The following is a 72,089-nucleotide window of genomic DNA, read 5'->3' as shown; positions in this document are numbered from 1 at the left end:
AGATCGGTTTGTCCGGTGTGAGACAGCAGTGTGAGATTTTTCTGTCTTACACTGTGTATTACTACGCCGTTTTAAAACGTAAACAAACGTTGTCTGCTGTAGGGAAATGCAAAACAGTGCATTGAGATTATCCGTTAAGTAATTGTGTTGCATAATTAATTACAATTTTTCATATTTTAATTGAAAAAATTGTCGTATGCTTTCATTTAACTTGCACTATTTGAAGCACGCGGAGGGATAAACCGAAAGTAATTTTTGAACGTCACAACAGAAAGTTGTCAAACATCATTTTTTAAGCTAATATAATGCGAGAAAAATAATCATTCATTATAAACTCGTGTGGGATAGTGAAATTCCACCTCGGGGCCAAGATTCACGGTCTAGGACTCGGCAAAGCCTCGTCTTAGACAGTGAATCTTGTCCCCGAGGTGGAATTTCACTATCCCACACTCGTAATAATGAATGATTCTATTAATCTTAGAATTTCTCAAAATCAATGTATTATACACAGGTACGTACATGTAGCATTAGGCGGAGCAGGGAAATTAATATTGTAGACACATTTTAAAAGTTCAACAAAAGAAAACAAATCCATTGTTATGTACTCGTGCGCACAGACAAACTTCCGCAGAGAAATATCCTTATCTTCCGCCAAGGTCAGGCGAAGCTGCTGAAAGCACGTTATTAGAATGTATCATATACATTGTATTTATAATGAATACTACTCAAATTATTGATTGCAAGGAGGGAATAACAATTATTGCTGTCCTCAATCAGAAAATAGCTAGATAACAACTGAAATTGAACCGTATTTCATGGTACAAGATTTCGAAATCTATTTTCTTATTTCTTAACCAAAAATAAATGTGTCATCACGTGTCGCACAAACTAACTTTCCCCTCATCATTATTATAGAATGCAATTACCTGAGTATTTTGAGTTGAAATGGAAATGATTTCCCGTGATTTGTGAATATGTTACACAACAATTGTTTTCAAATATGTGTGAGAAACGACCAAAGGAAATTGTCACAAGTTTCTAATATAAGGTAGAAGATATCAAACTACAGCTTTTTATGAAATCAAAATATAAGATGGGGGGGGGGGTATCCATGTAAAGGGATTTCTATGTGATGTGATGCTTTTATCATGATGGTATCATGTAGATGTATGTAGTATTGAATAAGGTTTCTTATTAAAGGAAGTTGAACAGCAATTGACTTCTATAAAAATAAGTGTATACATGTATATGATATTGACTCCTAAGCTATAAATTTGCTCGGAAACGACGTGTGGCAGATTAATTAATCAATTAATTAATTAATTGACTTGGTGTAGGATGTCCTGGTACATAATGTAATTCGTCATCACGTGTTGAGGCGGATTAGCGCAATAATTTGACGAAAACCTTTCGAGGCGTGCGCATTTATTTGAACGTATAAAAAAAACATAACTATTTCAATGAGCTGTCATACATCAGCCAGCTTGTATTGTCGCGGTGTAGGTAAGTCCCAACCAATGACAGCAACTTGTTAAGTGTCCAAGTAGCGTAGTGGACAATGGATTCGCTTATCATCCACTGCGACCCGAGTTCGATCCCCGTGATCGACAGTTACTGTATGTGATAGGGTATGGCGGTCGCCCGCGCTTGGACACGTTGGTTTTCTCCGGGCACTCCGGCTTCCTCCCACACCAATGACCCCTCGCGCTAACATCCGTGCCAACGAGAGATATTTATTTAAGTTGTAGAACTTGTTTATCATTCGTTGTAAAATAAATAAAGTTCAGCAACACGTTACATGTATCATTTCTTACGCGGATCCGGAAAAAATTTCCAGGGATAATTTTGTTTTCCGGGGAGGGGGCATATTTACGGAGATTTTGCTATGTGAGATTGATGCATTTAATTTTCCGGGGGGGGGGGGGGGGGTCTGGACCTGAAATTGAAGTAGATCTAAGGTTACAGAAATTAACAGAACTTGCAAATTTGTCTGATAAGTACTGCAACAGGGCTAAAACAATTTTTATAGAACGATTTAATTCATTACATGCATTCTTGCAAAAAAAAAGAAGTATTCCAATGGATAAAGAAGCTAACAAGCATAGCAGGAAATATACATAAACCTTAAATCGCTCACGTATTCATGTACGTTATATGGCCGAGAAGTAAAGGAACGGTAACTCTTGTTTCTACTCCGCGCACTTGAAGGTGTTTACTTGTCCTAAAATTCTAAAGTTAAACGATAAAACAATTACTATGAAACTATGCTTAGCCTTGTGTCGCATAATTCGAACAAAGTAGGGGGGGGGGGCGAGCTTCATGATAATTTAATTTTCTATACGTAAATTTTTGAACATGTTTGCAGCGAGAAAAATGTAGTAGCCCCCGCCCAATGCTACGTGCCCGACTTGTAAAGCGGTCAAACAATCCACTGTGTATAGCATTCTTTCGACCAAATGTACTGGCGCGTAGCATCAATTTTGAAAGTAAAAACAGCTAGCTAATAACTCCAATCTTAAGTCTCGATAAACAGAAACATTTTTAAAAAACTAACCTCAACAATCTTTGAAATCAGCAGTGCTTCGCAGTCATGATACTTTAAATTGTTAACAGTCGGGGGGGGGGGGTTTGAAGATGGGGGAGGGGGGATTCATTTTTCTGTATGTTTGTTTTTAAAAAAGTGAGCAATGCATGTCCTTACAAATATAAAGACCATCATCATCACATGATTGAATAAAAGAAAGATATTCCTACAAATGTATTAAAGACGGTGTTACTAGAATTCGTTACTTTAGGATCCTCGACATCCCATGACTATAACTTTTTTTGACAGTGCGTCACAGCATGGCGATTTTAACGCAATGTGGAATAGTTTATCTAAGAAATAAGCAACGTTATTTAGTAAACATGGCGTTGTGAATAGCAATTGCTCTGCTGGCATATTCCATGATGCGCGCTAGCGCATCATGGAAAATATGCCAACAGGGCAGTTGCTATTCATAACGCCATGTTCACTAAATAATCGTTGTTTATTACTTATATTTGAATTTTACCACTTGCAAATACCCTGTATTAGCCCAGAGTTTGACATTTAGCTATTGCATCAAAAATTAACATTCAGACGGTAATGTATTTTTTTAATTCACATAGATTTGTTAACAGAATCAATGATATGTTTATTATGTTATAACAGTAATTCCTACAAAATGTTAAATATAAGAAATGTTTTAATATTGATACATCAATTTTATGGAGTTGGAGAAAAACACATGATGTATCATACAGTGGTTTCATGGAAAAGTATATGACGTCTCACCTTTATGACGTCATAATATACAGACAGAGCAATTGCGATTATATAAATATAATTGCAGTTCCTTCTTATGGACTTACAGTGGGAAATAACAATGGTTACAATGTATGCAAATATATCGCTAAAAATTGTTGTCTATTTCTGTGGCACAATCGGTTTAGCTTTGGTCTACCAATCCACAGATTCCGAGTTCGATTACCGCAGGACTTTTTTTTTCATGAAGAGAGGGGAAAAAATAAAAATATTTATGGCCATTTAATTGTCTAACACATGTTAAAAATCCACATCTTTCAGTAATTTAGAATAATGGGTTTGTATGCAGAACTTTATTCGGGGGTGTGGAGGGCCCTTGAGGTGGTATGGGAAACTATTCGATATTAACGTTGATTAACACACCTTGGAAAAAAGACTCAAATTAGCAGGATTTTTTTTGATAATGAAAGATATAATGATAAATAAACTGTACAAATGTCAAATCATTACTAGTAAGCGAAAATTTGCAGTGTGGAGATAAAAAAATAAATAAAAATAAAATAATTATTCCGGTAAGTAACAACAAAAGCCCCTGCGGGATTCGAACTCGGGATGTACGAATCACAAGTCCGACACTATGGTTTAGTCCATAAAATCTTTTTAAAAAAACAAAATGTCGTTTCGATCAGCGGTCATCCATATCGTGATGATGTGTTATTCCACCTTAAAGTTGAAAAAAGTACAATAAATTAACATTTTTAGCATTTAAATCTAAGTATAAATTTTATACTTTTATATACACTTCGGGCGTTCTTTGAAACATAACATTGGTCACTTTTTTCATACGTTTGCTGATTTCGTAGATGATGGATACGGTGTCTCGCAGGTACATCTTTCTTCTGTTCTTGGTAGATTTCTCGAAGATCGTCATCCTGTACGATTTCGTAGTAATTGCAGATATCCTCTTGATTGGATAAGTCTACGTATGATTCTGAAGGAAAATAGTGTTATATATAACAGTTTGTGCTATGCATTCTCATGAGGTTTTGAAATCTTTACATTTTAACACTTTTTGCAATTAAGCTTAATATATATGGACTTTGAAAGTATCAATTTTTTAATTATCATTTTCTTGACTCGTTTCGCAATTGTTGTGCTATACAGTTTAATAGTTTTTTTTAAGTCTTCACGATTCAACACAATCATTATTATAGAATTTACTATTTTCTCTCTCTCTCTCTCTCTCTCTCTCTCTCTCTCTCTCTCTCTCTCTCTCTCTCTCTGGCACGTAGCATCTATCTTTTGAAAGGGGGTAGGTTCATCCAAAATAAAATCGTGACAGGCCAATTAGAAAAAAAACCAGGTTCGAAGCATTTCTACTTTCACTTCCATTTACATGTACATGCTCCCATAAAAGAGTGGGGACCTATTCAACTTCTTGTATGTAAATTTAAAGAAAATGTCTGTTGCCAAAAGAATTAGGATGGGGGGGGGGGGCAGTCCCCAGTCCCCCTCCTACACCTTATGCTACATGCCTATCTATCTGGATCATTTTGTAACGTAAATATTGCATAAAGTTATAAATCAACAGTTCAATCATGCTTTTTACAGTCTACCATGTATTCAACATACACGCTTCTTTTTTTTACGCTGAGAATGTTCACTTGTGTCTCATGAGCCAATGTTGTAGGGAATATTTGGGCAAAAATTACACTGGCGACACAAATATGAATAAGGTTTGAAAACTATAGATATCAAATGGCTTGCATGATCTTACATGGCTTTTTTTTTAACTCGTCTTGGAGAGTTTTTCTTTTCTTTTATTATTGTTAATATACAGAAGATAAAACTTAATATCCATATTTTCTCTGTAGTTTAAAGACGGTGTAGATATTAAATAAGAATGTTTTTATGAATTGTTATGCTTATAACAGTAAAGTTTTAGATAATATTTATTTCTTCCTCTTATTTTGTAATACTTGGCATATTATTTCATAAAAATTTTAGAAACATGAACTGATCTTAATAAAACGCATTTACCTGTTTCACTTAATCATTTATAGGAATTATGATTAGAAACTAATGAAAAGTTCAGATTGACTGATCTCACAATTATTATAAATCGAAATCGAAAAAAAAATGAGTAAACCCTTTAGAAAGCCTAGGCAGTAATCAAATTAGCCATCAAATTTACTAGTCAAATTTTTCAACATCATGTTTTTACCATTTAGACTAATAGAACCATTTTAACAAGACCTTGGAATTTCAGTAGGATGTAATGCGTCAAAACAAGTTAAAATGACGCTGGTTTCAAGCGACATATACAAAGATTGCGTAGTCTTCGCTCAAAAGCCAGTTAAATCCTGTTGATTTCAAAGAGCCACGGCCGAGTGGCCTACAATGAAAAATACAGGCCTTCGTCACTCTGCCGTTTGACACAACTACCTAAAGTCCAAGCTCTTGTAAAAATGGTTCTAATTAGCAAAGAAAAAATCCAGATATTTCAGTTTTTAAAATTTGATTTTTTTTTTCTATATCTTTATACAGAGTTCAGAGATCGATAGTCTAAATATGGCATTGATCATACAGTCTTCTTTACAAAGTGGCTTTAAAAAAACACATCTAAAATGGTTTCATATGCTAAAACAGGGATTACATGTAATGATTTGTTGAGTCAAAGACGCGATTGGTTTTTTTTTTATTTATTGGTATTACCTTTGACATGTATATAAGGCATGTCTATTTGGAACCTTTCTCCGGCTAAACAGGCACCTGCCAAAATCAAAAGTGTCAGTTAACGTTTCCATTCAAATGGGGAAAAAACGAGCATGTCTGTGTGAACATTTGCCAACGAATTTATATCTAAGTGGGATTTTTTTTTCGTTTGCCTGACGTCATGTTCCACTTCTGTGTTGATTTCAAGATTTATATTATTACTACTAACACATATGTCACCTATACAGCTAGGTCTTTAGGTCACCGTGTATATGGCTAAAACCGCATCATTTGTAATAGTTTAACTTGCCTATATATACGAGAAAAAACACGTAACGCCAAAATGTTCATGAATATTATCGTTATAATTGTTACAATTTGTGAAGGTGTCAATATGTTTGAATTCAGTGTTTTAAATGCATTTTCAAAACTTTAAATCATAATGATTACGTCTCAATACCTTGTTAATATAAATATCAATATTTTTGTATATAGTACAATATATCTAATCCTTATTCATTACTTTTATACATGATATAAAGTATGTTAAAAATTGTTCAAAGGTTACATAAAGCAAAGTGTTGTAAACATTGATTAATTAGCATATGTATACAGGTATAAGCAGATATATATCTAGTATATTATAATAGTAGGTTATGATAAATGGCGTTCCACTTTTGAGTTTTGAGTTATTTACTTGAATAAGTGGATGAAACTGTTTAAAGTATGCTTTAAATTACGATTTGTTACAGTATAATTTTACCAAGGACATATATAAATCTATGACAAAAAAATCAAAGATGAATTTATCAAAGAAATTTCTACTGTGGGTTTGAATCAAATTACTTTTTTATGTAAACAAATACACTTCATTAAACATGTCACTGGTTGGTATGTTTTTGAAATAGAGAAAAGAGATATTAATATTAGAACTTGTAAATCAATACTTACCCATTAAGCTTCGAATCTTTATATGCAGATTTTGGGAAATTAAAATATCCTTCTTTCTTATTCCTCAGAAAAACATTTGCAACATATGACCTATAATATAAAACTATACCATTCGGATTTTTTTCATTCAAAATATTCTAAACTGAATAAAACAATGAAAAAAGGTAGCAATTCAATTTTTTTGTTAATCGATTTTTCCTCTTCAAAAGATTCTAATGTAAAAGGTAGTAATTCAATTTTTTTCATCTTTTATCTGCAAACTGTTGAATTAATCTTATAATTAATTAACTAAAAGAAATGCTACCTGTGTTGTCATTGCTCTGAAGAAAAAACTAGATTCAGATTCAAACATAATGCAGCAATGGATACCATCCACTCATCAACTAAAATCTAAATGACTCGGGCTACAGTCGCAGCCACAAAAACTGACGTGGAATTTGTCCTGACTCTCCATTGATAAATGACCAGTATCTGATATAATTTTTACCTTCTTCTTCTTTAATTTCCTGTGCAATGTGAATACATGTACCACATCGGGTTCAAAGTTCAAAATACCACATCGGGTTCAAAGTTCAAGACGCTTACTCGACCATAATTTTTTTAGTCTCTTAAATGATCACTCATGTACATGTGAAATTGATACAATCATATAAAACGTTTTTGTCGCGAGAAAATCATTACAATATTTGTATTGTTTGACAAATTTTTATTTATAAATACTCCTACCAAATAATTTTCTTTCTTCTTTTTTATTTTAATCGAAGAAATACTTGGCTTGGTTTTTACTACACTGTAGTAGTAAACGTACGGCTCTTTACGAAAAATGTCTTTTTTTTTAAATATACTTTACTTTTAATAATAAATGTTTGAAGTTTGCTTTTAAACTGATTTCTTTCTTCTCTTTTTTTATTGTTAAACACCCATATATCTGTCAAGTCTTGAAAATATTCGTAAAATTTGCTCTTGTTCAGTTCTATCTTGTTTTCATTCAATTTAGTTTTGCTTTATCAAAAAAGGAGTCAAAGTTTACTTAGCTTGCCGAATCTGGAGTAGGGTTTTTTTTCTTGTATATTTTTTGAAAAAAAAACCACCAAAATGTTTGTTTTTTTTTCTGTTATCAATCAAAACGATAATCATTTGTTTAATGTGAACTTATGAATTTTACCTAAATGCTAAAGTGAACTGCATGAAAATATAATTTCTGTATTTTGGGCGAAGGGGAGGGGGGAGTTGAGGACGTGTAAGTATAATGTAATTTTTAATTTTTCAAATTATCATTTGGTATTGGAAAGATGATTTTCTTTCTACATATTAATATATTTTTTAATGATTTATTTTAATGTTTTCTTTAAAACGGCAATAGTATTACTTTTATGATAGTCCCATGTGTTAAGAAATACAAAACCGAGACAAGATTGTGGTTTTGTTCTCATTTATATTAAACATTTGTTTTTATGCAAACCTGTTATAATTATGATAGCTCATAGCATGAAATTAATAAATGTGTTTGTTTTTTAAAGCCCAGGTTCAAGGATAAAACTGCATGTAACTGGGGTTTTTTTTGTTTCGCCATTAATTCAATTGTTGCGAGTTGTGTATGTGACACAAGAATTCATATCAGAGGCCAAAGACACTGCACTCTATAGTTTCCATAGAGTAATTCCGCGTTGAACCCTTTTAATTGTTTTTGAGTCATGAAAATTTATAACTCACTTAGTGGCATAAGCGGCAGAAGCTGTAATAACTATGCATTGTATTGAATTAATGACTCCGGTGTGTTTACCCGAGTTGTACAAGCCGTCCCTAATGACTTTACGGCAGTTTTGTCCGCTCCTATCTAAAGTTGACAAAGTCCAAGTTCTACTTAATTAAAGTGGAATAACACACCTGGAAATTAAAAAAAGTCACTCAAAGAAACAGTTAATTATTTGAAAGATGTAATGATAAATAAACTGTACATATGTCAAATCAGCGAAAAATTTTGCATATTGGGCATGAAAAATGAATATCTAAAAAATTAGATTCAGTAAGTAACGTAAAATAAAAAGAGTCGTATGACATATCATTGATGCAGTTGCATTGATCGGCCGATGAATGGCACATGACATCTCTTTCTGCCAATTATTGGCGGGGAAAGCTTTATCTCGTAAGCATCAGACTTGTTACTTTCTAAATAGCCAGATATCATGATGTTTTATCAGGAATGTGTTTTTCTTAGAAGTTCTCCTATCGCAGGAGGAAATTACCCCGGTCAAGACATTGGCTTTATGTTATCATATGCTTGTCCGTTCACCTTGTCCTTCAACTGAGCGAAAAACATTGATATCAGAAAAAAATAAAAACAAATCTTTACGGTGCCAAGATTGGTTTAAACGTTTCCGATATAGAATTCTTCACTTCCATCGTATTTACATCGAAAGCGAATATTAACTCTCTCTCTCTCTCCGCAAACAAATTTTGAACTATGAGGACGCTTTCTTCAATTATTCTCCTTGTGGCTGCATTTGAACTTTCTGTTTGCAAATTAATTGGTGCAAATGTTGATGAAGACCATGGCATTGTTTTCGATTTGTCGGCGAAAATCGACACTCTCCTCACCACTGTCAAGAAAATGGAAGACCAAATGAAAATCAAAACAAACCCTGATCTTCTTCGAGACAGTATGTACCATTTTCAAAGAGAGAAATCCCTGCTTCTAGAAATAGCTCAGACACAGAGCCTTCTTTTCCAAGAGGTCCAAGAACAAGCCCAACAGCAGCGGGAAATTTTCGACGAAATTTTACGACAATCGGAAGATGGAAAAAATGCGTTGGAAGACTTCCGGTCTCAGCTGTCAAAGCAAACAAGAGTGTTAAAAACATTAAAGAAAAAGCCAACAGCAAAATGATGTTCGGGAAAATTGTGTACAGAAAATTGTGTGTTGATTTGCTTTGATTTGTATATCATTTGTATGGATATTTGTAATCCAACGGTTGTTTTGGTAAGTTTATAATGCAAGAGATTCCGGACTCAAAATCGTTATAGAAGACTTTGTGATATTGTTATTAATAAGTAGATATTGTTAATAGGTTTGCGATTAGAAATATATAAACGGAAGCACGTGTAATATAGACTTGATTGATTATTGTTTTTATTGATTAAAGCTAGACTGCAATGCAAAGCTATATTTTAATGTACAGTAAATTCTGTTAAAAACAAGAGTATAAAGAATAAAATGGTTATTTCTCTCAGATTACAATGTTTCTACTACGAATTTTTTTTTTCATTTTATCGAAATTATTGAAATGAAAACACGATTATATTTATAAAAACTGAAATCAAATAAGGTAACTTTATGTAACTGTTATGTGGTCAGATCAGAAAATATAAAACTCTGTGTACTCATCTAAGATACATATTCTTTATCTTAGAATTTCTCCCAATCAGTGTATTATACACCGGTACGTACATGCAGCATTAGGCGGAGCACGGAAATTAATATTGTAGACACATTTTAAAAGTTCAAAAAAAGAAAACAAATTCATTGTTATGTACTCATGCGCACAGACAAACTTCCACAGAAAAATATCCTTAATCTTCCGCCAAGGTCAGGCAAAGCTGCTGAAAGCACGTTATTAGAATGTATCATATACATTGTATTTATAATGAATACTGTAATAATAATTCAAATTATTGATTGAAAGGAGGGAATAACAATCTATTGCTGTCCTCAATCACAAAATAGCTAGATAACAACTGAAATTGAACCGTATTTCATGGTACAAGATTTCGAAATATAATTTCTTATTTCTTAACTAAAAATAAATGTGTCATCACGTGACACACAAACTAACTTTCCCCTCATCATTTTTATAAAATGCAATTACCTGAGTATTTTGAGTTGAAATGGAAATTATTTCCCGTGAGGGGTGAATATGTTACACAACAATTGTTTTCAAATATTTGTGAGAAACGACCAAAGGAAATTGCCACAAGTTTCTAATATAAGGTAGAAGATATCCAACTACAGCTTTTTATGAAATCAAAAGATAAGATTTGGGGGGGGGGGGGGTATCCATGTAAAGGTATTTCTAAGTGATGTGATGCTTTTATCACAAAGGGGGGGGGGGGGGGGGTTCTGGACCCCTCACCCCTCCCCCTTTAATTTTTTTTTAGATCCACGTATGAATTGTGGGCAGTTGAAATGAAGTTCGAATTAAAAAGGGCGAAAAAAATAATACAAAAGTAATTAAGCAATGACAGGCAATGCAAGATGCACGTGTATTTGATAAAGTCACTCTTGACATGTATTAATCGCATATTAACAACATTTTTAAGACCTTATTATTACATCAGGTCAAAACGAAAAGTCCATACAAAACGATCTTTATTACAGCATTCAAAATATAGTTTAATTTCAAATTTTTAATGAGCGTATTAATTGTTGTTTTGCATTTCAAATATCATTATTTTTTTTGGTACTAAGCAGTAGGTTTGAAATACTTAGATCGCACAGACTTAGTACTTTAAAGTCGTTTTTACGAAAAAAAAAAAAATAAGTCGTAGAAACGATATCTACCGAGTTGTACGAAGGACATACTTAGTCGTACAAATGAAAGACTAGGTCTTGGATACGATATGAATCGATTTTGTAATGTACATGTATGGTGCAATAATTATTTTATTTCTTCAATTGCAAAATATTCGGGCTTTTTTGGATTTAATAACCACTGACCTTATTTGATCACTTCATGATACTAAACGACTGATTCCTTAAATACTAGTACAGTGTACATGTATTCCTTAAATAATTTATGTGCGTCAATATAAAGTCGTCTGTAAATGATATATGAAATGAAATGAATTAAAACAGCATCAATTTTCACGTGGAATAACCTCGACATGCTATGAAAAAGCAACATTTATCGTGTATTATTACAATACATATCAAGGGGATGTTGGCCCCAGATTAACATGTATAAATAATTTACAACATATACACAGAGCAGTTAACGTGGAAAAGGGTGCCATTAATTTCATTCAGGATTGTCTGCATTTCATTGCAATATGTTTGTACTTATAAATTTCAGGTAGCACCCCCTCCCCCACTTTTTCTCGAGCAGCAAACATGTTTTCTTATAGAAAATTGAATCTAGAAGTAGCGCAGAACTGTAGCTAGCGTACCGGGGGGGGGGGGGGGATGGACCATGGAGCTACAGTTCCGTCCTTACAAAAAATGTATATTTACTGCAACTTTTTGTGGGTAATAAACATACACTTATTTGTATACTGAGTATATGGATGGAACTGTTGCTCCCCGGTCCGCCAACCTGAATTTTCCGCGGATCTACAGTTCTGCACCTAATTTTGAAGAAGTCCTCATCCCCAACCCCACTTTTTAGAATAACATCAAAAACTGAAGTAAACTAGATAGAATTAACAATCGAGTAGAAATTTTAAGGTTTGGAGTGGGTTTCTTTTTTGGTTATTTTTTTTTTAGGGGGGGGGGGTGGCTTGTCAAGATTTCTGATAATTTTACCCCCTCCCCCAACACTTTGAAAAACGACGTAATGTTCCTGGGACTAATGTATTGATAGTTCCAGTTTGCCATTTACATCTCATCGAAATGAGAAAAAAATACGTTTTCCGATTACATGTCATGAATGAAAATTTTAACATAATGATTAGTCTAGCAAATCAATTTAAAGTAGATCTAAGGTTACAGAAATTAACAGAACTTGCAAATTTGTCTGATAAGTACTGCAACAGGGCTAAAACAATTTTTATAGAACGATTAAATTCATTACATGCATTCATGCAACAAAAAAAAGAAGTATTCCAATGGATAAAGAAGCTAACGAGCATAGCAGGAAATATACATACTCAATAAATCGCTCACGTGTTCATGTTCGTAATAGGCCGAGAAGTAAAGGAACGGTAACTCTTGCTTCTACTCCGCGCACAAGTTTGAAGGTGTTTACTTATTTGTCCTAAAATTCTAAAGTTTAAAAAACGATAAAATAATTACTATGAAACTATGCTTAGCCTTGTGTCGCATAATTCGAATAAAGTAGGGGACGAGATTCATGATAATTTAATTTTCTATACGTAAATTTTTAAAAGAAAATGTTTGCAGCGAGAAAAACGTAGTAGCCCCCGCCCAATGCTACGTGCCCGACTTGTAAGGCGGTCAAACAATTCACTGTGTATAGCATTCTTTCGACCAAATGTACTGGCGCGTAGCATCAATTTTGAAAGTAAAAACAGCTAGCTAATAACTCCAATCTTAAGTCTCGATAAACAGAAACATTTTTAAAAAACTAACCTCAACAATCTTTGAAATCAGCAGTGCTTCGCAGTCATGATACTATAAATTGTTAACAGTCGGGGGGGGGGAGGGGGGATTTGAAGATGGGGGAGGGGGAATTCTTTTTTCTGTATGTTTGTTTTTAAAAAAGTGAGCAATGCATGTCCTTACAAATATAAAGACCACCCTCATCACATGATTGAATAAAAGAAAGATATCCCTACAAATGTATTACAGACGGTGTTACTAGAATTCGTTACTCTAGGATTCTCGACATCCCATGACTATAACTTTTTTTGACAGTGCGTCACAGCATGGCGATTTTAACGCAATGTGGAACAGTTTATCTAAGAAATATCTAAGAAATATCTAAGAATTAAGCAACGTTATTTAGTAAACATGGCGTTGTGAATAGCAATTGCTCTGCTGGCATATTCCATGATGCGCGCTAGCGCATCATGGAAAATATGCCAACAGGGCAGTTGCTATTCATAACGCCATGTTCACTAAATAATCGTTGTTTATTACTTATATTTGAATTTTACTACTTGCAAATACCCTGTATTAGCCCAGAGTTTGACATTTAGCTATTGCATCAAAAATAAACATTCAGACGGTAATGTAAAAAACATAAAAAAGCTAGGCGTTATTCAGGCGGAATACATATCTATGCTAAAACAACAATTATAAATGGTATTAAACCAGTAAGTAATAATCATCCAGATATTTTATGGATCAAATTTGATAAAAGTTTTTTTAGATTACAAAGGGATATTTACCTTGGAGTTGTTTATATTTCTCCTAAATACTCTAACGGCAATGTAAACGACATTGAAGACATATATTCAATTCTGCTAAGTGATATTGTGAAATATAGTAAGTATGGTGATGTAATCATACAAGGTGACTTCAATGCGTACACCAATACCCAACCTGATTTTGTTATGTTTGATTTTGAACACACAAATTCTGATGATGTTCTATATCAACCAGATAGAATTATGTCAAGAAATAATCTTGACCACAAACATATTAACAATAGTGGCAAATGCCTTTTGAACCTTTGTAAGGAATCTGGTTTACGAATTTTAAACGGTAGAACAACAGGTGACCTAACTGGTCAGCCAACTTGTATAACATATAACGGCTGTAGTCTTGTTGATTATTGTCTTGTATCTAAGGATATTCTGAATTCAGTAGGCTACTTTGAAGTTTTAGATTTTACATCCTTCTCAGACCATCGGCCTATATGTTGTGCAATATTTGACAGTTTTTGCTCAGAACCTTGCTCTGATAGATTAAATAATTTACAACCTATTCCCGGAAAATTTCTGTGGAACAATGATGCAATAGAATCATACACTAATAATATTCAAAGCAGTTTATTTCAGTAAACTGTCTGCTTTATGCTGATGATATTGTTATTTTATCAGAGAGCAAAAGTGGTTTACAAACTAGTTTAGATATTCTTTACAACTATTGTTCAAATTGGAAATTACAAGTCAATGTTGATAAATCTAAAATCATGGTTTTTAACTCAAATAGTAAACATCAAAGCATCAATTTCACTTTCAATGGAAATACTATGCAAGTTGTATCAAAATACTGTTATTTGGGTATTGTATTGAAAAGTAATGGGAAGTTTAATTTAGCAACATCTGTGCTTGTTGAAAAGGCCAGAAAAGCATATTTTAAAATGAAAAAAATAATTGGTATTGATAATCCATGTAAGCTCTTAGAAAAACTTTTTGATTCTATTGTACTTCCTGTACTTCTTTATTGTTGTGAAATATGGGGAGTGGATCTCTCATTGAAAGATATTTCAGTTATCGAAAAATTTCATGTAAAATTTCTTAAAGATATACTTGGATTACATTGCAAAGCATCTAATGCTGGTTGTTTGGCAGAATTAAACAGGTTACCACTTTGGTCTAAAATCTCATTCTCAAGCATTAAATATTGGAATCAATTGATAACATCTAATTCTTTGGCATTTAAATTATATCAGGGAACGATCAATTCCAATTCCTGGACTAAGAAAATTTATGGCATCCTAGACAATTTGGGATTCTCAAACATTAGTAATTATAAAAGCACAATCCAACACTTTTTACCAAACATAAAGCAAAGAATCATTGACCAATGTATCCAAGAGCAATCATCAAAAATTTTTAGTTCAGAAAAACTTTCATTTTTTCAAAAATTATATATGAGAAAAAGAAGTCCTTATGTTGATATACTCAGGAAAAGATCTGAGAGATCCTCTATTAGTAGAATAAGATTAAGTGCACATAAACTTGCAATAGAAAGTGGTAGATATAATGCCACAATTAGGAATGAAAGATATTGTAATGCTTGTAAAACTGGTGCAATTGAAGATGAAACTCATTTTCTTTTTCAATGTAAAGCCTATTCTCATCTTAGGAACAGCTATTTTAGTAATTTTTATAAGATAAGTAAAATAAATATTGCCAATAACTTGGACAAAGAAAGATACATTTTACATGTATGTTTAAATAGTGAAATACATACTATTTTAAATATTACTGTTAAATTCATTAATGACTGCTTTGAACACAGATGTCAATTAGTCTAAGGAAATGTTAAACTGATCTATATAGATCAGTAAAAATATATATACTGTACATGCAACTATTGTAAACATACAATGATGTTCTTATATATTCATTGGGCCTTTGCCAATTATTGTAATTGTGTTTGTGCCAATAAAATATTTGTATTTGTATTTGTATTTGTATTTTTTTAATTCACATAGATTTGTTAACAGAATCGATGATATGTTTATTATGTTATAACAGTAATTCCTACAAAATGTCATTATAAGAAATGTTTTAATATTAATACATCAATTTTATGGAGTTGGAGAAAAACACATGATGTATCATACAGTGGTTTCATGGAAAAGTATATGACGTCTCACCTTTATGACGTCATAATATACAGACAGAGCAATTGCGATTATATAAATAATAATAATTATATAATAATAAGTGGGAAATAACAATGGTTACAATGAATGCAAATATATCGCTAAAAATGGTTGTCTATCTCTGTGGCACAATCGGTTTAGCTTTGGTCTACCAATCCACAGATTCCAAGTTCGATTACCGCAGGACTTTTTTTTTTCATGAAGAGAGGGGAAAAAATAAAAATATTTATGGCCATTTAATTGTCTAACACATGCTAAAAATCCACATCTTTAAGTAAGTAATAGATATATCGCAGTTGAACTCCAATAAATCGGAAAAATAATACCATTTGTAATAAAAATTTAATGATAATACACGTATAATATATTCAAGTAACAAAGAAATTGATACAGCATTTGGCAAGCATAAAAACTCTTTTTTACAACTTTTAAAATGCAAAATTCGAATATCCCATATTGCATCAACAGATTTTGTCTATCTCTGAGCGTCCTGAGCTTAAATAAAAAAACATAAACGACTGGTACAGAATTGCGTAGAGTGTGCCAAAAAACGCACATATTCACTCAATCTTCCGCTATATAGGAAGCTGACCATGGAAATATTGACGAATATTGAGTAATAAGAGGAACGGCAGTTCTTCAAGTTAGCTCATGATTACATAGGAAATTCGGAACAATTTTCATTGATTTTTGAAGCGGCAGGATTTGATGAAGTCGTCAAAGGATAGTTTGCCGTCGCCATCTCTGTCCGCCTTCTTCATAACATCGTCCATGTCGATTTCAAGAAGCCTCATTTTGCATTCTTCAAGTGTCGTCTGCAACTCTTCCCGCGTGACGTAGCCATCTTTGTTTCTGTCAAATTTTCTGAAGATGTCCAACATTTCAGCCTCCCTGTGTACATAAATATCAAGGGTGAAATTAGATAGTGAATATCAAGAAACACATAAAATGGGAGAAAAAACAGATCTTTTGAGATAAAAGTTTTTCTTCCACGCTATCTGTAGTTTTCAGCCAAGATGCTTTGGCAAAAGTAAAAGTCACCAATGATTTTATATTGCTCATTTTCTTTTTCCAATGAAAAAATTATCTGCATTTCTCATGAACTTTTTGTTTAATGAAAGGTAGAAATGAGGACAACTAAACACCATTCAAATTTTTCAATCATCGTTATGATATTTCATTCTCAAGAAAAAGAGAAAACGCGATTTTTTCAAGAGGCATTCTTTCCCATGGGGGTCGGTAATTAATTTAAAATCTACCGGAAGTGACCACCCCATCCCACCCCCGAAAAGGACGTTTGTGGTCAAAAGGAGGATATAGAAACGATTGATGTTGATCTACCTTTAAACAACGCAAGTAAACAACGACCTAAATGTCTCCCGATAACGTAGCATGGCGAGGGAAATCATGTCTCATTAAAATACGAATATAGGCGTGGCTCTAGAACCGCGTACATTGAGACCATGTAAGGGTAATAAGTATAAAACCGCAATTACAGGTTTCTTGGTCTTTTGACCTGCACCACCTTAGCAAACAAAGGTTTAATTTACAGAGAAAAATGGACCCCTTGCTTTCAATCTAAAGATAAAGACTGCTAGCCGATTTCCCAAGTTTTTCGTACATTTTTGTTGTACACATATCAGGTAACGGGTTCTGCTGTTATTAGCGCTCTCATTGTGACCTATACGAAATGAAATAATGTTGATAAGAAACTCACGTTCTTGATTTGGCGTCCTTCTTTGCCATTTCGTTCATGTATTCTTCGAGTGTCACCTCGCAGTCCATATTGGCATCGAGGTCTACAAACATAGTCTAAAATGGAAAGGAAAATCTATTGTATTGATATTTTCTTAAATTATTTTAAAAACTCAGAAACGTTTTTATTGCATATCCGTATATACTAGTAGCTATGGTAATATGTTGGTAATTTGAATTGATGGCTTCCAAGAAACAAGATTTATCGTGCTATTGCTTTGCTGATGTTGAAATGATTACTTCAACAATATACATTGTAAATTTTAGTAAAATATAACTGGCTTATGCCTTAAAAATTAGAAGATAGAAAATGCTTATGCAATTTCACTGCAATTAGACATTATACTAACATCGCCTTTTTGTTCATCATATACATGTATGTATGTTGTAAAAGAAAAGTGTTTAAAATGTAGATGAGATTTTTAATACCACAGCTTGGTATTTTACGAAAGTGTAACAGCATATATTTCATGATTTAGCACATTTTTTATCTACCAAAAAAAACCCTTCCAACTTTGACTCGTGTGGGCGGAGTGTTATGATTTCAATGTGACACACAATCTTTACATGGATTTAATAACACGCTCCCTGCTGCCCCCCCCCCCCCCCCCCCCCTCTTGAAAGCGACCCCTCGCGGGGACACATAAAATATTACGTGTAGGGTACGATAGGCTGATTTATTGCATGTCAAACAAAAATTGACGGGACTTTATCCCCGCTAATGCCATTCGAAGTGTATCGACCATAGGGGAAAATTTTTACATTCTACCCAAGATATTGGAGAATGCTATGTCCCCATAGCCTATCCGATAGCAAATCTGTATAAGGCAAAACTTGGGAATTTTGCATTAACTTCCATGGAATCATGTACGATCGATTTATAGTTCATGATATTAGGATGGCTTTTTCAGCAACAATTGAGATTTGCAATTCTGAGAATTGGCCAGTTCATGAGTTGGAAAAGATGGAATGCGATAAAATGAAACGAATATACGTGTATATTTAATATGTAGTTGCATGTTGGATTCCCCTCTATTTGACCTTGTACAGAGTTTTCTCGGTCCGTTCAACTTTCATCTGTGCATATCAATTTTAACTGCATGCTCTTGGTTACTTTTAATTTTATCATATCATATAAATTTTCTTTTAAGAGATGTGAGGAATTCTATTGTTTCGCCTTAAAAGCATTTTCTCGGAAAAAAGGAATATCAATTAACGGTGTCGAGCTTTCTTTTAAATTCATTCAGTCCATATCTGTCAATGGCATACATACTTGTCCTTGTAAATATGAGAGAGAGAGAGAGAGAGAGAGAGAGAGAGAGAGAGAGAGAGAGAGAGAGAGAGAGAGAAAGAGAGAGAGAGAGAGACAGACAGACAGACAGACAGACAGACAGACAGACAGACAGAGGACCGGACGGACGGAAACAGACAGACAGACAGACAGACGGAGAGAGAGGACCGGACACAAATGACAAAGTAGAATTAAGAGCTTGTTTCAAAATATACCGTATTAAGTATAAAATGAATGTATAAGGCGTGTCAAGCTTATCATCTTTCTTACAGTGAAATAACGATATTACAGCGCTACAAAGAACACATGCTGTGGAAACCTCATAAAACCTTAGTAATATACCCACAAGGCGTGGGCTTCAGACACCAATCTGGGTCAAGAGCGGACCGTTAACGGTTTTGTTTATTAGGTGATTATCAGTTGAAATACTTCAGAGCTATTGAAAAGTACACCAACGCCCCTTTTAAAGACATAATAAATTTTACTCTTAGATTGTAGAAGAGTTTTTGAACTTTAAAGGTTACATTTTCTTTACTACATTTTAATATGTGGTAAATTATCCATAGTTGCAAGCTAGGTGCATGGGATAGCTCTCTCTCTCTCTCTCTCTCTCTCTCTCTCTCTCTCTCTCTCTCTCTCTCTCTCTCTCTGTCTCGTGCAAGTGAAGGGGGTGGAAGGGGGTTGCTGCCTTTTAATTCCTTGTACACTACTCAGTAAATGAAGGGTGAACCTTGTGTATATGATATAAGCCTACAGAACCCCTCCCTCTTTCTTGTTACATGTTGTACCCATTTCATCCTACCAATAATTAACAACGATAGCTTTACTTACATTGTATTTCGGCCCTCAGCATTTATGGAACATAATCATCCATGCATAATGACTTTTTAAGAAAGCTCTAACAGTAACTGTGTATCTCCAATATCAGAAACACTTTCATGTAGATTGCTTTTAGCATGTTTGAACAAAGAGACACGGGCACAACTTTATTTCCATTTTATATTCTTGAGTCACTTGAATTTAACGCTGCATTCCAAACAAAGAACAATTTAGGAGTAAATTATTGCTTTCTCCCCCAAAGGAAAATTTTTGTATAGCGTTTATTCACTATTTTTCTTGACCTTATGCCCGAGTCATGGTTGAAATTTTTACACAAACACCCAGTTGCTATGAACCACAAAGGATCATTGGGATAGTAGAACTTTTTCACGTGGCCTCATAAAAACTTCTTTGAACAATGTGCAGATTTCAACTCGAATTTCCTCCGTTCGTACACGTTGTCTATGGAGCTCGCTATGCGAGCGGCGCTTCGCTGTTAAACTGTTGAAATATCTACATGTATTTGTTATTGTTGCATATGTGGTCAAACCTTTAAAAAATATTGGATATCATGCATACACTAAAAAAGAGTGAGGGCACATGTCTACAACGGTTATAGAGCGTACAAAAAAAACAACAAAATCGATGTCACAGAGAAAAATAATTAAAACACAGGTAACAGCAAGGAACAGAATGACAAATAGGAGGATGGGTGGTCAACAAATTACCCCTGTAGATCTACCTTAAAATTGTCTTTGAGTTGTAGAGATGATTTCTATCAACAAATTACCCCTGTAGATCCACCTTAAAATTGTCTTTGAATTGTAGAGATGATTTCTATCAACAAATTACCCCTGTAGATCTACCTTAAAATTGTCTTTGAATTGTAGAGATGATTTCTATCAACAAATTACCCCTGTAGATCTACCTTAAAATTGTCTTTGAATTGTAGAGATGATTTCTATCATCATTTACTATTACTGAATAATGAAAAAAATTCACATTATCTTTGCTTTGAAAAAAATATATTTATAAAATTATACACATGTAATGTTTAATATATATTTATTTAAAAGAACTCTTCTTCTTAAAGAGATTAATATGGTCTGTAAAATAGTCAAGACCATCAAGCCCCCTTAAACGATAGGTGCATCTTTTAACGACGCAGAATTGTATTGTATTCTATAAATCTACATAAAACGGGTGGGATTTCATTATATCACATTTATACACATAGATTACCATCTCGTATACACATTGTCATACCAGGATGTTAAACTTTATACGCAGTGCTTGGTTGTTGTTTTTTTATCCGAAAGAATTTCTGAAATTTAAGCACGTAAAACACACTTGCATTTTTGTATTACATTGTTCATGTATCATTTTCGTGGCGAATTTCATGAGTAGAATTTTTTTTATTGTTCTTTTCGCGTCTTATCGTGTTAAAAAGTTGATACCTCTAATTTACATCAATTTTATATTCTATTTCCCTTGTATCTTCAAAAGAATAAAAAAAAACCACAAAAATCTGAATTTGTCGGGCGAGAAACTTATCAGATATAAATCCTTGTGTAAGTTGTTCGGTGTCATATAGCCTATACAATGAAGGATCCCGCGTGTACAATGTACCATGTTTTTAAAGAAAACAAAACCAGAAAAGAACGCAATTCTGGTTTGTGGGGCACTTTCCTTTTTTATCTACAGTTCTACGCCATTATTTTTCTTTACAAATTGATCCTTTTTGTGGTAGAATTTTCTCCTATTGTACATGTGAACCTTTGATCCATATTTCTGTCTATTGTCATACGGCACTATATCAATGATCTCAAAATTATGGCATAATTCAATAACGCCAAATGTTGTTAGACAAAATATATCCCATAGGGAAAACGAACCTATATTCATAGATCATAAAGAGAAAAAATTCACAGGAGAGAGAGAGAGAGAGAGAGAGAGAGAGAGAGAGAGAGAGAGAGAGAGAATGTCAATCGAGACATACTGGAATGTCACTGTGTATGTATTGATTTTGTTGATAACAATGGCTTTTAAATTATTGATCATTTTTCGCTCACGTATCCTGATCTTGGCCCTGGGCATCTTGTACGTTTCGATTTTCTTTTCGAGGGGAGGATAAGAAATAGTACTTTTAGGACTCTTATTCCAAAGCGAACCGACTCTTTAATGGTAATCCGTATTAGACGCTTGAAGTTTTTTATATAGCGATTAGTATCGTTTGTTTTTTAATTGGATTTTAATACTCATGCCAAACAATTGGCTGCAAAGTTTAAATCAGGATTTAAAATCTTTCTCTTTTTTATATATGACGGAAGGAATTTATAATGAAGTCTATACTCAATTGATATACAAACTGACTTATTGAAAAGAGGGTAGATTTAAATCGGCGACCTGCTGTCAAGACAAAATCACCAAATGTAGCGATATCAACACAGAGTCAATACGGGGAGCTTTAATTCACGAACAGTTTATCGGAGGGGGAGGGGGTAGAGAAATATAGAAATATGATCAAAACATTTTCATTATTACCGCTATTTCCGAGTCCTTTCCCGAGAATCCTTGCTTCCGCACAGCCTGCGCGAACTGATAAATTGTCAAAAATCCTAAATTGTAAATGTCTGCCTTTTTGAAGAATTTATAATGCACTTCTTTTTTCTCTTTCGGGAAACTCGTGTATCTGTCAAGCAACTTCTTCTCTTCCTCCGCGGTATACAGCGGCTTCCTGTCTGCAAGGCTCTGCTTGTCCAATTCTTTGATATTCTGTTCAATTCTCTCTGCGATACTCCTAACTTTGCTGTCCCTAAATACGGCCGAATTGTCCGAAGAGGAGGAGGAGGGGGAGCTTCCATTGACCAGGGCCCGTTTCACCGGGGTATCTTTTTCACCGTTCACCTGCGGCTTGTTGTTTTCTTTTTGCTCATCCATCATATCTGAAATCCGATTACCGACTGATAGCTGGAAAGTGTACCTCTGCATTTTTATACCCAGGCAGATTCCCCCGACCCGGTCAGATATTTACGATGTTTGTTTTGGTAGAGTGTCGACTTGGGTCACGTGACGACTCTGGACATGTACAATCATATTGTCATTTTTTAAATACCCCCGTGAGACTCTCTATAGATCTGATCAGTTCGAAATCAATCGACAGCTAGAGAGGCATTTAAAACCTCTATGCAGCGAATTCCACAAAGATGGAGCGACGAATTATTTAAATAACAACGTTCAACAACAGTTTTTTTTTTATTTAAAGTGCATAACGAAATCCCCCCCCCCAAAAAAAAAATCGAAGATCTAAAAGACGCTGAGTTGGTAATTTCTGCAGCAGCATTATCAACATTGGGACAGAGATTCCACATCAATTCTCTCAAAGGGTTATAATGGTTATAACTTATTGATTGATTTACTTTGGCTCGGTTAAAGAGGGGGAAATGTCTTAACTACTTAACGACTTGTCCTGGAAAAAAGTGAATGGCAATAAGTGTAAGACATAAGATATGATCAAGGACTGAAGGACATTTTCAAGGGGGAAAATAAGGAAGTTAGATATTATTTTTAAGGTTTAAACTAAAAGGTGTAAAATGTACAAGCTTGAATGTATTGGAACATAAATACGTAATATCCATCACGAATTTATCCGAAAAAGGGGTTCTCTGACCAGAGTTGGCCTAATTGGCAATAATGTCATGTACTACTTTCCAATCTTAAGTTATAAATCATTTGTCATGTAATAATTCTTAACTTTAGATTGAAATTAGTAAAGAATAATACGATAAAGCGAATTCAGCATTGACAAGATACAGTGTGAATGGTTTTTTTCGCTCCTCATTATAATACTAGTATTTAGGTCATTTAAAATAAGCGCATGGAAAATGACCACTTAATTCGTATGTATTGCTTTTCTGCATCGATGGAAAGTGCAGATACATGTGTTACATTAAAAGTTTAAAATTTATCAATTTTAACTTATCGTTACATGTACGAGATAAAACAGTATTTCCACAACTTCAAGTGTAGTATACATCAAGCATATTTATGGTTAGAAGCATTTGATATCACATGTAATTGTAACGGAATTCGAAACCTAATTGTTAACTATGGAACGCCGTAAAGAACTGCTTTAAGTGGATACAATTGATATTCATGTGTACGATGATAATACCTCCCTAAACATTTTAAGATGATGCTTCATTGCATGCTGACACTTCTTTATTAGAACCATTTTAATAAGACCTTGGACTTTCGGTTGGGCGTAGCTATCTATTTCTTGCATCAAAACAAGTTAAAAATGACGGGATTTCAAGCGAATGATACACCGATTGCGTAGTCTTATCTCAAAAGCCAGACAAATCTTGTTGATTTCACAGAGCTTTGAGTGGCCAGCAATGAAAAAGACAGGCCTACATTTGTACGTCACATTGCTGTTTGACACAACTACCCAAAGTCCAAGCTCTTGTTAAAACGGTTCTATATATAGGATGAGACTTCCCCAGTACATGCTTACATATTTAAGGAATAAGGAATCATTCTTTGAGTATCATGAGGTTTTATTGAATTTCAACCACACCCCGACGGAAATTATCACCTCATAATATTCAAAGAATGATTCCTCGTTACTTATAATTATTATATTATCTCCAATCTGTACACTTTAATACAACATTATTTTAAAACCACTATTTCTTAAGTAGCACATGCTGTGTGTTACTTCGCGGCGCAGCCAATACCGTTTTTTTTTTTTCGGTTATGCTATATAAGACACGCCCATTTTGTGTCAACCATGTTTTATGAAGTTATTTGGTTTTATGGTTCAAAATTGATTCGCAATGTTATCGCAGACAATTAAAACAGTTGAAAATGTAAATCTTTTAACATTATGCATAAGGATGCTACGGATTTGGTAACAAAGTACTATACGTATTAAATCAGTGCATGTACACGACCTCAATGTGGAATGGTTTTTATATCGGTAAAATGTCATAAGATTAAAAATTGAGCAAGTACCTTTGATAGATTTAGTTTATAAATAGCATAATTTCCTCATAAACATGCTGAATTAGGTTAAAAAAAACTCAATGATAACTTAAGTCGACTAGTTTACGTGCAGAAAACTTGTACAATCATTTTTATCAGAGTTATCTTTCTTAACGTAATTCAAGATGACGTTAGTTTTGGAAGAATTTTATTCATAATATATACATACATCATGATACATGTGAGTATATACAGTGAATATGAATACAACAGCAGGCAAAGTAGCCTTTATTAATTCTTGCCATTATAAAGATCTAGGTTCATATACAAATGAATAACAATAGTATATTGTTCTTCGTTGCTTAGAATGAATCTAGGTTTATATACATATGTTTTTAACTACGTGTTTAAAAGAAACAATCAAAAATTTAAAAAATGTAGTTTTTCATTTCAATCAAACCCATTTATTATTTCTTTTAATTGCATTGCAATGAGGGCAACATTCTTCAAAATCGGATGAAGCGCAATGTAGTTCTAGATACACGTGCAAACTTTGAACATGTAGGTTAATATATTTTCATGATCAAGATAACAAAATTACATCACAACATTTAAACACATTTAGTGATATTTTTGGTATTCAAGCAATACAGAAAATAAAACCGAGTTTGGCACGGATAACGACTCCCAGGCATTCAGTGTATTGCATAGCCCATGCTTCGTATAATTCAATAAACAATGATCGTTTTTAAAAAATTATCCTGGGCCTGCAGACGGTATTGTTCTGTATATTTCCTGTATTACGTAAGGTGCACTTACATTGTAATACACGTAAAGTTAATGCAGTCTGCTGGGGTATACACATATTAAACCGTGCTAATTTTATGAACAAACATTTTTATGCGCGAAGCCAGAATTTTTTTTTTCGGGGGGGGGGGGGGTATTTAAGTTTGCCAGGGGGTCCGAGGCATATTTTCGGTAATTTCAAATCAAAGAAATTTTGAACCAACCCCCTCCCCCTTCCAGGTCCGCGCATACATTTCATATAACAAATATTGATACAATACTTGTATGATAAAAAGAGAGGCAGTTGTTTTAAGTTTGCTCATATTTACATCTGCAAGCCAGAACAATGTCAATGACTTTTTAAGCCGCATGATTTGATGAAGTCGTCAAATGATAGCTTCCCGTCGCCATCTTTGTCTGCCTTTTTCATAACTTCATCCATATCAATCTCAAGCTGTCTCATATTGCGCTCTTCAAGTGTCGTCTGCAACTCTTCGCGCGTGACGTAGCCATCTTTGTTCCTGTCAAACTTTCTAAAGATGTCCAACCAGTCAGCTTCCCTATCAAATATCAATGTGTAACATGTACTAGGTGTTCCAGACATTACTTAGAACTGCTGTTACATTAAAATATATGGTTTCTAATTAGAGAAATGATAACAAAACTCTCTCTCTCTCTCTCTCTCTCTCTCTCTCATATGTATTAAAAGAGGGCTTATATTAAAGATTGCTCGGTAAGGTACCAGATGTCAATTTGGGAGTCATTTGCAACTATTAATTTTTTCTAAATCCTTTTTTTTTTATATATATATAAGAAAACGTCTAAAAGATTAATGAGTGTTTATGATATGATTACAACTTACGTTAAGAATCTGAAGTCTCTCTTCCCCATCTCGTCCATATATTCCTCTAAGGTCACCTCGCAATCCCTATTGGCATCAAGGTCAAGAAACATTGTCTGCAATACAAAGACAGTTAATTCTTTTTATTCCCAAATATTTTCTAAAGCCATATAAGTGTGTCTCTCAATGTCAGTGGGTATATTCAGAAACATAGTTAAACATTACTTCGATAATTACCGGAAGTGCTCATCTCATGGTGTTTTTTTTTTCAACTAACGATATTTACACATATTTTGCCGAATTGTACATGTCATCTTGTCCCCAAGCAAAATTACCTCATCACCCCCCCCCCCCCAAAAAAAAATAAATATTTTTTAGCTACGAACAGAACAAGCATTTTAAGTACATGTATATTGCATAAGCAATAGATGTCCCCTATCTGCACCCCAATTGTTTAACATTTCTTCTTCACATGGTTATCAATCTTAAATAAAAAACCTAAACTTGATTTGTAGTTTCTCATTATGAACTTCACACAACAAGTTCCAAATCAATTCAACAACACATATTTAAGTTACCAACAGCAACAAAAGAGTTTATTATACTTTCATGTTAAATACTGAAATCTGATTGGTTTAGACGCATTTGATAATTCGTTCTATTACCCTCAGCGTTAATAACACACTTGGCAACGGGTAACACAACGAATTGTTACATGCGCGTAAATTATGCGCGAACGGTTCGCTATAGAATTTTTAAAATTAAGACATTCAGTATAATACTAGTGCCTGCATGTTTGGGAGGGTAAGAGTTGAAATTGACACCCCTCGAAAACCATTGTCAACCTCCACTTCGCGTCGTTTGACAATAGTTTTCTCGGGGAGTCAATTTCAACTCTTACCCTCCCAAACAGGCACTATTTATATAATAGCCCCCTCCGGTTTCGTAGGTTGGGAACTCAATTCCGATTAGCTGTGCATGCCATTCTGTGGATCAACGGGATTGCCGGAGATTAAAAATTCCTCCGATACACTCAATTTACGGCGCAGAATAGCTTGTGTGAGTTTGGGCAGACTAACCTAATTTTCTAATACATATATTATGAGCACAAATATTCAGTACCAAAAATTTGTGCTGCAGTTATTAAATTAGAAATGCATTTTTGAACAACTTCGTATTCTAATTACATAATCGTTTTGTTAGTCCGATGAAAGGAAAATCTTTATTAAAAACACGATGGCTAACAATTACGTAATATTGTAAACGTATATGCTGCATGAATTAGCACAGTTTTGATTCAGGAAAATTTAAAATGTGCTAATTTTACAGACGAAGAGTATTTTTAAAGACGTGTTAAACGAACATTCTGACTCGGTTTTACATCTAATAGCATTATGCCTACAGTATACGCATGTTGCTTTCATATTTTTTAAGAGGCTGGGTGGTAAACACGTTAGATATCAGATCTACCTTAAAATGTTCATTTATCAAACTCTTCCTCTCAAGGAGATAAAAAAAATTGCCACGACTATTGATCCCTCTTAAAAACTACAGCTCATTATGCGCGGATCTAGAATGGTCTAGAACAGGGTAGCCCGGGGAAAAAATGATGTAATGTTTGTTTGCTAAAGTCAATATAAAAGTGGTTAAAGTGTCTATATAATATTCTACCAAATTAAAGCCAAAAATAAGTTCATGTGTTTTTATGGATTTAAATTTTTTTCGATTGTTTGAAGAGAAAGTGATTTATAACAAAGTATGCATGGTGTGTGATATATACGTAATAAGAAATTTAGATTTTAACATGGAATCAATGTTGAAAATATTCCTTTTCCATTACCGTTATTTCTGAGTCCTTTCCCGAGAATCCTTGCTTGCGCACAGCTGCAGCAAACTGACTAATTGTCAAAAATCCCAAATTCTGCGTGTCTGCTTTTTTAAAGAATTTATAAATCACGTCCTCTTGCAATTGTTTATTTTCTTCTTTCGTGTCTTTAAAATTTGTTAAACTTGCTTTTCTGTCTGGTTTTTCCTCTTTCTTTGCGGTGTACATATCACCTTCTTTTTCATTTTCTTCGTTCGTGTCTTTCGCCGAATTTGCGATTCTACCGGATAGTCCGGAATCCTCTTCAGTACATGTAATAACATCTTCTTTTTCGTTATCTTTGTTTTCGGTTTCTTCTTCCGTGTCCTTCTCTAAATTTGCGATTCTGTCGGCCTCCTCTGCTGTGATCAAATCTCCTGTTTCGTCGAATACGAAACCGGCTTCCTTTGCGGTGATCGGATCTCCTATAATTTTGTCTTCTTGTTTTTCATTTTCTTGTTTCGTTTCTTTCGTAAAATTTGTGATTCTGCCTTCCCCCGGGATAAACGTATCATCTTCTTTTGTGTCTTCTTCTTTTTCGTCTTCTTCCTTTTCATCTACTGCATCATCATTTCCTTCTGTCGTTTCTTTCGGGAAAAGTGTGTTTCTGTTAGATAAACCTAGATCCTTCACCGGGCTCTTCTTGTCCAATCCTCTATCGTTCTCTTCAAATCTTTGGGCGATACTTTTTACGTTGACCTTTAAAGGGGCCGAATCGTCCGAGGTCCCATTGCCCTGGGTCTGTATCACCAGGGTATCATTTTCGTCGTTCACCTGTGGCTTGTCTTCATCCATTGTATAACTAAATGCAAACTGGAAGGTATTTACTTCTGCATGCCTTTATATACCAAGCAAGGAGATCCTCGATTCGGTCAAACATTTTTATCTACGTTTGTTTGAAAGGACATTTAAATCCACAAAAACGCAGTAAACAAATGAAATATGAATTAACAAATTGCTTCCTGTTACATATTTTTTTCATGACAATGTGGGTATTTATTAACTCCCACGTTAAATAAAATGATTTGTTTTACCCAGTAAGAAACATTATAGTGACATTGTTAAAAAAAAAAAAACCTCGGGATTTCCTCGAGTTGAGGATTTGACATAATCACGTGTATGTATACATTTTTTTTTACACAAACGGATCTTTTCATAGATATAGATTATACTCTTTTTTAAAAACTTTATCTGATGGTTAGAAACAGTTAAATAAAAATTTAATTCATTTCTGGGATGCAATTTCAACTTACATTTGTACATGCGCGGATCTAGAGGGGGGGTCGGGGGGGGGGGGTCCCGACCCCCCCCCCCCCCCTGGAAAATGAAAATTTATTAAATTTACATAGTAAAATTATCGCGAAAATATGCCTCGGACCCCCCCTGGCAAACACAATTATCCTTCGGACCCCCCCTGGAAAAATTTTCTGGATCCGCGCATGTTGTATATAGGCATTCTAAAATATACGTAGTTGCTATTCTTTTAATTATAAGCAGATTTAACAACTCGAGTATTAGCATATAGTAACTTAAAAAAAAAAAAATATATATATATATATATATATATATATATATATATATATATATATATATATATATATATATAGATACATAGATAGATAGATAGATAGATAGATAGATAGATAGATAGATAGATAGAGAGAGAGAGAGAGAGAGAGAGAGAGAGATCCATTTAAAGATGTACATAGTATATATAAGTAGGTGTCTGTTACCGTATATCTTACGTTCATTATGTAGACACTGATATTTGATACTGAAACTATGTAACAATTTAATCTATTTCACAATGAAGGTTATGAGGATGTGTATAGGACATGTCAATGTCGCCCCAGTCTCTCTCTCTCTCTCTCTCTCTCTCTCTCTCTCTCTCTCTCTCTCTCTCTCTCTCTCTCTCTCTCTCTCCATTATATTTTTTTCCCAAGTTACGAAGTCTCAAACAAAGGAGGATAAATTATGCAGTAATCATTAATCAAAATTGCACTATGTGTCATTTAAATTGACCGCATGAACACTGATAAAAGCTTAAAAAATCTTCGTGGATTTCTTGGAATCCTTCAGCGTTACATAGAGTCTATATTAGAATTTGATGAGTAATTCCGGATACTCCTCATATATGTTTCAAAGCAAAACAAAGCTTCTGAATCGTGGTATTGTAGCTTTAGGATTACATGTACCTGCAGTATAATACATTGACCCAATATTCTAAGAAACCTGTAAGAATAAATCGTCCTTAATTTACAAATTCTACGAAATGAAAAAAAAAGAGAACATGCCGGTTTTGTCCCGATTATTCATGGAATCATCAATATAAGGTAATCAATTGATTTTTTCTGAGAAATAAAACTGGTTCTTATGTGTCAGTGTAATAAAACAGACATTTTTTTACTGCCTAGTTAGGCATACTATGAACTCTTTTCTTTAATATGATATTATAATAATTTCATGTATTACAGTCATGTTAAAATGAAGTGATACAATAAAATTTATTGAAATCCAAGACATAGCATGTGCAAAGCCCTTCCTGAATTTTGCTAGGACTCATCGATGATTTGATTATAAGTTATAATTGATTGATTCTTTTTCTGAGAAATAAAAATTGGTTCACAGTAATAAAACGGACATTAACCTATAATTATATCAAACATGGAATAGGACACGTTAATGGTATTGGATCCCGGGTAAATTTTTAATGGTGATAATGTACTGTTGGCAATGAGAATGCACAATGAATTAATGACGATAAAGGATAATATATATGTACATTCCGGACCCCCCCCCTTCGCCCCCGACCTGCTCTCTCTAGATCCGTGCATGCAATGACACAGGTACGTCTCACCAACTTATCGAAAATCTCTGTACGTTATAAAATCTAGAGATCATGAAAAATCCGTAACTATTATATTCAAAGTAAAAACAAAAAATTATAAACGAAACCAATTTACGTACTTTTTAATAAGAGCCTAGTTTGCTAGCCTGAATGAAACATTTACTATTTGAGGTTTGTAAATTCTCAGTTTTCACTAGGGTGAGTTTTATGCGAGGAATCAAACATAGATTAAACTTGTTACATATATAAAATGCTTTTTTGGGTGTAATTTACAATAATCAGATATCAAATACATGTAGTTCTTACGATATATGCACGAGGGATATAAATGCATTGTGCTAAAGTATAAACTTCGTTGAGAACACAATTAATTAATCAGAGTTTGCGTTTATCATTTTGGTTTAAAATATTTTTCTTTTAGCGTCAAGAATTCTTAAACAAATGAACCTCCAGATTCATCAGAGGCTACAACTTCAGCACATGCGCGATTAATTAGAAATGTACACCTTATACCTGTATGCATGTCTCAGAAACCTTCCTAATTATCAACACTATATTTTGAAACGTACAATTGTCATATACATATATATCCGATAATTTTATTTAGATAATACATGTAGGCATGCAGATTTAAAGTGATTTATCATTTAAGGGGCAAATTCTCCACAATGGGTGACAAACCAATATTCTAATATGAAACTTCGTACAAATTATATATCACTACCCGAATAGTTGTATCTGTCTGCTTACATTTTCGAATCAATAGAAGAAACGAAATACACATATATCTCTATGGTCTAATTATAGTAGAGGTAAGTGATGCAACACCAGTTATATATGTTCTCTTTCAATGAATAAGTAAAAAGTGGATCGTGTGCAAAGGAAATGCATCAACACTTACTTTTTTGTAACTTGAAAATGTGGGGTTTTTTTTATTTGATAAACAAGATCGCCCTTTACGGACGCCATGTACATGTACATGTATATATAATCTTCCTTGGCCCTATGGGTCAAATCCAGGCGAGCTAAAAAGTGTCAATAGATGATCCTACGAAATAAGATGCTGGAAATGCAGAACTAATTCATGTATTAAATGTACTTATAAGTGTGTTTTTGAAAATTGTTACAGGAACCGAAACATTACAGTTGAATTCAAAAAAAATTAATATCATGACAATATTTTTTCAGTGCAAGAGATATCATTACAGTGTATGAAGTTTGGGGGCGTCTAAATGTATAAAAAGAGGCCCATGGGCCACATTGCTCCCCTGAGGAACAATACGTATGATAAAATCTGCTCAATTAATGGAGTCATAATAGACACTATCTGGACAATTTAGTATAATACATCTAGTGTAAATAAAAATCCATTTTTTTTTTCATTCTGGATATTCTCATGTTTATGATCAAGTCCCTTTTCTAACAGAATGATTTCATTGTCATATCACATGTTGAGCATTGCAGTTCTCATAAAGATCCTAAACAATTGTTTATATATCACCAGTGAAATGACATCCATTTCACTTTTGATAACTTTAGCATATATTTTCATAGTCTACTTTATTTTACTTTATTCTTATCTTATATGTTCCCATACTTAGCAATTGCTTATTGACATCTAAAGCATTCCTTATTATTTATTTCTTAAGGTTGTCCAAGCTGTTGTTTACTTCTTAATCCCCTAGAATATTTAGTGATTTCACAGTAATTGTTAATCTTTATTGTCAGTGACACTGCTCATGGCACTGGGCACTCATAGGTGTTAGTTAGGGTAAACAAAACCACTTTGACTTCTTCACATCAAAGGTATGACACTGATAACTTAATTATTTGATTAGCCATAAGTGACAACTTTACCATAGGCAATTCATAGAGAAAATTAATTCTCGTACATGAGTTCTTTTAGAGAGAGTTAGCTTTGAGACTTCGGACTGAAAGGATGTAGGACGAAGCTAGGAAATCATGTAGAGTGTTAGGAGACAAATTTCTAATTCATCTGTTTAGGCCCCCTCCTCTAAATTACAGTTAGGAACAAGACTTGCTCATTAATGTTGTTACCTGCGTGTGTAGATTGGATTATTTAACATTCAATCTTTAATAAACATTTCTCATATCCTGCCATTTGGACTTTGTGCATGCTTGATTTACTTATTCCCCTTGAGCTTAATTCCCCAAATGAACGTGCACCATCGCCTAGTTATGTACCAGACATCCGGGCGTGGTCACAGAGGGGGAGCATATCACCAGTGAAATGACATCCATTTCACTTTTGATAACTTTAGCATATATTTTCATAGTCTACTTTATTTTACTTTATTCTTATCTTATATGTTCCCATACTTAGCAATTGCTTATTGACATCTAAAGCATTCCTTATTATTTATTTCTTAAGGTTGTCCAAGCTGTTGTTTACTTCTTAATCCCTTAGAATATTTAGTGATTTCACAGTAATTGTTAATCTTTATTGTCAGTGACACTGCTCATGGCACTGGGCACTCATAGGTGTTAGTTAGGGTAAACAAAACCACTTTGACTTCTTCACATCAAAGGTATGACACTGATAACTTAATTATTTGATTGACCATAAGTGACAACTTTACCATAGGCAATTCATAGAGAAAATTAATTCTCGTACATGAGTTCTTTTAGAGAGAGTTAGCTTTGAGACTTCGGACTGAAAGGATGTAGGACGAAGCTAGGAAATCATGTAGAGTGTTAGGAGACAAATTTCTAATTCATCTGTTTAGGCCCCCTCCTCTAAATTACAGTTAGGAACAAGACTTGCTCATTAATGTTGTTACCTGCGTGTGTAGATTGGATTATTTAACATTCAATCTTTAATAAACATTTCTCATATCCTGCCATTTGGACTTTGTGCATTCTTGATTTACTTATTCCCCTTGAGCTTAATTCCCCAAATGAACGTGCACCATCGCCTAGTTATGTACCAGACATCCGGGCGTGGTCACATATATATGGAATATAAACCTACATCAAACTCTGAACCCCTTGTGGGTGTCAAGAATCGTCTAGGGACCAAAAAGTAAACAATTCTAAAGATCAGCAAAATGTCAAAATGCATAAGTAAAACTATATATGGCAAGATTTCATTTTTTGTGAATAATTAAAATATTTTCCTTTGTAAAATTGGATCTCCAATGTGGCCCCACCCTACTCCTCAAGGCTTTGATTTGAAAGAATTTGAATTTACATTATCTGAGGTTGCTTTTAGTAAATTTACAGCTCTTCTAGGCAAATGGTTTTTGTAAAAAAAAAAAATTAAGTATTTCTCTTTATATTCTTATGTAAAATGAGAAATGTCGGAACCCCATCCTACCCCAGGGGATCATAATTTGATTTGAATCAAACCTTAAATCTATCCTACCTAAGGATGCTTCCACACATGTTTCAGCTTTCCTGGCTGAGTAGTTTCTGAGAAGAGGATTTTCAAAGATTTACAAAGATATAATCCATGTAAAAGTTCGACTCCCCATTGTGGCCCCCACCTACCCCGGGGGTCTTGATTTTCACAACTTTGAATCTACACTACCAGAGGATGTCTCCACACAAGTTTCAGATTTGGTTCTTGAGAGAAAGATTTATGAAAATTTCTAAAAAAAAAAAATTCAACAATTCCGAATTATCTCCCCTTGAAAAAGGGTGTGGTCCTTAATTTTTGCAACTTTGAATCTCCTTTACCTAAAGGTGCTTTGTGCCAAGTTTGCTTGAAATTGGTCCGGTAGTTCTGGAGAATATGTTGAAAATGTGAAAAGTTTACAGACAGACGGATGACAGACAAAATGTGATCAGAAAAGCTCACATGAGCTTTCAGCCTCAGGTGAGCTAAAAATTGAATCATCCAATACTTCCCATATCAAATTTTCAAATAAATCACTGACTATGATACTTTATTTTTGTCAATCTAAAACAATGGTACTGTAAGACATAATGATCTTTTTAGTATGGATTGGCACATCGTTGAACCAAACTTATAAACTTATTGACCTTGAGCTAACTTATTACAGTTTTTTGTTCTGATTTAAACCAACTTTTATTCCCAAACAAGAAAATTTTGCATGAATATTTCTCGCTGCGAACCAGCCCTTGTCGTTTTTGGTTTTAATAACAACATGGGTCTAGATATGGCTTACTCGCGAAAATCAGTCATCGCAAACCAGTTCATCTTCAGTAAATCACCAACTTTAAATATCGTCATGAAAAAAAGTTGGTATACTGTATACTTTATGCCTTTTTACATATTTTAATCATAACAGTAGCATGTTTTTAAGAGGACTGGATGCATGGTTGTGGCCATTTTCAGACTAAATAAATATCCTAGGGTTATGAAAAAAAGCTCTGTCTGAACTTATACATATATAGGTAAACATTCAAACTCTGACTGGCCAAGAGTTTCTCATTATGACAGAAAAACATAACTAGACACAATTAACTATATTATCACTGGTTGAGAGTTTCTGACAATAAGAGAAACAATTAAATTAGACACAATTAATTTATTATCACATTTTTATTACAATCATTTCACATCTGTACACAGTTATAATTAACAGTCTTTATAATGTGCGCTCTCCTCTCTTCCCATCGACACTGAAAAAATCAACCTAATGGGTCTCTGTCACAATAACAACACAGCAATTCTATATACATGTACATGAACTTCCTATGCTTCTATATTTGTGTGCATCTCTACATAGCTGTCCATGTTTTCTAGTTTCTCCATGATGCTGTCAATCTCCTTTTGTTCCGCCTCCGAGGGTGAGACTGGTGCCAAGGGCTCGTATTGCTCGTAGAAATTCTCCACGGTCAAACTCCGTCCCTCCAGCATGGTTTTGACCTCAGAGAGTCGAGCAGGGTCACATAAAAACTGGAAAAAAAGAAGAAAATTAATAGATAATAAAGGATGGAATGATTGATATTCAAGGTGGCTTAATTTGATATGTTTAATTGACCCAACGTGGTTTAAATTTTAGAGCAAAGAGCAGGGTTGCATTGTGCAACAGGGAAATCTCAACAAAAGATGTTTTTGAAGCACTTATGCCCACCTCCCTTGGATACATCCACAAAGAAAATGAATGTAAACTGCAAATAACTGGAATTTTTCTATGTCGAAGAGCCATAACTCCGTCGAAAATTGCTCTATCATACCCCATTTTGAAAGTGATCTAGATATTATCATGATAAACCTGTATACCAAATTTCATATCAAAATGTTCATCCTCTGCGAAGAAAATGAGCGGAAATTGCAAATAACTGGAATTTTTCTAATTCCAAGGGTCATAACTCTGTCGAAAATTTCTCGATCCTACCCAATATCGATCTGACCTAGATATTATCATGATAAACCTGTATACCAAATTTCATTCCAATATGTTCATCCTCTGCAAAGAAAATGAGCGGAAACTGCAAATAACTGGAATTTTTTCTAAGTCGATGGGTCATACCTCTGTCGAAAATTTCTCGATCCTACCCATATCGAAATTGACCTAGATTTTATCATGATAAACCTGTTTACCAAATTTAATTTCAATATGTTCATCCTCTGCGAAGAAAATGAGCGGAAACTGCAAATAACTGGAATTTTTCTACGTCCAAGGGCCATCACTCTGTCAAAAATTTCTCGATCATACCCAATATCGAACTTGACCTAGACATTATCATGATAAACCTGTATACCCCATTTTATTACAATATGTTCATCCTCTGTGAAGAAAATGAATGGAAACTGTTGGTGGACCGACCGACAGACCAACAGACAGCAGGAAAGCAATATGTCCTCCCTTCTTTGAAAATGGAAAATTTAGACAAAAATACTATGAAATCATTGATATTTATGGAAGCTCAGATAATTAATTCCTATTTAATTTCTGTATAATGTAAAAAAAAAAAACCCTCTGAAAGTAGGAATGGGTTTAGGCCAAACAAACAAAAAATGTTCAAAATCAAATGAAGCAGGCAGGTATTTTTTTTTAATGAAAGAATTGCAAAGGGAAATAATATTTTACCTAAAATTGAGAATTGAGTTGTTTTTCTTTTCAATATCACAATAAAATGAAGCATTTTGATGCATTCGACCTAAAGTGGCGGTGCCTGAGAAACAAAACATTTACTGTCAAAACTGCCTAAGCGGTCACCCCTATTAAACAGTCACCTTTCATATGGGGTCATTTTATTTCCTCCCAATGAAAAATCCTATATGATTGCCCAATAAAGAGAGGTTGCCTACTTAAAGTGGTCAGCACTCTTCGAATTTTTATCCGAAACTTTACAGTCGAGATGCATTAGGCGGCCATTTTGGTCGGTCACATGATTTACACCAGGGGATTTTAAACATGGCTCCCGAATGTCAGGTAATTAATGTAAACAATAACTATAGGCCTGAGGCGAGAGAAATCAAATACATCAATGTATTCATAAAATTGGCAGTTCAGATACAAATGGGTGTCAAGCAAATTGCTTAAGCATTGTGGTAAGGTTTGTTTGATATACAAGCTCATGAAATAAATGTGAAAAATGTCTGCAATGAGGCACGAGAAAATCGTTCGATTGAAAAATTTGATTTTGAGTTCAGATACGGTCGGTTAAAAAATAAATTGTTGAATTGTATTAACAGTGTTTGTTTCCTAAATAATCGTTACTCACGAATATAGTTAGTGATATTATTCTGAAAATGTCAGAGACCAGCTTTACCACTTCATGACTTTTTTAAAAATTAAAAAAAAAAATTAACAATTGAATGCACAATGCATTGTTATGTATTTGTAATTTTTTGTAAATATAATAAATACTATAAAAAAAAATTCAAATCAATTACTTTATCTATCATTTTGATACATTATGCTAAATTGCAAGTGTATAATAAATATCGAATAATTGTTTAAATATGGTATTTGATCATGGCAAATATAAGGCTCTATTCAAAGGTCACCTCCGTTAAGAGGTCACTTTCGGTGCCTCCCACAGGTGACTGCTTAGTACAAGTTTGACTGTATTTTGTTTTTTTGGCCTTAGCGAACAAAAACCCAGGACTAACCTTGATCACTTCTTGACCTTCTTCATTTGTTTCCTTGGTAACATCCTCAGCCTCACACTCGATAGCAATCTCCTCAAGGTCAAGGTTGGGGCGTTCGGGGTCAGGGGTCACGTACAAAATTCCCTGCTGCTTGAATAAGTGCAGACTTGAAGGGGAGTTGCTGACTTTCACTCTGTATTAAAATCATAGCATGAAATTAAAGCCGAATTATAATCAAAGGGATTATACTGATCTCACAGTGGTAAATATGGACATGAGACAATTATTAAAATATACAAGACTATTAGTGTATTTTGATATCTAACTTTAGAAGTTAAGATTTATTCATATATATTTACATTTTTCAGTGTCTTTGCCTGTGATAACACTACTGATCAATTTTGTACTATATAACCCATAATTTCAAATGACGCCATTTGCTTTTTTATATTTAAAAATTCAATCGTACGATGCCTTAAAATTATATGAATATAAGTAATAAGGAATCATTCTTTGAATATTATGAGGTGATAATTTTCGATCGGGATGTGATCAAATCTATCATAAAGCCCTTCGTATATGTCATCTTTGCTAGCCAAGGGTTTTCGGTCCACTTCTCTCCCCATATACCCTTGGCAGATCTCATTACAAAAACTCTGTGATGTGGTGGTGAGCAACTTGAGTTGCGCCTTGCATATGTACTTTACATTTTAATCGAATGAAAAAACGGGTTACATACACGCTACAGCATAAACACAACTTAAAAACATGTTGACTAGAGAGTTTCGGAACATAATTAATAATGCTATTAAATACAGGGATCAACATTAACGGTTGCCCAATTGCCTGGGGCAAGTAAAAATGTCATTTTTGGAAAGTGAAATTATAAACTTACTTGTCTGATCTGGCAAGAGAAAATTTTGATAGAAATATTTAGTGAAAATAATTTAAAAACGTAAAAATAAACTTTCACTGTGCATCTTTGCATATGGAAACTCGGAAAGGCCTCTGTTTTGATTTGAGATATGTCGTCCAGTATTTCCGCATAATCAATTATCAAATTTAATTCTACGTGCCCTGCTAGATCAAATAAATTATACCCTCATCTCATGAATATGTTACATTCTTTTGATAAAACTGTACTTTACCTTATTTGCTTACTCACAGAATTTATAAGATCTTATTTTATAATGTCTTTTTTGTTAATATATTATATGGGGAGAAGTATCCATCAAATAATAAACAAGACATGTTACTAAATGTTAGCAAGGTTTAAGATGCCAAAAATTGTGGTTCAGCAACTGAGCTTACGAAATGGAACTTATTTGGTTATCATATTTGTGAGTTACTCAAATAAAATTAAGGAATGTGGTGTTGTCTTCTTACTACAGCGTAATTTCGAGCTACCAATTTTTATATTCGGGAAAGTCAGAATTTCAGTTCACTTGCCCGAAAGGCAAGTGGACTGAAAAGTTAATGTCTATCCCTGAAAAAGGAATGAAGATATAACCTAAAGAAAGCAAGGAATGTTTTATTTGTAGTATTTGTAGGGACCTGTACTGGGAGTGAAAAAGTCGCCAATATATGAAAGCATTCATGCTTTAAAACCAGGTATCATCTTCGTGAATATTGCGGACAAAAGAAATTTAATAAAATACAGCTCATAGAACATCTAAAAGCAATAGCCATAAGCAGGAACTCACACACTAACGGGATAAGCAACTTCCGGGCTACTTTCGCTATGTTTACTTCCCATACTATCACGCTAGCCTTGACAAGTTTGTAAATCTCCGTTCAATGCAGTTAATTATATCGTTTTTAGAGCAATCTGGTTAGACTATCGTTTGGGAGGCAATGTACTCAAGCACTTGTGTCTCAACTTGTTAAAAGCACCGAATATATTACAAAAGATCACACGTGTGTTTCTTTAAACGTTTATTGACAAGCGCCTGTTGTAAATGCTGCGATTGGATCAGCTACTCACGGCTGCAGCCAATCATAAAGCGGAGCTTGTCATCAAGATTTTGTAATGAGATCTGCCAAGGATTAATGGGGAGCAGAGTGGACCGAAAACCCTTCGCTGGCGAAGATTGTCTACCGTACAGTAAAATTCATCAACTAGACTAAGTAATCTGCTTTGACTTAAATTAATACAGAATTGCACAAAAATTTCTACATAGCTGCTTTAACAACTCATACAAACTTTAATATAGATAATGTTTCCATTTCTACCTGAACAACACACAAACTTACGGATGTTTCCTCATTGCAGCTTTCACCTCTGTCCTAGCACTGACTTGGTTCGTTGCGTCTACCATAACCAAGAAAATGGAGTTGGCTGGTCCACAAACTTCTATCATGATATCTTTGTATTCTTTATTTTTCTTTCAAATAAAATAAAGTTCAAAAGAAGCTAACATGTTCTATTCAAATCATTATCTTTACTTTGATAATGTTGAGAAGGGGAGTTCGTATCCGGTCTAATCAAAATTAGATCTTTGATCCACTGCAAATAGATCGGCCGTTATACAAACATGACAAAGTAGTTGTTTAGCGATCCATTAAAAGCATGGATCAAAGATCTAATTTTAATTAGATTGGTTCATCTCCTATCAATCATATACATGTACTGAACATGTATATAATTATATAATATATGTTTTACGTCATGAAGGGTGTAAAATTGTAAAATGCCTATTTATTTTGTAGGTCATAAAAATTAAACCTTTAATTAAGGTCAGACGACACGTTCCTCAATTTTAGATAATTTTTTCCAGGAATTTGTTAATGGTTTACTACTACTTTGACAAGCTTTCTTGTGAAAAAATTAGGGTAACCTACCAGGCATTTCTGCAAAATACTAGAGTATGCAATTTCCTATATAATCTTCTTGAAAATACACTTGAATTGCTGATATAAAAATAAATACATCTACAGCAAAGCGAAATTCACTAAATTAGAACTATATCTCCCCCGAGGCGGGGCTTTGAACTCACGACCTCTAGAATCCATACGCTACTTACAGTGAGTGGCCACGGTTCTAACCACTCGACCATGTACACATATAACCAAATTGAAGTAAATTTTGATCATTTTTAAAGTAATTATGATATTAATATTTTTTATTGGAACTCATTATTACGAGGAGATACAAAAAAGATTCTCGAGGAACGTGTCGTCTGACCTTAATGTAATGGTATAAATTATTTACTGGTAATAATATATATGTACATGATCTTTGAATTTGTATATCAATTTGAATGTAACAAAATCCAGCAATTCTCAATCAAAGTTCTTCCTACCATTCTTTCAAGCAGTTTTTTTATGGTTTCAACACCCAGACTGCTCTTCTTTGCACTCTCTATAACCTGGGCCAGCTTGGGGTTAAGTTTGGGATCAGTAGACCCACCCACTGAAATAGAAATAACACCAAATGTAACTATTTAAACAATAAAATGCCTTCTTGATTATTAATTCATTCAAAGATGGTGACATTGCAGAAAAAAATACATAACCCACATGAATCAAATTTTTCTTAGGTTGCTGAAGGTTGATGAAGGTTTCTAAAAATCAAAAAACGGGGCGTGTAGATTTCAATCTTGTCAGTTTCTACATAGCTTATATGAATCATACATGTACTTGGTGGATGTAAATATAATACAGTTAACCAACTTTAGCTCACATGGTAAACAAATTAAAATGTTAAGTTTTCCAACACACTTTTCATAAAAACAAATACTTCCAGCCAAAGAAGTAGTAAAATATTTTTATATTTATTTTGATTTTTTTCAAGGCCCAGGTCTCGATCTTGAAAACTAGTTTATCTATTAATAAAAATCGATGAATAAACTCATTAAAATCAAAAGGTGCATATCATATATATACAGTGTGTGAATTATTTTTTTTGGGGGGGGGGGGGGGGCTGTAAATGGGTTGATGGATTTTTTTTTAAGAGTGTCGGACACCTATCTCAGCAGAGATTTTTTTAAGAATATAAATTAAAAGTTTTTAAAATTACTAGTATGTGAAGTTTCAATATACGATACAATCCAGGAAGCTCTGTCTACTTACTTTTTACAGCTGACTGTGCTAGCTTGACATACTGTCCCATCAGTGCTGACTTTTTACTGTCCTGCGCCTCTTTTCGATGTTTGATGTTAGAGAATTTACTGTGCCCTGCCATATGTCTGTTAGTTTGCCAGTAAACAACAGGCAACATTTGGAACAGAGTCCTCTCAGCTACAATATCTGTCTTTGTGCTCCATCTAGCTGGCATTGATGACTTTTTGCTCACATAATTTTGAAAGAGGCGTGTGTGACACAGGCTGATTCTGGGGCAACTCACAGTCTGTGTTTTGTGTAAAACACGAGGTAAGGTTCTCAATGTTAATTCCATTTTCAAAATATCACAGTCACTATCTGCAAAATCAATAGACATGTTGAAAAAATTCTATAAGAAAAAAGAAATGAGGTTAATAAATTTAATTTATCAAGCTTTTGGTAAAGTTAGAATTCAGAAATAAAAATTTGATATTTAATTTAGAGATAATGGAAAATCTTGAACAACACAGACATATGTCAATAAAAACAATTTTACAATTAATAGCCCAAATGGGATAATAGGATATAAATTTAAAGTGCAAAAATTAATTTTTTTTGGATTAGGTAATTTTTTACATGCAACACCTTTGGGTAGCAAGTTTTCCAGAAAGCATATAGTTTGCAAAATTGACCCTCAAGAAGTTTTGGATATACTGAGGGAACAATCTGTGTAATAGAACGGTTACAGAAAAAGTTGTTAATCATAAGTTGTTCCATTTCATGTACATGTATTCATATGCGGATTTACCATATTTTTAGCTAATTTCAAATTTTTAGCACTTAAAATTCATATCCCATTGAAGATAATATCTCCCAAACGACAATAATATTCCATTTAGGCGACTGGTCCCAACCTGTTTACATAATTCTTCAGATATTGTACTGTTGTACCTCAACTTGATCTTGAGAGTGATGAGACAGGGTATATTCAACAAGATAGAAGCGTCTTTTTCTTTTGTCAGGGAGATGAGTTTGGAAATAAATCTTTAAAAATAGTACCTTCTAGTCAGCAAACAATTTTTTTTCCTCCAAAGTAACTTTGTACCGAATATGTTATTTAGAGGAAATTCGAACTAAACACGTTTCGTAATGTTTACGAAGAAAACAATGGTTAGAACTTTATCATTAAAAGTCTAGATTAAGCATCATCAACTGGTTTGTAAAATGCATACCTGTCAATATTCACTCCTTAGTTATCTACATTTGGGCTCTGTCTAAACGACCATAACGGCTAACTGGCCTTGGTCGGGCAAACAAATTTACTCTTTTTAAAAGAAGGTAATTTTAGTACATTATTCATAAAATTTAAACCGTAAGCGATACGGTATAATTCCGGATTAGAGAATTAAAAAAATTGTGACATAAAAGATTTCAAATATAACTGAATAGTTTTTGTATGCCTCTCTTTATATTTTTTCTAAACAGAAAACAAACATTCAGAGAGAGAGAGAGAGAGAGAGAGAGAGAGAGAGAGAGAGAGAGAGAGAGAGAGAGAGAGAGAGAGAGAGAGAGAGAGAGAGAGAGAGAGAACTTTGACTAATCACATAAACAAATTTTGCACCTCAATTAAACTGTTATACAAGAAGGTGAAATACCCGAAGAGTTTTATTGATTTAGCTCCTTACATTTCCATGACAGAATTTCTTTTTGATAATTGTTATGGTTTTATCGTTAGTTAATAAATAAGACATAACCTGCTATTGAAACTGCTTTTTTATAGTTTTAGGATTTTCAGAGTCTCGTGATATCTAACGTTACAAAACTGCATGTTTCTTTAAATCTGCTGAGGAGGAAAGTTCACTGACATAAAATAATAAGTGAATTGATCGGGGGGGGGGGGGGGGGGTGATGTGTCCAAACCTCAATGGAGAAATCAAACATGGTATTAAAAAATAGACATAAGCCTCGTCACCCCCCCCCCCACCGCTTATTCCTTTACCCCCTTTCAACTCCCAATGAAAATACAATGTACTAGTATATCACTTTCTCTTGAAGTGAAATTTGTAGAATACTGTGTCACATGATCAATGTATGAGACGCTGTAAACAATTGTTGGATCCTAATAGATCCAATATCAGTTAGACATAATTCGTCATGTTATCTATAAGACAATCACCTCCGTGTAGCCCCCCCCCCCCCCAATCCCCCCCACACATTCCCTCCATGCGGACGAAATCACAGGGACCGAGCCCGTTTTAACATTAATTTCAATGTAACCATATGATAAATGAAGAAAATTTATGGTTACATTGAAATTAATGTTAAAACAGACTTGGCCCCTGTGGATAAAATGCCTAATTTTGATGAATCATTTGCCGCCACCATGTTAATGTACAAACAAAAACAATTAATTAATCTGGTTGCTATACATGATTTGTTGTAATCTTAAATTTACATGTATTGTACTGTGTGCATTCTACTATTACAATAGTATATCATATATCATAAGTAAATATCAAATTAGTTATGTATGTGTGAACATTTCCTTTAGTCGTACAATAACTCAAAATGTGTGATGAAGTTTTTATTTGAGCTCATGACGCATGACTAGGCTAAGTGTATTCAAATGAAATTGAACATCGCAGATTTTCAATGCAATCATAATAATATACACTGAATGTAAATATTTATTAATACATAGTATAAAATACACGTGTTCTGCACCCCTGATATGAACAAAGTTTACTTTACTTACAACAAATCACCAAATTCATGGAAATAGTCTTGCTTAATCTATATCACCCAGTTTGGTGTCTATCTGAGAAATTTTATTTTCTTTACATTGCCTTTCAATTGTTCTGATACAAACAGATTGTCATTATTGTCCACACATAAACCACACGGATACTCCAGATCACAGTTATCAATGTAACGGAGAAACTGTCCATCCTGATTCAGAATGTGAATACAATGGTTGTCACGGTCTGCTGTCAGGATACGACTCTGACTGTCTGTTGTGATACCAACTGGTTTAAATGGTTTCTTTTTGGTAACTGAGGGATGACCGATGTATCTCCATCTGAGTTTCCCGTTCTGATTAACCACCACTACTGCACAGGCCCCATGGTCAGCTACACAGATGTCATGGTTTCTGTTCTCAGTTATGTATTTTACCGTCATATTCCTTGAGTACAGAGGTTTACCTTCATCATCAAACTGAATTGCTTGTTTCTCTGTAGATCCTGAGTAACGGACAACTTTGGATTGATAGTCATTACGACTGATCATGATAACCAGGAGATCACCATTAGAGGCGACACACAGATAACCAGGACTCCATCCCCGTAATCTGATCAACTCTTCTATCTGTCCATTATTTACTTTATTCACTGTACTTGATGTCCCGTCACTGAAAAGTAAATTCCCATCACTGTCTACAGCTATATCATTGGGCCATTGTTTTGATTTGTTGCTAACTGTATGAAGCAATTCACCTTTAATGTTAAAGCATTTGATATCCTTTGTCAATCCACATGTCCAAACACAATCTTCATTAAGATAGGTAACACTGAAAACATTTTGATACCCTGTCTGTATTGTGGCAACAAGTTCCGGTTCATCCAGTAGTTCTCTCACTGAAGTGTTGGGTTGGTTTAATGACAAGACATTCTGTTCTGTAGCAGTAGACAAAGGAGTTATCTGCCCAAACATATTATACAACTTTTCATGGTCTAATGGTTTTGGAATGAATGTTGGCAGTGTAACCTTCACTTTGGGTGGCAGCTTGCTGAACTCTCTGATCTTAGAGCTGTATTCAATGGTAGGAGATACTTCAGTGGATTTCTTGATTTCTTCTATGGCTACTAATGTTTGTTTTATGAGAGCCTGTGTCTGTTTGATTTCATCTAAGTGTTTCTTTAAAAGGTCTCTGTGTTTTACTTTGATCTCACTGATTTCAGCTTTCATTTTATTGATGACGATGTCGATTTCTCTGTGCCATTGCTCTCCTTGTTTGGACATTGCTGTCGTAAGTTTCTCATATCCTCCATCCAGGTTGGCAAGCTGATTTTCCAAGTCGAGTGCAATTTCTTCATATGTAGGAGAAATAAGATTTTCTAACTTATTTGCTTCATCTGCAATAGCATTTTTCGTTCTCATGTAAACTTCGGAAACTTCTATAAATATATGTCCTCTGTGTTTTTCTGATGCAGTACAAGAGGAACAAACAAATATGTCCTTGCAATTCTTGCACTGCCAGTCACAGTTTTTGTGTGGATGTGTCGCACATTTTGGGTAAATCAGTGTTGATCTTCGTTCCTGGAAAGGGACTATTTTATGTTTGTCATATCCATCTGAGATGTGATCAGCTATACAAAGCTTGCAGAGGTTGACATGACAAAAGTCACAGTAGCTGTGTACTATGGCGGTCTCACAAAGGTCACATCGGTGCACGTCCTGGGCACTAGAACGAGGATCCATCGCTTTTCTAAAAAATTAATGAAAAATTAAGCGAAAAATTAAAATGTACTGTTTGTAGAAAATGTAGTATTATTTGTTAATATATTAAGAGCCAACATGAAAACCATATGTTGCAGTCCTGCTTTTATCAAGGGTTTACAATAACCAGATAGAATATTTATAAAACTTGTATTAATTGATAAGTATTTATTCATAAAATATATTTGTTGAAGGTCAACTCATGCAGAAAATTAAAACGAAAGTACTTATCTGAAAGATATTAATTTAAAACAACTAACATTACATGTAGGTATCTCAATTTTTGTCTAATAAATAGGCAATTATTAGCGGCACAAACCTTGTTTATAGTCAATCAATTTACATATTCGTCGAATTGGACATCAAACATGCAGACGTCTACAGGTGTCACAACAGTATTAATTTCCGCTATATATTCTTACCAAAATTACTCACCTTTAGTCTCACCTCAGTCACTCAAATCAAACTTGTCAGATGTTTCCCGTTCACATCATGTAGTACTATTCTTACTAAACATTTAGGTACCATAAAATACATACCAGTCCAGCAAGGCATCAAAGTTTGTTTACATCAAAGTCACATAGGTGCTTTATTGCCATGTTATGGGCCTGTTCACTCACTCCTGAAATAAAATTTAGAAAAAATATTTACAGGGCACATTTTTCTTTCACTCCAGTTTTGAATGAAAATACATGTGTTGTTTTATATCTCAGAAAAAATCTGGGCACCTACCTCTCTAGTAAACCCCTGCAATCAAGGGAAAAACTCTGGAATTATTTGGGGTCCGCCATGTTTTGACGTGAACCTCTAGTGAAATACTGTTATGACACCTGCAATAAAAGCAACATTTTTTTTAAAACAAACCAACCACCTTAATATCAATGTGAATGATATGTGTATGTGATGGTATAGAAATTTTTTTGTTACTGAAGCTTATAAAGAAATGTAGGCCAAATAAAAAATGCCCCTGTTTACCAAATAACTGTGTCTACTATGAGCATTCTGAATGACTTCATGTGTGATTGTTAATTGAAATTTTTAATTACTTCTCATTAATCAATGAAAATGAAATTTTTATATAATCATGTTAGAACATCAAACTTGTGTATGAGTGTGTTGTGCATGACTTCAGTGATGTGGAACTGATTTTATTGTCAATTGATTGTGAAAAAGTTGCTTAAATATGATGATTTTAATAATTAAACTCATTAAAATTAAAAAATGTGTTGTTACTTACAAACAAAAATATGTGGTTTCTATGGAGAACTACCTTGTCTGTTACTACACTGCAAGCACTTCAGGGTCTGCTACATTCATCACCCATGACAGCCCGATTGGCTATGGTGCTGCCAGCTCTGGCTGACCATCAGATGCTAGAGCAATTGAAATTAGTCATGGCTACTTCCTAAGAAGTTGGCACTCAATTGCCTTAAAACATGATCAGTAGTTTATTGAGTGAAGAGAGAGAGCAAACAAAGCAACATTAAAAGAATCAGACAGAAAAATGAAAGGAAAAAGCCAGAGAAATAGAGGTCTTTTCAAAGCCCTAGATGGCCGCAAAAGGGGACCGCCCCATGGCGGATGGAAAAATAAAGATCCTAAGCCCAAGTATGTGAGGGGCCATGAAAATTTTGCAATCAGCAAGACTGGAGAAAGAATCCTAACAGACAATGCAGAGCAGCTACAGTCCAAACAGCCCATCATGCAACTGCGGCCGAGGACCACATGCAAACAGCCTCAAGCTACCGCTACTCCTAGCCCAGAGAACAATACATACAGACTGCTACATGCAGGGAAGACATGCGAAATGTTCAACAAGGCTTTCCATCTACATCAACAAGCTAGCCCGAACTGCCCTACCAACCTGCAGTTTGATTTCAATGCCGAGCAACAGAGAGGGGTATGCTGGAAAGAGACTTTGAGGTGCATGTACTGCACATTCCGAACCGAGGGCACTAAACTGTTCGAGGAGGTAGAAACTGGACTGAGAGGACCTAATGCAGCCAAACCTAACATCAGCCTGTGGGCAGCCCTGTTGGACAACCCCATTATGGGGACTACACTCCAGGAAGTCTTCATGGCCCTCAACTGCCCAGCCCCATCCTATAGTGGTTTGCAGTATAATGCAAACAAGGTAGGACCCCGAATTGTTGACATGGTCAGAGAAGACCTGAAAAGGGAAAGAACTCACCTTAAAGATGTTCTGGAGAGCCATGGGTTCCCAAGACAAACTCCAATTCCCGTGGAAGGTGACGGAAGATACAACAACCCCCTCTACTGGTCCAGAGACAGGAACCCCTTCCAGCCTGCAACACAAAGCACTTATACAATATCTGAAAATGTAACACCGGACAAGAAGATAATTGGAGTTGTAACGAGGAACAAGCTTTGCCACAACCGGCTTAAAGGAACCAGATGCCCAGATCATCCGGGAAAGTGCACAGCCTCCATACAGATGGATCAGCCCATTGGCAGAGAGGACCTGGCCACAGAGGAAATCTGCCAGGATTTCCTAAGTGATCCAGAGCCAACCTACATCGGACAGATCACAACTGATGGAGACAGTGCTGCCTACCGAGGAGTGCAGAGAGCCATGGGAGAGCATGGACAGACCGTGGAGGCCTTACGGGATACCCGCCACCTTGCACAGTCCCAGAAGAAGGCTGTTGACAATGCAAAGTTTAGCGACAGGATGTTTCCTGGACGAACAGCGAACGACAGGAACTCTACCAAAAGAAAATTCTCTGTTGACTTTATGAAGCGGTGCACAGCAGAGTACGAGCAAGCCATAAAGAAACACCAGGGTGACACAGAGAAGCTGGTCAACGTGCTCAGCCATGCCACAGATGCCATTGTAAATTGCTACTCTGGGAAATGTGGGAGTACCTGTGCCAGTCACTCACTGGTATGCAGAGGACTGCCAGAAAATTGTTGGCCGAAAGAGTATCTACCACCCCATGCTCGGAAGCTGCAACCCACTGAAGAAGACCAGGACACCCTGCGCCACCTCGTCAACTACCGATTTAGCAGAAATACCCTTACCTCTACCAGGTACGGGACCAACACCCAAAAGTCTGAGGCTGTCCACAGGGGTTATTCCAAGTCTAATCCCAAGAGTGTAACCTGCTCCGCCAGCTTTGAACCCCAGATATTCTCAGCGGTACACAGGATGAACCATGGTCCAGGAACGTCAACCGCCGTCAAGTGTGCCGCCCTAGGAGCTCCGCTGCCTCCAAATACCCGTGTGACGCGTCAACTGGAAAAGAGACAGAAAATGCACCAACACAACAAATTAAGACAAAAGTCAGTGTTACACCGCACCAAGAGACATGCGCGTGTGATAGAGAAATTTGATATGTACTTTCAAAAGGGAACCGATACTAATGTCGGATATGTGAAGAGGATGACCGATCCCCCCATACCAAAGAAAAGTGAACATTCCTACAGCAAAGCTAAAAAATGACTTACCCTCACCGTCAGTGCTCAAAAAGACAATCTGGATAGCCTGCATGCTTTAAACATACTTTTGGGACTAAATGTTTACAAAGTTGCCTCTCATTGTTAACATAAGCTTCTTCCAAACTTAAATGTAGTGGATTTATGCATAGACTGTTGTGACATGTATGTGAAACATGCTTGTCATGAGGAATGTGTATTGTGTTTGTATGCAACATGTACATGAATCTGTGTGCTAATAAAACTTTTTTACTGCCATCAGGAAATGTAATTTTTACCCTCCCATATGTAGGCCCTGTATTATTTCCCCTCTGTCTTCTATTGGTTGCTAAATTACTATCAAAAAAATTACACCCCAACCCATTAACCCTTCCCCTATCAATTTTTTCAAGTAAAATCTCTAATTTCTCCCGCCTCCAGTCAGCATCCATGATGTAGAGAAAAAAATCCCTGCAAGGACCCAGACTCCCCATATAAGGTTAAAATAAAATATTAACGTCATCGTAATATAAACACTTACCACCCGAATGTCCTCGCTGCAGGTGTCACAACAGTATTAATTTCCGCTATATATTCTTACCAAAATTACTCACCTTTAGTCTCACCTCAGTCACTCAAATCAAACTTGTCAGATGTTTCCCGTTCACATCATGTAGTACTATTCTTACTAAACATTTAGGTACCATAAAATACATACCAGTCCAGCAAGGCATCAAAGTTTGTTTACATCAAAGTCACATAGGTGCTTTATTGCCATGTTATGGGCCTGTTCACTCACTCCTGAAATAAAATTTAGAAAAAATATTTACAGGGCACATTTTTCTTTCACTCCAGTTTTGAATGAAAATACATGTGTTGTTTTATATCTCAGAAAAAATCTGGGCACCTACCTCTCTAGTAAACCCCTGCAATCAAGGGAAAAACTCTGGAATTATTTGGGGTCCGCCATGTTTTGACGTGAACCTCTAGTGAAATACTGTTATGACACCTGCAATAAAAGCAACATTTTTTTTAAAACAAACCAACCACCTTAATATCAATGTGAATGATATGTGTATGTGATGGTATAGAAATTTTTTTGTTACTGAAGCTTATAAAGAAATGTAGGCCAAATAAAAAATGCCCCTGTTTACCAAATAACTGTGTCTACTATGAGCATTCTGAATGACTTCATGTGTGATTGTTAATTGAAATTTTTAATTACTTCTCATTAATCAATGAAAATGAAATTTTTATATAATCATGTTAGAACATCAAACTTGTGTATGAGTGTGTTGTGCATGACTTCAGTGATGTGGAACTGATTTTATTGTCAATTGATTGTGAAAAAGTTGCTTAAATATGATGATTTTAATAATTAAACTCATTAAAATTAAAAAATGTGTTGTTACTTACAAACAAAAATATGTGGTTTCTATGGAGAACTACCTTGTCTGTTACTACACTGCAAGCACTTCAGGGTCTGCTACATTCATCACCCATGACAGCCCGATTGGCTATGGTGCTGCCAGCTCTGGCTGACCATCAGATGCTAGAGCAATTGAAATTAGTCATGGCTACTTCCTAAGAAGTTGGCACTCAATTGCCTTAAAACATGATCAGTAGTTTATTGAGTGAAGAGAGAGAGCAAACAAAGCAACATTAAAAGAATCAGACAGAAAAATGAAAGGAAAAAGCCAGAGAAATAGAGGTCTTTTCAAAGCCCTAGATGGCCGCAAAAGGGGACCGCCCCATGGCGGATGGAAAAATAAAGATCCTAAGCCCAAGTATGTGAGGGGCCATGAAAATTTTGCAATCAGCAAGACTGGAGAAAGAATCCTAACAGACAATGCAGAGCAGCTACAGTCCAAACAGCCCATCATGCAACTGCGGCCGAGGACCACATGCAAACAGCCTCAAGCTACCGCTACTCCTAGCCCAGAGAACAATACATACAGACTGCTACATGCAGGGAAGACATGCGAAATGTTCAACAAGGCTTTCCATCTACATCAACAAGCTAGCCCGAACTGCCCTACCAACCTGCAGTTTGATTTCAATGCCGAGCAACAGAGAGGGGTATGCTGGAAAGAGACTTTGAGGTGCATGTACTGCACATTCCGAACCGAGGGCACTAAACTGTTCGAGGAGGTAGAAACTGGACTGAGAGGACCTAATGCAGCCAAACCTAACATCAGCCTGTGGGCAGCCCTGTTGGACAACCCCATTATGGGGACTACACTCCAGGAAGTCTTCATGGCCCTCAACTGCCCAGCCCCATCCTATAGTGGTTTGCAGTATAATGCAAACAAGGTAGGACCCCGAATTGTTGACATGGTCAGAGAAGACCTGAAAAGGGAAAGAACTCACCTTAAAGATGTTCTGGAGAGCCATGGGTTCCCAAGACAAACTCCAATTCCCGTGGAAGGTGACGGAAGATACAACAACCCCCTCTACTGGTCCAGAGACAGGAACCCCTTCCAGCCTGCAACACAAAGCACTTATACAATATCTGAAAATGTAACACCGGACAAGAAGATAATTGGAGTTGTAACGAGGAACAAGCTTTGCCACAACCGGCTTAAAGGAACCAGATGCCCAGATCATCCGGGAAAGTGCACAGCCTCCATACAGATGGATCAGCCCATTGGCAGAGAGGACCTGGCCACAGAGGAAATCTGCCAGGATTTCCTAAGTGATCCAGAGCCAACCTACATCGGACAGATCACAACTGATGGAGACAGTGCTGCCTACCGAGGAGTGCAGAGAGCCATGGGAGAGCATGGACAGACCGTGGAGGCCTTACGGGATACCCGCCACCTTGCACAGTCCCAGAAGAAGGCTGTTGACAATGCAAAGTTTAGCGACAGGATGTTTCCTGGACGAACAGCGAACGACAGGAACTCTACCAAAAGAAAATTCTCTGTTGACTTTATGAAGCGGTGCACAGCAGAGTACGAGCAAGCCATAAAGAAACACCAGGGTGACACAGAGAAGCTGGTCAACGTGCTCAGCCATGCCACAGATGCCATTGTAAATTGCTACTCTGGGAAATGTGGGAGTACCTGTGCCAGTCACTCACTGGTATGCAGAGGACTGCCAGAAAATTGTTGGCCGAAAGAGTATCTACCACCCCATGCTCGGAAGCTGCAACCCACTGAAGAAGACCAGGACACCCTGCGCCACCTCGTCAACTACCGATTTAGCAGAAATACCCTTACCTCTACCAGGTACGGGACCAACACCCAAAAGTCTGAGGCTGTCCACAGGGGTTATTCCAAGTCTAATCCCAAGAGTGTAACCTGCTCCGCCAGCTTTGAACCCCAGATATTCTCAGCGGTACACAGGATGAACCATGGTCCAGGAACGTCAACCGCCGTCAAGTGTGCCGCCCTAGGAGCTCCGCTGCCTCCAAATACCCGTGTGACGCGTCAACTGGAAAAGAGACAGAAAATGCACCAACACAACAAATTAAGACAAAAGTCAGTGTTACACCGCACCAAGAGACATGCGCGTGTGATAGAGAAATTTGATATGTACTTTCAAAAGGGAACCGATACTAATGTCGGATATGTGAAGAGGATGACCGATCCCCCCATACCAAAGAAAAGTGAACATTCCTACAGCAAAGCTAAAAAATGACTTACCCTCACCGTCAGTGCTCAAAAAGACAATCTGGATAGCCTGCATGCTTTAAACATACTTTTGGGACTAAATGTTTACAAAGTTGCCTCTCATTGTTAACATAAGCTTCTTCCAAACTTAAATGTAGTGGATTTATGCATAGACTGTTGTGACATGTATGTGAAACATGCTTGTCATGAGGAATGTGTATTGTGTTTGTATGCAACATGTACATGAATCTGTGTGCTAATAAAACTTTTTTACTGCCATCAGGAAATGTAATTTTTACCCTCCCATATGTAGGCCCTGTATTATTTCCCCTCTGTCTTCTATTGGTTGCTAAATTACTATCAAAAAAATTACACCCCAACCCATTAACCCTTCCCCTATCAATTTTTTCAAGTAAAATCTCTAATTTCTCCCGCCTCCAGTCAGCATCCATGATGTAGAGAAAAAAATCCCTGCAAGGACCCAGACTCCCCATATAAGGTTAAAATAAAATATTAACGTCATCGTAATATAAACACTTACCACCCGAATGTCCTCGCTGCAGGTGTCACAACAGTATTAATTTCCGCTATATATTCTTACCAAAATTACTCACCTTTAGTCTCACCTCAGTCACTCAAATCAAACTTGTCAGATGTTTCCCGTTCACATCATGTAGTACTATTCTTACTAAACATTTAGGTACCATAAAATACATACCAGTCCAGCAAGGCATCAAAGTTTGTTTACATCAAAGTCACATAGGTGCTTTATTGCCATGTTATGGGCCTGTTCACTCACTCCTGAAATAAAATTTAGAAAAAATATTTACAGGGCACATTTTTCTTTCACTCCAGTTTTGAATGAAAATACATGTGTTGTTTTATATCTCAGAAAAAATCTGGGCACCTACCTCTCTAGTAAACCCCTGCAATCAAGGGAAAAACTCTGGAATTATTTGGGGTCCGCCATGTTTTGACGTGAACCTCTAGTGAAATACTGTTATGACACCTGCAATAAAAGCAACATTTTTTTTAAAACAAACCAACCACCTTAATATCAATGTGAATGATATGTGTATGTGATGGTATAGAAATTTTTTTGTTACTGAAGCTTATAAAGAAATGTAGGCCAAATAAAAAATGCCCCTGTTTACCAAATAACTGTGTCTACTATGAGCATTCTGAATGACTTCATGTGTGATTGTTAATTGAAATTTTTAATTACTTCTCATTAATCAATGAAAATGAAATTTTTATATAATCATGTTAGAACATCAAACTTGTGTATGAGTGTGTTGTGCATGACTTCAGTGATGTGGAACTGATTTTATTGTCAATTGATTGTGAAAAAGTTGCTTAAATATGATGATTTTAATAATTAAACTCATTAAAATTAAAAAATGTGTTGTTACTTACAAACAAAAATATGTGGTTTCTATGGAGAACTACCTTGTCTGTTACTACACTGCAAGCACTTCAGGGTCTGCTACATTCATCACCCATGACAGCCCGATTGGCTATGGTGCTGCCAGCTCTGGCTGACCATCAGATGCTAGAGCAATTGAAATTAGTCATGGCTACTTCCTAAGAAGTTGGCACTCAATTGCCTTAAAACATGATCAGTAGTTTATTGAGTGAAGAGAGAGAGCAAACAAAGCAACATTAAAAGAATCAGACAGAAAAATGAAAGGAAAAAGCCAGAGAAATAGAGGTCTTTTCAAAGCCCTAGATGGCCGCAAAAGGGGACCGCCCCATGGCGGATGGAAAAATAAAGATCCTAAGCCCAAGTATGTGAGGGGCCATGAAAATTTTGCAATCAGCAAGACTGGAGAAAGAATCCTAACAGACAATGCAGAGCAGCTACAGTCCAAACAGCCCATCATGCAACTGCGGCCGAGGACCACATGCAAACAGCCTCAAGCTACCGCTACTCCTAGCCCAGAGAACAATACATACAGACTGCTACATGCAGGGAAGACATGCGAAATGTTCAACAAGGCTTTCCATCTACATCAACAAGCTAGCCCGAACTGCCCTACCAACCTGCAGTTTGATTTCAATGCCGAGCAACAGAGAGGGGTATGCTGGAAAGAGACTTTGAGGTGCATGTACTGCACATTCCGAACCGAGGGCACTAAACTGTTCGAGGAGGTAGAAACTGGACTGAGAGGACCTAATGCAGCCAAACCTAACATCAGCCTGTGGGCAGCCCTGTTGGACAACCCCATTATGGGGACTACACTCCAGGAAGTCTTCATGGCCCTCAACTGCCCAGCCCCATCCTATAGTGGTTTGCAGTATAATGCAAACAAGGTAGGACCCCGAATTGTTGACATGGTCAGAGAAGACCTGAAAAGGGAAAGAACTCACCTTAAAGATGTTCTGGAGAGCCATGGGTTCCCAAGACAAACTCCAATTCCCGTGGAAGGTGACGGAAGATACAACAACCCCCTCTACTGGTCCAGAGACAGGAACCCCTTCCAGCCTGCAACACAAAGCACTTATACAATATCTGAAAATGTAACACCGGACAAGAAGATAATTGGAGTTGTAACGAGGAACAAGCTTTGCCACAACCGGCTTAAAGGAACCAGATGCCCAGATCATCCGGGAAAGTGCACAGCCTCCATACAGATGGATCAGCCCATTGGCAGAGAGGACCTGGCCACAGAGGAAATCTGCCAGGATTTCCTAAGTGATCCAGAGCCAACCTACATCGGACAGATCACAACTGATGGAGACAGTGCTGCCTACCGAGGAGTGCAGAGAGCCATGGGAGAGCATGGACAGACCGTGGAGGCCTTACGGGATACCCGCCACCTTGCACAGTCCCAGAAGAAGGCTGTTGACAATGCAAAGTTTAGCGACAGGATGTTTCCTGGACGAACAGCGAACGACAGGAACTCTACCAAAAGAAAATTCTCTGTTGACTTTATGAAGCGGTGCACAGCAGAGTACGAGCAAGCCATAAAGAAACACCAGGGTGACACAGAGAAGCTGGTCAACGTGCTCAGCCATGCCACAGATGCCATTGTAAATTGCTACTCTGGGAAATGTGGGAGTACCTGTGCCAGTCACTCACTGGTATGCAGAGGACTGCCAGAAAATTGTTGGCCGAAAGAGTATCTACCACCCCATGCTCGGAAGCTGCAACCCACTGAAGAAGACCAGGACACCCTGCGCCACCTCGTCAACTACCGATTTAGCAGAAATACCCTTACCTCTACCAGGTACGGGACCAACACCCAAAAGTCTGAGGCTGTCCACAGGGGTTATTCCAAGTCTAATCCCAAGAGTGTAACCTGCTCCGCCAGCTTTGAACCCCAGATATTCTCAGCGGTACACAGGATGAACCATGGTCCAGGAACGTCAACCGCCGTCAAGTGTGCCGCCCTAGGAGCTCCGCTGCCTCCAAATACCCGTGTGACGCGTCAACTGGAAAAGAGACAGAAAATGCACCAACACAACAAATTAAGACAAAAGTCAGTGTTACACCGCACCAAGAGACATGCGCGTGTGATAGAGAAATTTGATATGTACTTTCAAAAGGGAACCGATACTAATGTCGGATATGTGAAGAGGATGACCGATCCCCCCATACCAAAGAAAAGTGAACATTCCTACAGCAAAGCTAAAAAATGACTTACCCTCACCGTCAGTGCTCAAAAAGACAATCTGGATAGCCTGCATGCTTTAAACATACTTTTGGGACTAAATGTTTACAAAGTTGCCTCTCATTGTTAACATAAGCTTCTTCCAAACTTAAATGTAGTGGATTTATGCATAGACTGTTGTGACATGTATGTGAAACATGCTTGTCATGAGGAATGTGTATTGTGTTTGTATGCAACATGTACATGAATCTGTGTGCTAATAAAACTTTTTTACTGCCATCAGGAAATGTAATTTTTACCCTCCCATATGTAGGCCCTGTATTATTTCCCCTCTGTCTTCTATTGGTTGCTAAATTACTATCAAAAAAATTACACCCCAACCCATTAACCCTTCCCCTATCAATTTTTTCAAGTAAAATCTCTAATTTCTCCCGCCTCCAGTCAGCATCCATGATGTAGAGAAAAAAATCCCTGCAAGGACCCAGACTCCCCATATAAGGTTAAAATAAAATATTAACGTCATCGTAATATAAACACTTACCACCCGAATGTCCTCGCTGCAGGTGTCACAACAGTATTAATTTCCGCTATATATTCTTACCAAAATTACTCACCTTTAGTCTCACCTCAGTCACTCAAATCAAACTTGTCAGATGTTTCCCGTTCACATCATGTAGTACTATTCTTACTAAACATTTAGGTACCATAAAATACATACCAGTCCAGCAAGGCATCAAAGTTTGTTTACATCAAAGTCACATAGGTGCTTTATTGCCATGTTATGGGCCTGTTCACTCACTCCTGAAATAAAATTTAGAAAAAATATTTACAGGGCACATTTTTCTTTCACTCCAGTTTTGAATGAAAATACATGTGTTGTTTTATATCTCAGAAAAAATCTGGGCACCTACCTCTCTAGTAAACCCCTGCAATCAAGGGAAAAACTCTGGAATTATTTGGGGTCCGCCATGTTTTGACGTGAACCTCTAGTGAAATACTGTTATGACACCTGCAATAAAAGCAACATTTTTTTTAAAACAAACCAACCACCTTAATATCAATGTGAATGATATGTGTATGTGATGGTATAGAAATTTTTTTGTTACTGAAGCTTATAAAGAAATGTAGGCCAAATAAAAAATGCCCCTGTTTACCAAATAACTGTGTCTACTATGAGCATTCTGAATGACTTCATGTGTGATTGTTAATTGAAATTTTTAATTACTTCTCATTAATCAATGAAAATGAAATTTTTATATAATCATGTTAGAACATCAAACTTGTGTATGAGTGTGTTGTGCATGACTTCAGTGATGTGGAACTGATTTTATTGTCAATTGATTGTGAAAAAGTTGCTTAAATATGATGATTTTAATAATTAAACTCATTAAAATTAAAAAATGTGTTGTTACTTACAAACAAAAATATGTGGTTTCTATGGAGAACTACCTTGTCTGTTACTACACTGCAAGCACTTCAGGGTCTGCTACATTCATCACCCATGACAGCCCGATTGGCTATGGTGCTGCCAGCTCTGGCTGACCATCAGATGCTAGAGCAATTGAAATTAGTCATGGCTACTTCCTAAGAAGTTGGCACTCAATTGCCTTAAAACATGATCAGTAGTTTATTGAGTGAAGAGAGAGAGCAAACAAAGCAACATTAAAAGAATCAGACAGAAAAATGAAAGGAAAAAGCCAGAGAAATAGAGGTCTTTTCAAAGCCCTAGATGGCCGCAAAAGGGGACCGCCCCATGGCGGATGGAAAAATAAAGATCCTAAGCCCAAGTATGTGAGGGGCCATGAAAATTTTGCAATCAGCAAGACTGGAGAAAGAATCCTAACAGACAATGCAGAGCAGCTACAGTCCAAACAGCCCATCATGCAACTGCGGCCGAGGACCACATGCAAACAGCCTCAAGCTACCGCTACTCCTAGCCCAGAGAACAATACATACAGACTGCTACATGCAGGGAAGACATGCGAAATGTTCAACAAGGCTTTCCATCTACATCAACAAGCTAGCCCGAACTGCCCTACCAACCTGCAGTTTGATTTCAATGCCGAGCAACAGAGAGGGGTATGCTGGAAAGAGACTTTGAGGTGCATGTACTGCACATTCCGAACCGAGGGCACTAAACTGTTCGAGGAGGTAGAAACTGGACTGAGAGGACCTAATGCAGCCAAACCTAACATCAGCCTGTGGGCAGCCCTGTTGGACAACCCCATTATGGGGACTACACTCCAGGAAGTCTTCATGGCCCTCAACTGCCCAGCCCCATCCTATAGTGGTTTGCAGTATAATGCAAACAAGGTAGGACCCCGAATTGTTGACATGGTCAGAGAAGACCTGAAAAGGGAAAGAACTCACCTTAAAGATGTTCTGGAGAGCCATGGGTTCCCAAGACAAACTCCAATTCCCGTGGAAGGTGACGGAAGATACAACAACCCCCTCTACTGGTCCAGAGACAGGAACCCCTTCCAGCCTGCAACACAAAGCACTTATACAATATCTGAAAATGTAACACCGGACAAGAAGATAATTGGAGTTGTAACGAGGAACAAGCTTTGCCACAACCGGCTTAAAGGAACCAGATGCCCAGATCATCCGGGAAAGTGCACAGCCTCCATACAGATGGATCAGCCCATTGGCAGAGAGGACCTGGCCACAGAGGAAATCTGCCAGGATTTCCTAAGTGATCCAGAGCCAACCTACATCGGACAGATCACAACTGATGGAGACAGTGCTGCCTACCGAGGAGTGCAGAGAGCCATGGGAGAGCATGGACAGACCGTGGAGGCCTTACGGGATACCCGCCACCTTGCACAGTCCCAGAAGAAGGCTGTTGACAATGCAAAGTTTAGCGACAGGATGTTTCCTGGACGAACAGCGAACGACAGGAACTCTACCAAAAGAAAATTCTCTGTTGACTTTATGAAGCGGTGCACAGCAGAGTACGAGCAAGCCATAAAGAAACACCAGGGTGACACAGAGAAGCTGGTCAACGTGCTCAGCCATGCCACAGATGCCATTGTAAATTGCTACTCTGGGAAATGTGGGAGTACCTGTGCCAGTCACTCACTGGTATGCAGAGGACTGCCAGAAAATTGTTGGCCGAAAGAGTATCTACCACCCCATGCTCGGAAGCTGCAACCCACTGAAGAAGACCAGGACACCCTGCGCCACCTCGTCAACTACCGATTTAGCAGAAATACCCTTACCTCTACCAGGTACGGGACCAACACCCAAAAGTCTGAGGCTGTCCACAGGGGTTATTCCAAGTCTAATCCCAAGAGTGTAACCTGCTCCGCCAGCTTTGAACCCCAGATATTCTCAGCGGTACACAGGATGAACCATGGTCCAGGAACGTCAACCGCCGTCAAGTGTGCCGCCCTAGGAGCTCCGCTGCCTCCAAATACCCGTGTGACGCGTCAACTGGAAAAGAGACAGAAAATGCACCAACACAACAAATTAAGACAAAAGTCAGTGTTACACCGCACCAAGAGACATGCGCGTGTGATAGAGAAATTTGATATGTACTTTCAAAAGGGAACCGATACTAATGTCGGATATGTGAAGAGGATGACCGATCCCCCCATACCAAAGAAAAGTGAACATTCCTACAGCAAAGCTAAAAAATGACTTACCCTCACCGTCAGTGCTCAAAAAGACAATCTGGATAGCCTGCATGCTTTAAACATACTTTTGGGACTAAATGTTTACAAAGTTGCCTCTCATTGTTAACATAAGCTTCTTCCAAACTTAAATGTAGTGGATTTATGCATAGACTGTTGTGACATGTATGTGAAACATGCTTGTCATGAGGAATGTGTATTGTGTTTGTATGCAACATGTACATGAATCTGTGTGCTAATAAAACTTTTTTACTGCCATCAGGAAATGTAATTTTTACCCTCCCATATGTAGGCCCTGTATTATTTCCCCTCTGTCTTCTATTGGTTGCTAAATTACTATCAAAAAAATTACACCCCAACCCATTAACCCTTCCCCTATCAATTTTTTCAAGTAAAATCTCTAATTTCTCCCGCCTCCAGTCAGCATCCATGATGTAGAGAAAAAAATCCCTGCAAGGACCCAGACTCCCCATATAAGGTTAAAATAAAATATTAACGTCATCGTAATATAAACACTTACCACCCGAATGTCCTCGCTGCAGGTGTCACAACAGTATTAATTTCCGCTATATATTCTTACCAAAATTACTCACCTTTAGTCTCACCTCAGTCACTCAAATCAAACTTGTCAGATGTTTCCCGTTCACATCATGTAGTACTATTCTTACTAAACATTTAGGTACCATAAAATACATACCAGTCCAGCAAGGCATCAAAGTTTGTTTACATCAAAGTCACATAGGTGCTTTATTGCCATGTTATGGGCCTGTTCACTCACTCCTGAAATAAAATTTAGAAAAAATATTTACAGGGCACATTTTTCTTTCACTCCAGTTTTGAATGAAAATACATGTGTTGTTTTATATCTCAGAAAAAATCTGGGCACCTACCTCTCTAGTAAACCCCTGCAATCAAGGGAAAAACTCTGGAATTATTTGGGGTCCGCCATGTTTTGACGTGAACCTCTAGTGAAATACTGTTATGACACCTGCAATAAAAGCAACATTTTTTTTAAAACAAACCAACCACCTTAATATCAATGTGAATGATATGTGTATGTGATGGTATAGAAATTTTTTTGTTACTGAAGCTTATAAAGAAATGTAGGCCAAATAAAAAATGCCCCTGTTTACCAAATAACTGTGTCTACTATGAGCATTCTGAATGACTTCATGTGTGATTGTTAATTGAAATTTTTAATTACTTCTCATTAATCAATGAAAATGAAATTTTTATATAATCATGTTAGAACATCAAACTTGTGTATGAGTGTGTTGTGCATGACTTCAGTGATGTGGAACTGATTTTATTGTCAATTGATTGTGAAAAAGTTGCTTAAATATGATGATTTTAATAATTAAACTCATTAAAATTAAAAAATGTGTTGTTACTTACAAACAAAAATATGTGGTTTCTATGGAGAACTACCTTGTCTGTTACTACACTGCAAGCACTTCAGGGTCTGCTACATTCATCACCCATGACAGCCCGATTGGCTATGGTGCTGCCAGCTCTGGCTGACCATCAGATGCTAGAGCAATTGAAATTAGTCATGGCTACTTCCTAAGAAGTTGGCACTCAATTGCCTTAAAACATGATCAGTAGTTTATTGAGTGAAGAGAGAGAGCAAACAAAGCAACATTAAAAGAATCAGACAGAAAAATGAAAGGAAAAAGCCAGAGAAATAGAGGTCTTTTCAAAGCCCTAGATGGCCGCAAAAGGGGACCGCCCCATGGCGGATGGAAAAATAAAGATCCTAAGCCCAAGTATGTGAGGGGCCATGAAAATTTTGCAATCAGCAAGACTGGAGAAAGAATCCTAACAGACAATGCAGAGCAGCTACAGTCCAAACAGCCCATCATGCAACTGCGGCCGAGGACCACATGCAAACAGCCTCAAGCTACCGCTACTCCTAGCCCAGAGAACAATACATACAGACTGCTACATGCAGGGAAGACATGCGAAATGTTCAACAAGGCTTTCCATCTACATCAACAAGCTAGCCCGAACTGCCCTACCAACCTGCAGTTTGATTTCAATGCCGAGCAACAGAGAGGGGTATGCTGGAAAGAGACTTTGAGGTGCATGTACTGCACATTCCGAACCGAGGGCACTAAACTGTTCGAGGAGGTAGAAACTGGACTGAGAGGACCTAATGCAGCCAAACCTAACATCAGCCTGTGGGCAGCCCTGTTGGACAACCCCATTATGGGGACTACACTCCAGGAAGTCTTCATGGCCCTCAACTGCCCAGCCCCATCCTATAGTGGTTTGCAGTATAATGCAAACAAGGTAGGACCCCGAATTGTTGACATGGTCAGAGAAGACCTGAAAAGGGAAAGAACTCACCTTAAAGATGTTCTGGAGAGCCATGGGTTCCCAAGACAAACTCCAATTCCCGTGGAAGGTGACGGAAGATACAACAACCCCCTCTACTGGTCCAGAGACAGGAACCCCTTCCAGCCTGCAACACAAAGCACTTATACAATATCTGAAAATGTAACACCGGACAAGAAGATAATTGGAGTTGTAACGAGGAACAAGCTTTGCCACAACCGGCTTAAAGGAACCAGATGCCCAGATCATCCGGGAAAGTGCACAGCCTCCATACAGATGGATCAGCCCATTGGCAGAGAGGACCTGGCCACAGAGGAAATCTGCCAGGATTTCCTAAGTGATCCAGAGCCAACCTACATCGGACAGATCACAACTGATGGAGACAGTGCTGCCTACCGAGGAGTGCAGAGAGCCATGGGAGAGCATGGACAGACCGTGGAGGCCTTACGGGATACCCGCCACCTTGCACAGTCCCAGAAGAAGGCTGTTGACAATGCAAAGTTTAGCGACAGGATGTTTCCTGGACGAACAGCGAACGACAGGAACTCTACCAAAAGAAAATTCTCTGTTGACTTTATGAAGCGGTGCACAGCAGAGTACGAGCAAGCCATAAAGAAACACCAGGGTGACACAGAGAAGCTGGTCAACGTGCTCAGCCATGCCACAGATGCCATTGTAAATTGCTACTCTGGGAAATGTGGGAGTACCTGTGCCAGTCACTCACTGGTATGCAGAGGACTGCCAGAAAATTGTTGGCCGAAAGAGTATCTACCACCCCATGCTCGGAAGCTGCAACCCACTGAAGAAGACCAGGACACCCTGCGCCACCTCGTCAACTACCGATTTAGCAGAAATACCCTTACCTCTACCAGGTACGGGACCAACACCCAAAAGTCTGAGGCTGTCCACAGGGGTTATTCCAAGTCTAATCCCAAGAGTGTAACCTGCTCCGCCAGCTTTGAACCCCAGATATTCTCAGCGGTACACAGGATGAACCATGGTCCAGGAACGTCAACCGCCGTCAAGTGTGCCGCCCTAGGAGCTCCGCTGCCTCCAAATACCCGTGTGACGCGTCAACTGGAAAAGAGACAGAAAATGCACCAACACAACAAATTAAGACAAAAGTCAGTGTTACACCGCACCAAGAGACATGCGCGTGTGATAGAGAAATTTGATATGTACTTTCAAAAGGGAACCGATACTAATGTCGGATATGTGAAGAGGATGACCGATCCCCCCATACCAAAGAAAAGTGAACATTCCTACAGCAAAGCTAAAAAATGACTTACCCTCACCGTCAGTGCTCAAAAAGACAATCTGGATAGCCTGCATGCTTTAAACATACTTTTGGGACTAAATGTTTACAAAGTTGCCTCTCATTGTTAACATAAGCTTCTTCCAAACTTAAATGTAGTGGATTTATGCATAGACTGTTGTGACATGTATGTGAAACATGCTTGTCATGAGGAATGTGTATTGTGTTTGTATGCAACATGTACATGAATCTGTGTGCTAATAAAACTTTTTTACTGCCATCAGGAAATGTAATTTTTACCCTCCCATATGTAGGCCCTGTATTATTTCCCCTCTGTCTTCTATTGGTTGCTAAATTACTATCAAAAAAATTACACCCCAACCCATTAACCCTTCCCCTATCAATTTTTTCAAGTAAAATCTCTAATTTCTCCCGCCTCCAGTCAGCATCCATGATGTAGAGAAAAAAATCCCTGCAAGGACCCAGACTCCCCATATAAGGTTAAAATAAAATATTAACGTCATCGTAATATAAACACTTACCACCCGAATGTCCTCGCTGCAATAAAAGCAACATTTTTTTTAAAACAAACCAACCACCTTAATATCAATGTGAATGATATGTGTATGTGATGGTATAGAAATTTTTTTGTTACTGAAGCTTATAAAGAAATGTAGGCCAAATAAAAAATGCCCCTGTTTACCAAATAACTGTGTCTACTATGAGCATTCTGAATGACTTCATGTGTGATTGTTAATTGAAATTTTTAATTACTTCTCATTAATCAATGAAAATGAAATTTTTATATAATCATGTTAGAACATCAAACTTGTGTATGAGTGTGTTGTGCATGACTTCAGTGATGTGGAACTGATTTTATTGTCAATTGATTGTGAAAAAGTTGCTTAAATATGATGATTTTAATAATTAAACTCATTAAAATTAAAAAATGTGTTGTTACTTACAAACAAAAATATGTGGTTTCTATGGAGAACTACCTTGTCTGTTACTACACTGCAAGCACTTCAGGGTCTGCTACATTCATCACCCATGACAGCCCGATTGGCTATGGTGCTGCCAGCTCTGGCTGACCATCAGATGCTAGAGCAATTGAAATTAGTCATGGCTACTTCCTAAGAAGTTGGCACTCAATTGCCTTAAAACATGATCAGTAGTTTATTGAGTGAAGAGAGAGAGCAAACAAAGCAACATTAAAAGAATCAGACAGAAAAATGAAAGGAAAAAGCCAGAGAAATAGAGGTCTTTTCAAAGCCCTAGATGGCCGCAAAAGGGGACCGCCCCATGGCGGATGGAAAAATAAAGATCCTAAGCCCAAGTATGTGAGGGGCCATGAAAATTTTGCAATCAGCAAGACTGGAGAAAGAATCCTAACAGACAATGCAGAGCAGCTACAGTCCAAACAGCCCATCATGCAACTGCGGCCGAGGACCACATGCAAACAGCCTCAAGCTACCGCTACTCCTAGCCCAGAGAACAATACATACAGACTGCTACATGCAGGGAAGACATGCGAAATGTTCAACAAGGCTTTCCATCTACATCAACAAGCTAGCCCGAACTGCCCTACCAACCTGCAGTTTGATTTCAATGCCGAGCAACAGAGAGGGGTATGCTGGAAAGAGACTTTGAGGTGCATGTACTGCACATTCCGAACCGAGGGCACTAAACTGTTCGAGGAGGTAGAAACTGGACTGAGAGGACCTAATGCAGCCAAACCTAACATCAGCCTGTGGGCAGCCCTGTTGGACAACCCCATTATGGGGACTACACTCCAGGAAGTCTTCATGGCCCTCAACTGCCCAGCCCCATCCTATAGTGGTTTGCAGTATAATGCAAACAAGGTAGGACCCCGAATTGTTGACATGGTCAGAGAAGACCTGAAAAGGGAAAGAACTCACCTTAAAGATGTTCTGGAGAGCCATGGGTTCCCAAGACAAACTCCAATTCCCGTGGAAGGTGACGGAAGATACAACAACCCCCTCTACTGGTCCAGAGACAGGAACCCCTTCCAGCCTGCAACACAAAGCACTTATACAATATCTGAAAATGTAACACCGGACAAGAAGATAATTGGAGTTGTAACGAGGAACAAGCTTTGCCACAACCGGCTTAAAGGAACCAGATGCCCAGATCATCCGGGAAAGTGCACAGCCTCCATACAGATGGATCAGCCCATTGGCAGAGAGGACCTGGCCACAGAGGAAATCTGCCAGGATTTCCTAAGTGATCCAGAGCCAACCTACATCGGACAGATCACAACTGATGGAGACAGTGCTGCCTACCGAGGAGTGCAGAGAGCCATGGGAGAGCATGGACAGACCGTGGAGGCCTTACGGGATACCCGCCACCTTGCACAGTCCCAGAAGAAGGCTGTTGACAATGCAAAGTTTAGCGACAGGATGTTTCCTGGACGAACAGCGAACGACAGGAACTCTACCAAAAGAAAATTCTCTGTTGACTTTATGAAGCGGTGCACAGCAGAGTACGAGCAAGCCATAAAGAAACACCAGGGTGACACAGAGAAGCTGGTCAACGTGCTCAGCCATGCCACAGATGCCATTGTAAATTGCTACTCTGGGAAATGTGGGAGTACCTGTGCCAGTCACTCACTGGTATGCAGAGGACTGCCAGAAAATTGTTGGCCGAAAGAGTATCTACCACCCCATGCTCGGAAGCTGCAACCCACTGAAGAAGACCAGGACACCCTGCGCCACCTCGTCAACTACCGATTTAGCAGAAATACCCTTACCTCTACCAGGTACGGGACCAACACCCAAAAGTCTGAGGCTGTCCACAGGGGTTATTCCAAGTCTAATCCCAAGAGTGTAACCTGCTCCGCCAGCTTTGAACCCCAGATATTCTCAGCGGTACACAGGATGAACCATGGTCCAGGAACGTCAACCGCCGTCAAGTGTGCCGCCCTAGGAGCTCCGCTGCCTCCAAATACCCGTGTGACGCGTCAACTGGAAAAGAGACAGAAAATGCACCAACACAACAAATTAAGACAAAAGTCAGTGTTACACCGCACCAAGAGACATGCGCGTGTGATAGAGAAATTTGATATGTACTTTCAAAAGGGAACCGATACTAATGTCGGATATGTGAAGAGGATGACCGATCCCCCCATACCAAAGAAAAGTGAACATTCCTACAGCAAAGCTAAAAAATGACTTACCCTCACCGTCAGTGCTCAAAAAGACAATCTGGATAGCCTGCATGCTTTAAACATACTTTTGGGACTAAATGTTTACAAAGTTGCCTCTCATTGTTAACATAAGCTTCTTCCAAACTTAAATGTAGTGGATTTATGCATAGACTGTTGTGACATGTATGTGAAACATGCTTGTCATGAGGAATGTGTATTGTGTTTGTATGCAACATGTACATGAATCTGTGTGCTAATAAAACTTTTTTACTGCCATCAGGAAATGTAATTTTTACCCTCCCATATGTAGGCCCTGTATTATTTCCCCTCTGTCTTCTATTGGTTGCTAAATTACTATCAAAAAAATTACACCCCAACCCATTAACCCTTCCCCTATCAATTTTTTCAAGTAAAATCTCTAATTTCTCCCGCCTCCAGTCAGCATCCATGATGTAGAGAAAAAAATCCCTGCAAGGACCCAGACTCCCCATATAAGGTTAAAATAAAATATTAACGTCATCGTAATATAAACACTTACCACCCGAATGTCCTCGCTGCAATAAAAGCAACATTTTTTTTAAAACAAACCAACCACCTTAATATCAATGTGAATGATATGTGTATGTGATGGTATAGAAATTTTTTTGTTACTGAAGCTTATAAAGAAATGTAGGCCAAATAAAAAATGCCCCTGTTTACCAAATAACTGTGTCTACTATGAGCATTCTGAATGACTTCATGTGTGATTGTTAATTGAAATTTTTAATTACTTCTCATTAATCAATGAAAATGAAATTTTTATATAATCATGTTAGAACATCAAACTTGTGTATGAGTGTGTTGTGCATGACTTCAGTGATGTGGAACTGATTTTATTGTCAATTGATTGTGAAAAAGTTGCTTAAATATGATGATTTTAATAATTAAACTCATTAAAATTAAAAAATGTGTTGTTACTTACAAACAAAAATATGTGGTTTCTATGGAGAACTACCTTGTCTGTTACTACACTGCAAGCACTTCAGGGTCTGCTACATTCATCACCCATGACAGCCCGATTGGCTATGGTGCTGCCAGCTCTGGCTGACCATCAGATGCTAGAGCAATTGAAATTAGTCATGGCTACTTCCTAAGAAGTTGGCACTCAATTGCCTTAAAACATGATCAGTAGTTTATTGAGTGAAGAGAGAGAGCAAACAAAGCAACATTAAAAGAATCAGACAGAAAAATGAAAGGAAAAAGCCAGAGAAATAGAGGTCTTTTCAAAGCCCTAGATGGCCGCAAAAGGGGACCGCCCCATGGCGGATGGAAAAATAAAGATCCTAAGCCCAAGTATGTGAGGGGCCATGAAAATTTTGCAATCAGCAAGACTGGAGAAAGAATCCTAACAGACAATGCAGAGCAGCTACAGTCCAAACAGCCCATCATGCAACTGCGGCCGAGGACCACATGCAAACAGCCTCAAGCTACCGCTACTCCTAGCCCAGAGAACAATACATACAGACTGCTACATGCAGGGAAGACATGCGAAATGTTCAACAAGGCTTTCCATCTACATCAACAAGCTAGCCCGAACTGCCCTACCAACCTGCAGTTTGATTTCAATGCCGAGCAACAGAGAGGGGTATGCTGGAAAGAGACTTTGAGGTGCATGTACTGCACATTCCGAACCGAGGGCACTAAACTGTTCGAGGAGGTAGAAACTGGACTGAGAGGACCTAATGCAGCCAAACCTAACATCAGCCTGTGGGCAGCCCTGTTGGACAACCCCATTATGGGGACTACACTCCAGGAAGTCTTCATGGCCCTCAACTGCCCAGCCCCATCCTATAGTGGTTTGCAGTATAATGCAAACAAGGTAGGACCCCGAATTGTTGACATGGTCAGAGAAGACCTGAAAAGGGAAAGAACTCACCTTAAAGATGTTCTGGAGAGCCATGGGTTCCCAAGACAAACTCCAATTCCCGTGGAAGGTGACGGAAGATACAACAACCCCCTCTACTGGTCCAGAGACAGGAACCCCTTCCAGCCTGCAACACAAAGCACTTATACAATATCTGAAAATGTAACACCGGACAAGAAGATAATTGGAGTTGTAACGAGGAACAAGCTTTGCCACAACCGGCTTAAAGGAACCAGATGCCCAGATCATCCGGGAAAGTGCACAGCCTCCATACAGATGGATCAGCCCATTGGCAGAGAGGACCTGGCCACAGAGGAAATCTGCCAGGATTTCCTAAGTGATCCAGAGCCAACCTACATCGGACAGATCACAACTGATGGAGACAGTGCTGCCTACCGAGGAGTGCAGAGAGCCATGGGAGAGCATGGACAGACCGTGGAGGCCTTACGGGATACCCGCCACCTTGCACAGTCCCAGAAGAAGGCTGTTGACAATGCAAAGTTTAGCGACAGGATGTTTCCTGGACGAACAGCGAACGACAGGAACTCTACCAAAAGAAAATTCTCTGTTGACTTTATGAAGCGGTGCACAGCAGAGTACGAGCAAGCCATAAAGAAACACCAGGGTGACACAGAGAAGCTGGTCAACGTGCTCAGCCATGCCACAGATGCCATTGTAAATTGCTACTCTGGGAAATGTGGGAGTACCTGTGCCAGTCACTCACTGGTATGCAGAGGACTGCCAGAAAATTGTTGGCCGAAAGAGTATCTACCACCCCATGCTCGGAAGCTGCAACCCACTGAAGAAGACCAGGACACCCTGCGCCACCTCGTCAACTACCGATTTAGCAGAAATACCCTTACCTCTACCAGGTACGGGACCAACACCCAAAAGTCTGAGGCTGTCCACAGGGGTTATTCCAAGTCTAATCCCAAGAGTGTAACCTGCTCCGCCAGCTTTGAACCCCAGATATTCTCAGCGGTACACAGGATGAACGATGGTCCAGGAACGTCAACCGCCGTCAAGTGTGCCGCCCTAGGAGCTCCGCTGCCTCCAAATACCCGTGTGACGCGTCAACTGGAAAAGAGACAGAAAATGCACCAACACAACAAATTAAGACAAAAGTCAGTGTTACACCGCACCAAGAGACATGCGCGTGTGATAGAGAAATTTGATATGTACTTTCAAAAGGGAACCGATACTAATGTCGGATATGTGAAGAGGATGACCGATCCCCCAATACCAAAGAAAAGTGAACATTCCTACAGCAAAGCTAAAAAATGACTTACCCTCACCGTCAGTGCTCAAAAAGACAATCTGGATAGCCTGCATGCTTTAAACATACTTTTGGGACTAAATGTTTACAAAGTTGCCTCTCATTGTTAACATAAGCTTCTTCCAAACTTAAATGTAGTGGATTTATGCATAGACTGTTGTGACATGTATGTGAAACATGCTTGTCATGAGGAATGTGTATTGTGTTTGTATGCAACATGTACATGAATCTGTGTGCTAATAAAACTTTTTTACTGCCATCAGGAAATGTAATTTTTACCCTCCCATATGTAGGCCCTGTATTATTTCCCCTCTGTCTTCTATTGGTTGCTAAATTACTATCAAAAAAATTACACCCCAACCCATTAACCCTTCCCCTATCAATTTTTTCAAGTAAAATCTCTAATTTCTCCCGCCTCCAGTCAGCATCCATGATGTAGAGAAAAAAATCCCTGCAAGGACCCAGACTCCCCATATAAGGTTAAAATAAAATATTAACGTCATCGTAATATAAACACTTACCACCCGAATGTCCTCGCTGCAATAAAAGCAACATTTTTTTTAAAACAAACCAACCACCTTAATATCAATGTGAATGATATGTGTATGTGATGGTATAGAAATTTTTTTGTTACTGAAGCTTATAAAGAAATGTAGGCCAAATAAAAAATGCCCCTGTTTACCAAATAACTGTGTCTACTATGAGCATTCTGAATGACTTCATGTGTGATTGTTAATTGAAATTTTTAATTACTTCTCATTAATCAATGAAAATGAAATTTTTATATAATCATGTTAGAACATCAAACTTGTGTATGAGTGTGTTGTGCATGACTTCAGTGATGTGGAACTGATTTTATTGTCAATTGATTGTGAAAAAGTTGCTTAAATATGATGATTTTAATAATT

The 72,089-nt window shown here is 37.1% G+C and overlaps 5 protein-coding genes across 7 annotated transcripts; 1 reads left to right on the top strand and 4 right to left on the bottom strand.

Moving 5' to 3' along the window:
- Nucleotides 1-14,460: 14,460 nt before the first annotated feature.
- Nucleotides 14,461-16,367, top strand: LOC128163558 (uncharacterized). Its single transcript, XM_052827186.1, has one exon. The coding sequence runs from the start codon at nucleotides 14,764-14,766 to the stop codon at nucleotides 15,832-15,834; it is 1,071 nt and encodes a 356-aa protein (XP_052683146.1). The 5' UTR covers nucleotides 14,461-14,763; the 3' UTR covers nucleotides 15,835-16,367.
- A 144-nt stretch (nucleotides 16,368-16,511) lies between these two features.
- LOC128163559 (neo-calmodulin-like) lies at nucleotides 16,512-23,117 on the bottom strand. Its single transcript, XM_052827187.1, has 3 exons — nucleotides 22,598-23,117; nucleotides 17,906-18,000; nucleotides 16,512-17,079 (listed from the first exon to the last, which is right to left on the bottom strand). The coding sequence occupies exons 1-3, from the start codon at nucleotides 23,042-23,044 to the stop codon at nucleotides 16,869-16,871; spliced, it is 753 nt and encodes a 250-aa protein (XP_052683147.1). The 5' UTR covers nucleotides 23,045-23,117; the 3' UTR covers nucleotides 16,512-16,868.
- Nucleotides 23,118-25,229: 2,112 nt separating this feature from the next.
- LOC128163557 (calumenin-like) lies at nucleotides 25,230-29,411 on the bottom strand. Its single transcript, XM_052827185.1, has 3 exons — nucleotides 28,507-29,411; nucleotides 26,688-26,782; nucleotides 25,230-26,385 (listed from the first exon to the last, which is right to left on the bottom strand). The coding sequence occupies exons 1-3, from the start codon at nucleotides 29,323-29,325 to the stop codon at nucleotides 26,175-26,177; spliced, it is 1,125 nt and encodes a 374-aa protein (XP_052683145.1). The 5' UTR covers nucleotides 29,326-29,411; the 3' UTR covers nucleotides 25,230-26,174.
- Nucleotides 29,412-35,877: 6,466 nt separating this feature from the next.
- Nucleotides 35,878-43,801, bottom strand: LOC128163449 (probable transcriptional regulatory protein HY04AAS1_0501). 3 transcript variants are annotated; one of them, XM_052827055.1, is made up of 7 exons: nucleotides 43,682-43,785; nucleotides 43,364-43,493; nucleotides 42,480-42,827; nucleotides 41,711-41,820; nucleotides 40,662-40,792; nucleotides 38,430-38,601; nucleotides 35,878-36,263 (listed from the first exon to the last, which is right to left on the bottom strand). In XM_052827055.1, exons 3-7 carry the CDS (start codon nucleotides 42,802-42,804, stop codon nucleotides 36,060-36,062), a joined length of 942 nt encoding a protein of 313 aa, XP_052683015.1. In that variant the 5' UTR covers nucleotides 42,805-42,827; nucleotides 43,364-43,493; nucleotides 43,682-43,785; the 3' UTR covers nucleotides 35,878-36,059. The 3 variants fall into 3 exon arrangements, with proteins under 3 accessions (XP_052683015.1, XP_052683014.1, XP_052683013.1); XM_052827054.1 differs by having other exon boundaries at nucleotides 43,401-43,493; XM_052827053.1 differs by lacking the exon at nucleotides 43,364-43,493 and having other exon boundaries at nucleotides 43,682-43,801.
- A 1,321-nt stretch (nucleotides 43,802-45,122) lies between these two features.
- Nucleotides 45,123-47,332, bottom strand: LOC128163448 (uncharacterized). The gene is made up of 2 exons (XM_052827052.1): nucleotides 47,266-47,332; nucleotides 45,123-46,935 (listed from the first exon to the last, which is right to left on the bottom strand). Exon 2 carries the CDS (start codon nucleotides 46,926-46,928, stop codon nucleotides 45,264-45,266), a length of 1,665 nt encoding a protein of 554 aa, XP_052683012.1. The 5' UTR covers nucleotides 46,929-46,935; nucleotides 47,266-47,332; the 3' UTR covers nucleotides 45,123-45,263.
- Nucleotides 47,333-72,089: the final 24,757 nt, after the last annotated feature.

This window comes from Crassostrea angulata, chromosome 9, assembly GCF_025612915.1.
Source record: "Crassostrea angulata isolate pt1a10 chromosome 9, ASM2561291v2, whole genome shotgun sequence".
Taxonomy (NCBI): domain Eukaryota; kingdom Metazoa; phylum Mollusca; class Bivalvia; order Ostreida; family Ostreidae; genus Magallana; species Magallana angulata.
Note: the sequence above shows the minus strand (reverse complement) of the source record. Positions and strands in the feature narration are given on the sequence as shown.

Coding starts and splice junctions, on each gene's coding strand:
- LOC128163449 (XM_052827053.1), bottom strand. CDS start 42,804: ATGGAATTAACATTGAGAACCTTACCTCGTGTTTTACACAAAACACAG. Junction 38,602..40,661: donor GCTGCAATGAGGAAACATCC/GTAAGTTTGTGT, acceptor ATTTTAATACAG/AGTGAAAGTCAGCAACTCCC. Junction 36,264..38,429: donor AAGGTCAAGAAGTGATCAAG/GTTAGTCCTGGG, acceptor CTTTTTTTCCAG/TTTTTATGTGACCCTGCTCG.
- LOC128163559 (XM_052827187.1), bottom strand. CDS start 23,044: ATGCAGAGGTACACTTTCCAGCTATCAGTCGGTAATCGGATTTCAGAT. Junction 18,001..22,597: donor GAAAGGACTCGGAAATAGCG/GTAATAATGAAA, acceptor TTTCCATTTTAG/ACTATGTTTGTAGACCTCGA. Junction 17,080..17,905: donor AAGGACGCCAAATCAAGAAC/GTGAGTTTCTTA, acceptor TTATGTACACAG/GGAGGCTGAAATGTTGGACA.
- LOC128163557 (XM_052827185.1), bottom strand. CDS start 29,325: ATGGATGAAGACAAGCCACAGGTGAACGACGAAAATGATACCCTGGTG. Junction 26,783..28,506: donor GAAAGGACTCAGAAATAACG/GTAATGGAAAAG, acceptor TTTGTATTGCAG/ACAATGTTTCTTGACCTTGA. Junction 26,386..26,687: donor AGAGACTTCAGATTCTTAAC/GTAAGTTGTAAT, acceptor GATATTTGATAG/GGAAGCTGACTGGTTGGACA.
- LOC128163448 (XM_052827052.1), bottom strand. CDS start 46,928: ATGGATCCTCGTTCTAGTGCCCAGGACGTGCACCGATGTGACCTTTGT.
- LOC128163558 (XM_052827186.1), top strand. CDS start 14,764: ATGGTTTTTAACTCAAATAGTAAACATCAAAGCATCAATTTCACTTTC.